The 70,633-nt window shown below is 46.5% G+C and overlaps 2 protein-coding genes across 14 annotated transcripts; one reads left to right on the top strand and one right to left on the bottom strand.

Annotated features, from left to right (window-relative positions):
• Positions 1–13,078: 13,078 nt before the first annotated feature.
• HCFC1 (host cell factor C1) lies at positions 13,079–44,719 on the bottom strand. 8 transcript variants are annotated; one of them, XM_069108425.1, is made up of 26 exons: positions 44,585–44,719; positions 32,723–32,871; positions 32,218–32,378; positions 31,285–31,493; positions 30,281–30,365; positions 29,063–29,169; positions 28,745–28,924; positions 28,297–28,662; positions 27,846–28,006; positions 27,127–27,324; positions 26,430–26,654; positions 26,092–26,196; positions 25,012–25,360; positions 24,584–24,726; positions 24,282–24,420; positions 23,545–23,765; positions 21,278–22,967; positions 20,733–20,896; positions 19,279–19,831; positions 18,525–18,851; positions 17,908–18,023; positions 17,687–17,821; positions 17,098–17,283; positions 16,233–16,530; positions 15,578–15,641; positions 13,079–15,339 (listed from the first exon to the last, which is right to left on the bottom strand). In XM_069108425.1, the coding sequence occupies exons 2-26, from the start codon at positions 32,765–32,767 to the stop codon at positions 15,300–15,302; spliced, it is 6,267 nt and encodes a 2,088-aa protein (XP_068964526.1). In that variant the 5' UTR covers positions 32,768–32,871; positions 44,585–44,719; the 3' UTR covers positions 13,079–15,299. The 8 variants fall into 8 exon arrangements, with proteins under 8 accessions (XP_068964526.1, XP_068964527.1, XP_068964528.1 ...); XM_069108426.1 differs by lacking the exon at positions 44,585–44,719 and adding an exon at positions 41,480–41,587; XM_069108427.1 differs by lacking the exon at positions 44,585–44,719 and adding an exon at positions 40,718–41,074.
• On the top strand, positions 41,682–52,138 carry TMEM187 (transmembrane protein 187). 6 transcript variants are annotated; one of them, XM_069108434.1, is made up of 4 exons: positions 41,682–41,859; positions 45,346–45,409; positions 47,361–47,447; positions 51,192–52,138. In XM_069108434.1, exon 4 carries the CDS (start codon positions 51,192–51,194, stop codon positions 51,990–51,992), a length of 801 nt encoding a protein of 266 aa, XP_068964535.1. In that variant the 5' UTR covers positions 41,682–41,859; positions 45,346–45,409; positions 47,361–47,447; the 3' UTR covers positions 51,993–52,138. The 6 variants fall into 6 exon arrangements, with proteins under 6 accessions (XP_068964535.1, XP_068964532.1, XP_068964536.1 ...); XM_069108435.1 differs by lacking the exon at positions 41,682–41,859 and adding an exon at positions 43,775–43,866; XM_069108432.1 differs by lacking the exon at positions 41,682–41,859 and adding an exon at positions 44,525–44,624.
• The last annotated feature ends 18,495 nt before the right edge of the window (positions 52,139–70,633 follow it).

The following is a 70,633-nucleotide window of genomic DNA, read 5'->3' as shown; positions in this document are numbered from 1 at the left end:
GCAAACAGGGTGAAGTGATTTGACCAGGGTCACACAGCTAATGTTTCAGGCCAGATTTGAACTCAGGAAGATGAGTCTTTCTGACTCCAGACCTGGCACTATAGCGCCACCTAGCTGCCCAAATGGATGCTTTGGTCTCTTTCTAGTTTGTTACAAGGTGTTCAAAGGATCACTGAGTCAGCACAATTTCCTTTTCTTTTTTTTTTTTTGAAACCTTTTCCCCTGCAAACGGCTGCTTGAATTTATTTGCTTGATGTTTATTGATCCTGGCACAAAAGAAAACTTAGCCAATATTAAGAGAATAGAAACACTGATTCAAAAATCATAACAGGGGTGGCTAAGTGGTGCAGTGAATAGAGCACCGGCCCTGGAGTCAGGAGGACCTGAGTTCAAATTCAGCCTCAGACACTTAACACAAAAAAATAGCCATGTGACCTTAGGCAAGTCACTTAACTCCAACTGCCCTACCTTCCCCCCTCCAAAACGAAAAAATAAAGATTTAAAAATTTAAAATTTTTTTAAAAATCAAAAATCATAACAGCTTGATAGAAATTAGTGTTTACACAAACAAAAAAGGAACCTGAAATCTTTTTACCAGCAAATAGAAAATGAATGTAACAAAGAGAACACTAAGAATGCTTTATACATATTTTAGTCACCATGATATCCTCTCTCCAGATTAAAAAAATTTGTATGTAGTTTTCTATAACATAGAATATAACATTTTGGGGGGTACAAAATCAAACAATGACCAACAATTCACAACAGTACAATAGGTATCAAATACAGCCACATCTGAGAGATGCTGAAAATAAACACTCGAAGTTCTAGGGAATAAAGATTACAGTCAGTGGGGGGGGGGGGGGAAAATTATGCTGACTGTAATCTTTTTTATTTTTTTTAAGCAATTGGGGTTAAGTAACTTGCTCAAGGTTACACGGCCAGTTATTTTTTGTGTGGGTGCCAAGTATCTGGGGTCAGAACCGATACTGGGTCTCCTGATGCCAGGGCCAGGTGCTCTTACTCACTGTGTCACCTGGCCCCCCCCCCCCTTCATTATTTATTTATTTGTTTATTTATTTTGAATTTTCAACATTCACTTTTATAAGATTTTGAGTTCTAAATTTTTCCTCCTTCCTCCCCCATCCCCCTCCCCAAGAGGGCATGCAATCTGATACAATTATACATGTACGATTATAGTAAACATATTTCCACATTACTCATGTTGTGAAAGAAGAATCAGAAAAAAAGGGGGAAACCACGAGAAAGAAAGAAAAAAAAGAGAAAAATCGTATGCTTCAATCTGCATTCAGACTCCATAGTTCTTTCTCTGGGTGTGGATAGACAGTATAATTTTTAATAAACAGATAGCACTCTGGGTAAGGGAGGCAGGTTCAAATTGCCAAATACTCAATTATATTAATGAAAATTATTTAAATGTAAAGGAATAAGGAAAAGTATGAGAAGGGGGAAAAAAAACCCAAAAACTTGTGTGTTACTTCTGGAGGCTGAAATCTGGATTGGATATGGGAAAGGCCTAAAAGATAGAGATGCCAGATGTGTCCCAAATGGAACCAGTCTCCCACCCTTCCAAAAAGCCTTCCATTTGCTTCTTTTTACCTTCGACCTCTTCTTCCTGGTTCTGCCCTCCCAGGCCAAGTAGAACAAAACTAATCCCTCTGTCACATCACAACCCTTTAGATCAGGGGTGGGGGACCTTCGGCCTCAAGGCCACAAGTGGTCCTCTAGGTCCTGAAGTTCAGGCTTGATTTGTTCTGTAAAACTTGGGCTTGAGGCCACATGTACATTCAGCAAATGTAAGGCTCTTTGGAAGGAAAAACTTTCTCATTGGAGTTGGAATTAATGAAGAAGTCAGTGGGCTCCCTTTGCCAGAGGGTTTAGATCAAAGGCCTGGTGTGGTATTGTGATAGTAATGGCAATTAAAGATTCCCCTGTATTGGCTTGGTTTTCAAATTGATTGTGTTAAAACCCAGAGTTTGTTAATCCCACCTGTGGGATGGGCTTGTTGGTGTGAAAAGAGAGTCCTGAACTGGGAGGAGCTGGTGAGGTAGATTTGGAGAGACACTAGAGAGAGGCGGAAGATCTTTTTGGGAGCAGCACCTCGTGGAGAGAGAGAGACTAAGAGAATTGCTGGTGGCCGCTTTGAATTGCCCTGGACTTTTGAGACCTGCCCCCTGAGCTGCCAAGGACTGAGGAGACATGGCTGTTTTGCTGGTACTTTGTCTGTCTGTTTTGATGTTATTTTGCCAGATTTGTCCACTGGTGAAAGACTGTCTTGTTGAAGAAGTCCTGGAACCTGGCTGTTCGCTAAGAAGCCCTAAGACTGTCCTGCAGACAGAGAGTGAATACTGTCCACTGGTGAGGGACAGTGCTGTTGTTGCAGGGGTCTGGAGACTATCCTGCAGACAGAATGAATACTGTCCACTAGTGAAGGACAGTGCTGTTGTTGCAGGGGTCTGGGAGCCTTTCTGTTGGTTCAGAAGCCCTGAAGAAGGATTTTCTTGTTGTATGTTTACAGAAATCCTGGGAGAGGGCTTTGCTAATGTGTTCAGGGGTTCTAGGACTGTTCTACAGACAGAGGATGAATTCATGAAGGGACTGGCAATGTATCTTATGGCCTTGCTAAGCCTTGTCTCCCCAGGAACTAAGATTGCTGAGAACTTGCCTTGTGTCAAGATGAAGAAAAGACCTCCATTTGGGTATTAAGTGCTGTGTTTAAACTTGATGTAACTCTGGGGTAGATTCAATTGTGATCCAGGGGTGGGGAATTTTTGACCTTATGTTTGGAAACTAATCTACATTTGAGAAGAGGGGCTTTGTGGTGGACTTAAGGTATAGCCTAGGGGTGGAGAAGTATTTAGAACTGAGACTTTGTAATTGATTGAATGATTGGAAGGTCCTGGGGTGGGGTTGTACTTGGAGATTATTTAATCACACTTAGTAAATGCTGTATTTTGAATGATGTCATGTTTTAATCTTCTCTGTTCTTGGTTTGTCACTGAATAAAATAGAGAGCACCTATGCTGGTATTTTGAACCTTGGGAAGTTGCCTTTCTTTTGGCATTATATTACAGGTATCTTGTCACCCTGTATGCTCCCCACAAGAGGTGGCATATCAGGGTTTTAGTCATAAGGGGCAAGAGGATAATTAATGAATAGAATATTAGGTCTTTGGTGACTGAATGCTGTGGTGCATTGCTTACTCAGGTGAGCATGAGATCGACCTTTCCTGAACCAACAATTGTCCATTACTGTTTTCTGCCTTTCTGTTTCCTGTTCTGAACACAGGTCAACAATCAGCGATCTTGAGAAATGAATGTTTCTAACCTTCTTGGCTACCTCATGGGTGGATAATTCCAGATTTGGGGATGTGGACACCAGCCTACCAAATGAAAATTTCCTTAACAGCGCATTTCTTGGAGGAGAAAAAGGATCGCGAACAGGAGAACCATTCTGTTTTCTAGCTGGCAAATGAAAGCAATGCCACTGCTAGGTAGCAGATATGGATCTTGCCAGCCCTCCCTGATAACTACTGTGAGTTGCTTGGACAGTATAGGTCTGAGGTGAGTGGAAAATAGGGTAATGAGTTATTGAATGTTTTCTGTTTCCTATATTTTTTCGTGACTACCTTTTGAGGTTTTTGGTGTCTTATGCAGTTTCTGCAACGAAGGAAACAAATAGCTATCCTCTATCTGATGGTCATATTGCATAATGAGGTGACCACCACCACTCACTTTGATGGACCTGTTACCTACATAGAGGGAAAATCTAAGCTTAGAGAGATTTTCCTGGAGCAGTCAAGGTGGAACATTCATGAGCCAAAGGTAACTTGATCTACGTTGTGGGGCTTCATGCTTCCCCCAGATCACACACAGTTGAATTCCTCAAGGACAAGGATGTATTTTATATTCAGCATTTGGATCTAGGCTAATTCTGTGAATGAAGAAAATGAGACTTTTTTTAGGCCCTCAAATCTAACTCCAACCTGACTTTTCAGGGCTAGGGCATATTTCTCTGTTTCATACATTCTGCAGTTCAACCTTTCCCATCACAACTTTCCCCATCTCAGTTTTGATATATCAAAGGTCGACATGAAAAATTAAAGGGGAACTTTTGCAGAAGCCACAGATGACACTGGAAGGCCAGCAGACAACACAGAGCCTGTGACAAAATACTTAACCCAAATTTTATAATAAGGTACTGTAAACACGCCATAAAAGAAAAAGAAAAAAATCAGACTTCTCTGGTACAAAGAGAGGGCCAAAATATTTACAGGGATTTTCCAGATCTTGGGGGTGCCATGCCCCTAACCTCTTCGATATGGAAGGGATAACTGTATCTTGCAGATAAATTGGCTTATTGTACTGTTCTCTGAACCCGCCCACCTGTGTACCTTTGCACAAGCTGTCCCCTCGTTCTAGGAATGCACTCCATCATCTCTGCCTCTCTGATTCCTTTCTTCCTTAAAGATTCCGATCAGGTGCTGCCAAAGTGCAACCTTTCCTATAGCTCTAATTATGTGAGCTCTCTTTCTTCAACTGATCTTATATTTACTTAAATGAGTCAAAGTCATTACAATTTAAGCTTCTTGAAGACCGAGAAGGTTTCCCTTTCAGGAAGCTTTTCAGTTTGACCTAGTACACTATCTGGCACCATGTAGACACTTGGAAAAGATGTCTTATTGTTGAATATGCAATGAGGAGATCTGTTGGGCCTGGGCCTACTGATTGTCAATATTAGCTAAGGCTTACACAATTTCAAGGTCCATTCCATGAACAGTTAAATCCATATATGTGGCATGTATTTGTAAGCCCCTTGTAAAGGGATAGAATATGAGAATGTAAGCCCCAGGGCAGCTGGGTAGTACACTAGATTCCACTGGTCCTGGAATCAGGAGGGCCTGAGTTCAAATCTAGTCTTAGATACTTACTAGCTATGTGACCCTGGGCAAGTCACTTAGACCCAATTGCCTCAAAAACAAAACGAAACAAAAATCCTCCAGTTTGGGGCAGCTAGGTGGCACAGTAAATAAAGCACTGACCCTGGAGTCAGGAGAATCTGACTTCAAATCTAGCCTCAGACACTTTACACTTACTAGCTGTGTGACACTGGGCAAATCACTTAACCCCAATTGCCCTGCCTTCCCCCCCTCCAAAAGTGGGGGAAAAAAAGAATGTAAGCTCCTTGATGGTAGGAATGATTTCGTTTTGGTTTTGTATCCTCAGTGGCTGGCCCAGATTAGACAGTAGCCAGGCTCCTTCAGCCCTAGAATTCCCACCGTGCCTGGGCTTACTGCTTGACCTAGCTGGAATTCCCAGTGCTGAGGGTGGGTCAGGGTAACCTTGACCTGTGGGATGGGGTCTAGGGTGTGTTCAGGGAAGACTTGTACTTCTGGTGTGAGGGAAGCCGAGCCCTTTCCAAGGCTGTTTTCTACCTTTGGTGTCCAACTGTTCCATCTAACTCTCCAAAAAGCTATAACCTGCTCAGTGGCCACATCCTGGTAAACCATTTCAGTAGATGAGCTGTTAAATTGTCTTATTGACTAAAACACCAGGCTGAGGGTAAGTGACAGGTCTCAGACCCATTGGTGAGTTAGGGGAGTGTCTACCCCAAGCATGTGATGACTTCCCTGGTGGAATGAGCAGATGAGAACAATTTGTTCCAACGGCCACAAAGGCGGCTGAAGCAGGCACCGTGAGCTTGGTTAGACATCGAAGACACCAAGATCATCACTGCATGTCCAGCCATCACCTGTCACCTTGACTCTGTCCTGCCATTGAACTGTGATGACTCTGGAGGAGAGAGTGAGGCCAACAACTTCGTGCAACCCTGCCTCACTTAAATCCAATTTACAGTCAAATCAAAAGACATCACCCATACCATTTTACTTATCTCAAAGTCCTTGGCGACAGGCAGGTGACGAAGCAGCAGGTGACGCTACACTGGGAGCTGTAGTCACAGGTGGCCCAGGCCATAGGATCATCTTCTTACTAGAAGCAGCAGTGGGATTCAGCAGCCCCCTGGGGTCTGAGCAGCCTTTTAAGGATTGCACTGCTCACTTCCTGGTGTGAGGAAGGGGCTAGAAAAGGTGCCCTAAAAATTGTCTGCTTACCCAACCGTAGCCTGATTACCTACAACGGCAGGAGGGGAATCCCACCCATGGTCAACACACATGTTGACATGTATGTTGGAATATGCGTACAAGAAAGACAAACAGCTCTCTTGTTTCAAGAGAACTCAGCAAGTTCCAAATAGCAGTCCTGAATGAAATGAGGCTGGCAAATGAAGGCCAGCTTACTGAAGTCAGAGCTGGATACACATTTTTCTGGAGTGGCCACTGTAGAGGGGAGTGCTGTAAAGCTGGTATAGGTTTTGCATTCAAAACTAATTTCATCAACAAGTTTGTGTGCCTCCCAAAAGGACTGAATGACAAACTCATGACAATGTGATTGCCATTTGCAGGAAAATGTCATGCCATCATCATCAGTGTCTATGCTCCCACCATGACAAACCCTGATGATGACAAAGAAAAAAATTTTTATGAATATCTGGAGACCTTTATCATCAATGTGCCAAAAGAGGACACCTTTATAATTCTGGGTGACTTCAATGCTACCAGACTTGGCAGGGGGTCCTAAGGAGGAATGGAGTTGGAAACAGCAACAGCAATGGACACTTACTACTGAAGCCTCGTGCATCTCATGACCTTCTCATCAGCAACACTATCTTCAATTTACCTAAATGCAACAAAACTTTGTAGATGCACCCTCAAAGCAAACATTGGCATCTAATAGACTATGTGATTGTAAAGAGAAGAGACAGACAGGATGTGAAAGTGATGAAGGAAATGTTTGGTGCAGAGTGCTGGACTGATCATAGACTTATCCTCAATAAAAGCGGTGGCCTCAAGGCAAAATGACTATCAGAAGAATTAATGTCAACAGATTAGATGTCTTTTCATGTTTGGGGGGGGGTTTGGATAGGGGAATGTAGGGCAATTGGGGTTAAGTGACTTGCCCAAGGTCGCATGGCTAGTTCTGTGTTAAGTGTCTGAGACTGGATTTGAACCTGGGTCCTCCTGACTCCAGGGCCGGTGCTCTACTCACTGCGCCACCTAGCTGCCCCTTATAGCTCTTTTCTCAGAGGGAACAGTTAGTTGCTAACTTGGAGGGAGTGGGCAGCTTTTAGAGATTTGGTGCATAGCACTGCATTTGCTCATCTGGGTCAGAATACTAGTAAACACCAAGACTGGTTTGATGAAAATGATGGGGAAATTTCAGAAGCTGCTAAATGAAAAACGAGAATTCCATAGGGTTTACCAGTTTGTCCATCTCTAAGAAGGTAGCATTCAATTCCATAGAAAGTAAAGTAGAAGCAAAGCTTAGAGAGATGCAAGATTTTTGGCTCAGCAAGAAGGCAGATGAAATTCGGTTTTACGCTGACAAACCAGTGCTTTTATGATGCCCTGAAGGCTACTTATAGGCCAAAGACCTATGGTGCACCTCAACTATTTAGTGCTGATGGAGCCACATTGATTAGTGATAAGGACATGATACTGGAGAGATGAGTTGAACACTTCCATAGTGCCCTCAACAGACTGTCATCAAGCAATGCTGAAGCCATTTACTGTTTACCTCAGGTTGAAGTCAATCCCTCGCTAGCTGAAGGTCCAACCAAAGAAGATGTTTTGAATTACATTAGGCTCCTTTCATTTGGCAAAGCACTTGGTGCTGATTCTGTTCCAGCTGAGATTTACAAGGTCCATTGCTCATACAAAAGCTGACTAAAATTTCCAGGTTATATGGCAAGAGGAGGTTCTATCCCAGGAGTTCAAGGATACCTCCATTGTACATCTCTGTAAAGGCAAAGGAAATAGATTGTCCTGTGACAATCACAGGGGGGTCTCTCTCTTAGTCATTTCTGGCAAGATTCTTGACAGAGTCCTCCTTAACAGGCTAATCCTTCATCTCGAAGATGGTCATCTACCTGAGAGTCAGTGTGGCTTCAGAAAGGGCCGAGGAACAGTCGGTATGGAGTTTGCTGCCTGAAATTTCCAGGAGCAGAACAGAGGTCTACACAACGTTTGTAGATCTGATCAAGGCTTTTGATACTGTCTGTCACAAGAGCTTATGGAAAATTATGTCAAAATTTGGTTGCCTGGAGAAGTGCATCAGCATTGTATGTCAATTTCACCAAGTCATGCTTGCCTGGGTTCTGGATAATGGATGATGCTCTCGTGCTTTCCCAGTCACCAACGGAGTGAAACAAGGCTGTGTGCTTGCTCCTATGCTTTTTAACATGTTTTCAACCATGTTGGCAAATGCTTTCAATGACGATGAACATGGCATCAGGTCAGCTAATGCATTGTTGGTAAATTCTTCAACCTGAAAAGGCTACAAGCCAAGACCAAAGTGAAGGGAGTGTTGGTGCAGGATTTTCTGTTTGTTGATGATCATGCACTCAGTGCAGCCTCTGAAGCTGATGAGACCAGTTCTCTGTTGCTTGTGCTAATTTGGGCCTGATCATTAACACCAACAAAACACAGGTGCCCCACCAGCCAGCACCACACCACCCATATGTGGGTGAGTTCGCTTACCTTGGCAGTGTACTTTCCAGGGATGTACACATTGATAATGAGGTTAACACACTCATTGCCAGAGCTAGTTCACTATTTGGGAGACTCCATAGGAAAGTGTGGGAGAGAAGAGGTATTAGACTGACTACCAAACTGAAGGTCTACAGAGCCATGGTGCTGACCTCATTGTTGTATGCCTGTGAAACCTGGACAGTCTGCCAGAGCCAGGCCAGGAACCTGAATGGCTTCCATTTGAATTGTCTTAGGGAGATTCTGAAGATCGCCTGGCAGAAGGTACAGATACTGAGGTCCTTACTCGAACTAAACTGCCAGGCATTCAGACTCTGTCTGCTTCAGAGAGTGCAGCTCCAATGGGCTGGCCATATGGTTCAAATGCAAAATGTATGCTTGCCAAAAAGACTGTTTTATGGAGAATCTACACAAGGCAAGTGTTGACATGGTGGTCAGAAGAAGCGATACAAGGACTCCTGGGCAAGGACAGCCTCAAGGTCTCTCTTGAGAACTTTGGAATTGATTGTGTGACATGGGAGATACTGGCACAGGACCGCCTGGCATGGCGTGCTCACATCGGAGAAGGTGCTGTGCTCTATGAGCAAAGCAGAATTGAAGTAGCTCAAAGGAAACATGAGATGCACAAGTTTAGAGAATCCAGCCCAAATGTTCACGTGGACTATTTGTGTCTGACCTGCGGTGGAGCATTCGAAGCTCATACTGATCTGATCAGCCACAGTTGAACACACTGTACCTCAACTCCAACACAGTGATGCCATTTTGGTCCTCTTCAAGGAGGAAGGACAACAACTGGCCTGTGGGATGAGGGATTGAGAACAGAAAGGATAGAGTTATAACTCTAGGGTCTCCTTCTCTGCCCTGCTTCAGTCTGGGATATAGCAGGACCAGAATGGTCTCTACGCTTGTAGAATTGTACCAGAGCTCCTATGGGTTCCCTGTGCTGGAAACCCGAAGAAAGGCCTTCTTGCTGTGGGCTATCACCCATTCTCTTCCCCCTCATCTCCCAAGAGCACTTTCCATTACTGCTGCTTGGGAACAAGACCAACTTGCTTGGCCGGCAGGTGGGGGTGCTGGTTCATGCTTCATGTCCATCCATAATAACTCAAACTCCAGTCTGCAGTTACCATTATCTTTGTGTCCAATCTCTCCAGAGACAAAATAAATCTCGTAGATTTAATGGAGATGAGCAAAGGCTTCTCGTTTTTGTTCAGTCATGTTCCGACTCTGTGACCCCACTTGGTTTTTCTTGGCAAAGATACTGGAGTGGTTTGCCATTTCCCTCTCCAGTTCATTTTATAGATTAGAAACTGGTCAAGTGAAGTGACTTGCCCAAGGTCATACAACTAGTATGTATGTGAGGCCAGATTTGAACTCACAAAACTGAGCCTTTCTGACTCCAGGCCTGGAAGTCTATCCACTTTATCACCTAGCTGACTGAGTAGAGGCATGTTGGACTCCATAGGGCAGGTAAGCCCCAAATCTCTGGGAACAGCAGCCTATGGACATCCCCACTCCCCTCCCTCCCCCACTGGCCCCCTTTCAGCCTGATCTAGTAGACATTAGGCCTTTCAGAGATGTAACCTGTTAACTGCTTCTGCTTTGGTCCCATGACTGTCTTAATTTTCTATTTGTATCCTTAATGTTTCACACATAGTGTTTAGTAAATACTTTCATTCATTCATTCATTCACTTTTGAAGCACTCCCATCTACCACCTCACACCTATCAGACTGGCTAAAATGACAAAAAAGGGAAATGATAAATGTTGGAGGTGTGGGAAAATTGGAGCACTAATGCATTGTTGGTGGAATTGTGAGCTGATCCAACCATTCCAGGGAGCAATTTGGAACTAAACCCAAGGGGCTATAAAATTGCGTATACCCTTTGATCCATCAATACCACTACTAGGTCTGTATCCCAAAGAGATCATAAAAAAAGGGGGAAAGACCCACATGTACAAAAATCTTTACAGCAGCTCTTATTGTGGTGACCAAGAATTGGAAATTGAGGGGATGCCCATCTATTAGGGAATAGCTGAAAAAGTTGTGGGATATGAATGTAATGGAACACTGTTGTTTCATAAGAAATGATGAGCAGGCAGACTTCAGAAAATCCTGGAAGTACATATGAGCTGATGCTAAGTGAACACAATCAGAACATAGCACACAACATATTGTGATGATCAACTATGAATGACTTCACTCTTCTCAGCAATCCAAGACAGTTCCAAAGGACTCATGATGGAAAATGCTGACCACATCCAGAGAAAGAAGTCTGGAGTCTGAATGCAGAGCAAAGCAGACTAATTTCTCTCCATTTAATATGATTGTACATCTATAGCCTATATCAGATGCATGCCATCTTGGAGAGGGGAGAGAAAAGGAAAAATCTGTAACTCAAAATCTTATAAAAGTGAATGTTGAAAACTAAAAATAAATTTTAAAATATTAAAAATGAAAAAAGAAGCACCCTACTCAGAATGCTCAGAACACTCCCTCAGGAGAGCAGCCCATATTACTCCCAATGGGGAAGTCTCCAGCCAGGAAGGGAACCCCTTATTCTCAATAGGTTGGGATGGAGATAATTACCTAGGCAACTGACATTCTTGGCCCGGGCTGAGGGAGAAGGGGTGCTTTCTCCAGTGCTTTTGTGTGAGGAGCCTTCTCTCTCTTTGGCCTACAGTAATGAGCTGTTTGACCTCTTCTTGGGGGGTTGAGGAATCAGGTTCACCACTGCCCATGCCCAGGGCACTATCTTGCTGGCTGTGGTGCCGATAGCCCCAAGGAAGGGGAGATGTGGGGAATAGGGCCCAGCTCGCACTATGCCCACAGAGGTGGGGGTGCAGAAAAGAATATGTGGCCCAGGGCCCAGAGACTGGGATAGGCTGTCCTTTCTCTTTTGTTCTTTCTGAAGCACTGATCTGACCATACCCTCTCTTGCTCAGGTTTCCATGACTCCTGCTGCTGCCTACAGGATAAAGTCCAAACCACTAGAGCATGGCACTAAAGGTTCTCCCCATGATGATCTGGTCCCAATCCACCTTTACATTTCCCTTGTTCCCTTTCGCATGCCTTCTCCTGAAGCCACTCATCTCTTTCTTATTTGGTTTTCAGTTGCTTTCCACCCCCAACTCTTTAGTCCCTCCCTGGTCCAATCTTCAAGATCCAGCTTCAAGTGCTTTTTGCTGTGAAGCCTTCCTAACAAACTCACTTGTTCTCTCTTTTGAGCCCCTATAGATGACAGGCTTGGCCCCAAACCCAAAAAACCGTCCTATTTTTAGAGTGAATCCCATTTTGCCAGGAAGACTGAGAGCCCTCTGGGGGAAGAGGGGGCAGGGCTTCCCCTTTCTATGTCCCGAATAGTGCTGGGCATAGGCTCCTGGGAGGAGAGCTGCTGGGTATCTCCGAAGCCGGCTATCTAGCCTAACCTTCTGAATTAGCCCAGAGAGAGGGACTTCCCGTGGGACATTATTGAGCGTGTCTGGGGTTATCTAGTCCAGGGCTTAGTGGTGGGATCAGCAAGACAGACGTAAGAGAAATCCTTGGGTCTGTCCACCAAGAGAAACAAGACAGTGCTGCAGTGTGTAGAGAGGGGTGCTGCCTGGAAGTGCATGTGATGGAGGAAGGATTTCCTCAGCTGGGTCTCAGAAAGAGGCAGCGGCTGTGGGGGAGAGCAAGGGAAGGTACTGGAGAAGCCACAGAGGGATCCCAGCTACGGAAGGGGCAGAGTGAAATCCTTCCTTGGGGGTTCAGACCTATTAAAAGGAAACAAGTCTCTCGAGCCCTCAGGATAGCTCAAAACCCAATTCAGGTCCCTCTGGATCCAGCTGGTCTTTAGCAACAAGGTACTTTATTTAATGTAGACCTAGCTCTGAAATCAACTTGGTATGAGACCATCACTTTTTAACTAACAAAATTTGCTTTCTCTAGCTGGGGAAAGATGAGATTGGACTCAATGACTCATTTCTTCTGCTCTAGCACTCTGATCAAGCTGGGAAACTGAGGAACAGCAGGTGACATAAATGAAGCCCAGTCTCATTTTTGTCCCCAAATGTGACATTGGTAGGTCTGTCCTGGCTCCCTCTGCCCCAGAACAAAGAATACAAAGAGGGAACTGAGCAGGGGAAGTCTAAGAAGCAAAGCAGCCAGTTACATCACCCCCAGACACCCTGGGACATTCCGCCCCACACCCAGGACCCTAGCCTCCACCCTTTTCCTCCTGGTCCATGTGCTCAGTTCCATGTTATACCAGGGGAACTTAGACCCAATGGATTATTTTAATGCATTACTTCGCTGGGCCCCATGACTCGGGTAACCCAAACAAAGCCCAGTACTTTCCATTTGGAGAGCAGAGGTAGAGCAAGGGAACATGTGTTTTCCACCTCTGGGCCTTTGGGGACGCTCTTTGGAGAGTTCCAGGATTGTGGGTGGGGAAGAAGACAACCACATGGTTATTTCAAAAAAACGTATTTTATTGTTCAAAATAGCACAAACAACATAGCACTAGGGTAATATTGAGTCACAGGGGGAGGGGGGCTCTACAATGGAAGATAGAACAGCTGCTCTTAAAAAAAAAAGCGAGAAATTAAAGGGGGTGGGTGGTAGAAGATGAAGAAAAACAGATGGCAGGGCCAGGCGAATGGAATCTAAGACTAAACAGGAAAGTTGTCCACAGTGAAATATACTATAATACAAAAGAACAGAGGTCCTGCAGTTTTGTAAGGTCTGACAGCAGAGGGGCAAAGGGGGTATCTTGGGGGAGTGGGGCAAAGGGTAGTGGTCACTACCTCTCCAGGCTGGCCCAAGAACTGAGGAGAGACCCTAGCCAGGTCCTCAAGGCTGGCAGCTTGTTTGGAAATTCTTTTTGTACAGCATTTTTCAAAGTGCTCATTTTGCCAACACAGATTTGGGGCATTGGGGAGCTTGGCTCCCCACAGCCATCCTGCTTTATTACACTGAGTTTAGCTCCCGACTCACTGGCTCTACTCTTCAGGAGAGCAGGTGGGTGAAGCTGGAGATTGAGGCCTACAAATTCATGGAATCTGTAGGCTGGAGCTGCTGGCTTTGAGAAAGAGCACCCCATCCCCCTCCAATCAGTAAACTCCAGCCTCTTCCAATCCAAGTTTCCACTCTTCCCTTCTGATGCCCTTCTCTCCCAAAATTCACAAGTCTAAGGGAGGTTGAAGGGGCAGATGTCTACTCTGACCCCACCTTTGCCAGAAACACTTCCTGCTTGGACTGGCCCTAGCTGGTCAGGGCAGGGTCTGGAGGGAGCTCCAACAGAAAGGGATTGGGGGCAATGGGGGAGGCAGCATGTTCCAACATTTACCTTTCCCGAAAACCAGCCTGATTTGGGGTTCATTCATTTCCCAACTTGCCTGGTGACTTAGAGGGTCTGGGTTTGCTGTGTGCCTTGTTGCCACTGCCCTCCTTCCTCCCAATTAACCTGATATACCCTCCTCCTTCAAGGGGAACTGGACCAGCAAAAAGTTAAGGGACCAGCAACATGCAATGTGTTTGCAGTCAAGAGAAACCAAAGGATTTAAAGTCTCTGTCTCTGCTGGCACTACACAGGGGTGCCATCCCTCTCCTCATCCTGGTCAGTTCAGCCTCCCCAGGACATCCCTGCCAAGACTGATGCTAAACCAGGAAAAAAAAAAAGTAATCCATTTTGTACATTGCTAAAACACCCCCCCCCCAAAAGGGAAAAAAGCCCCACGTACTATAAGATTGTAATAAAAACGAGTTTCATTTCTTCAATATTTTACTTAAAAAAAAAAAAAAAAGACAGCTCCTCCCTTCCCCTGACCCTAACTCATCTGGGGCTCCCTCACCCTTGTGTGGCATTACAAAGCAGCTTCTAGAGCAAGCCATGCCCCCCATGCTGCCCCTGCTCTGGGCAGGGGGCGGGGAGCAGGTTGTGATGCCAGGGTCCTGGGGAATCACAGGCCTGAAGGGAACAGGAGGGAGGCGGGTGCAAACTGAAAGGATAAAAAGACAAAAGATGCCCATGAGGTTGGCCTAGCCTGACTGGCCTCAGGGCAAACGTCTTTGGAGGGAGGAATGGGGAAGAGCAGCAGGAGGAGGAAGGCCAAGTGCCCTTTATTTGCAGCTCAAGCCCTCCTCCTCCTCCTCCATTCCCATACCTGTCTCCTCTGCAACCCCAGGGAAACCAAGAATGAAGAAATGTTTGTTTTAAGAAGGAATTTTAAGTTTCTCTTTCAAAGGTTATGAACATGGAACAAGCATAAAACCTACATGGGAGAGCATCCACAGGCAGAGGGAGACTGCCAACGGGCCCCCTTTCCTCTTTGACACCTCCTGGGGGAGGCCCAAGGGGCCACCTACTGTCTGTGAGGCTTGGGACTGCATGCAAAATTCAGCATGGGGGTCCAGGGTGTGAAGGCCTCTCCTCTGTCTCAAGCTAACTTTTCTCCCTTCCCAACCCAACATTAAAATGTGCTTTCTTCACAATAACTTGTCCTCCCCACCCCTTAAAAAAACAAAAACAAAACAAAAACTGGAGAGCAAGAAAACTGGGCAGAGGAAGGGTCCAAAGGTGCCGGGTAGAGGGGCTGGGGAGGGAGAAGTTGCACAAGGCGCAGCAGGCAGCATCTCTGAAGCAGAGCAGGGGGCTGGGGAGAGGGGCGGGCATCTGGAAGAAGGGGCCGTTCACTGGCCATCTGCCTTGGATTTCTTTGGAGCAGATTTCCTTGGGAGAGGAGAAAGAAGAGTCAGGACAGGCTCCCAGCATTTCTCTCAGATCTTTAAGACCTCAGTGGCAGGAAGTTTCCTAATCAACAGTGTCCAGCATCCTGCCCCCCGCTGCCCCCCCTCCCCCCCCCCCCCCCCCCCCCCCCCCCCCCCCCCCCCCCCCCCCCCCCCCCCCCCCCCCCCCCCCCCATCCCCCCCCGTGCGTTCATGAGCCACAGTCAGGAGGCCCCACTTACATTTCTGGCGAGGACAAGGGCCGCTTGCTGGCAGGCTTTGAGCTGGAGCTGTCTTTGCTAGATTCTACAACAGAAGATGGAAGTAAGGGAGTGAATGGAAGTGGTAAGGCCAAAGCGACATGGACACATGAGGATATTGGGCCTCAAGGCAGACACAAGTCTGACAGCAGTTTGGTGCTGTGCTGTTTGCAAACCTGTTCAATTCCACAATTTTCATTTGCACATAAAATGCCATGTGCTGGCATCCCAACTCCCTCATCAGAGCACATGGCCCCTTCTGCAGGCTCTCCACTCAGGACTCAAGTTGTGAATCACCTTGGATCAACACATGTTATATACACAGACACACATTATCTTAAAAAAAAGTTCAGTAACCTCCTCAGCCCCAGCCTTAATGGAGCCCTTATCGCTTCCCTCCCCCAGCCTCCTTAAGTGAAGGGATTACATCTTCTTGGTCTCTCCAAACCTTAGAAGGGGGTTCTGGGATGATGAGCCCTACCCCCCCCCCACCCAGAGGGGAGGCAAAGCATTATGATATAAGGATGACCTATAGAGCACAAAACTTTTTGCCAGACAGAGGCCTGACCTATTGCCAGAGATGTCCTTCAAACCCTACCCAGAAGCCCCCAATTCCCCTCCCATGGACAGTACCTACCTTGCAACCACCTGACTTGTGTAGCAGGGCCATAACCCTTCTCATTGCGGGCAGCAATGCGGAAGATGATGGCGGGCTTGGTGGTATAGTCAATGTGGGCATTGGAGAGGCTGGAGGACTGCACCAGGCAGGACGGGTTGGGCCCACAATAGACCCGCATGAAGGCCAGCTGAGCTGGGGCTGAGCTTTTCGGTTCACCTGCCTGGGAGCTCTGGATGGCTAGGTATACTGAGTACTCAATGATCTTGCCTGAGGTCACTGAAGGTGGCTCCCAGGTGAGGTGTGCACCATCTGGACTCTTGGGGGGAGGGAGAGAGGTGTAAAAAACCAAAGGCCCAAGGCTACCACTGTCAGCCTGAGATGCTACTATGCAAATGTTTTACTGCAGAAGAGGGAACAAGTGGTAGCCAAAGATCCAAAGTTTAAGACAGGTTGAGACCCTGAAATGCAGCTCCACGCCCCCCTAGCCCACCTCTTGCTAGATCATAGCAAGACACTCAAAGAAGGGATGTCAGTGATCTAGTTCAACCTTACTTTAGAAGTAGGGAAACTGAGGCTTAAAAAAGAGTTGGTGGCTTGCTTGAGGTCATGCAACCAATTATTAGCAGGCGCAGTAATGCCACCAAGACTATGTCTGAAGTCTAGGGCTCACACACCACACTGCTTCTCAGACTCCCTATGGCCATGGTCCAGGCAGACAAACGTTTCCTGCATCCACCCTACCCCTCTAACTCCCAGCTCAGAACCTTCCCACTTCTGTTCACCATAAGCCTTCCCAGCTGCCTCTCAGGGAGAGGCTGGGGACAAACTGGACAGGGAAAGAAGGGGCCCCACAGGGGATGTCCAGACTCGGGTTAATACTCACTTTGCTGATTTTAATGGCACAGGGAGCCCCAGGAAAGCCAGGCAGACAAGTCTTAAAGGCTGAGATCTCACTGAAAGGCCCCCGGCCACAGGCATTGATACCTGCGACACGGAACTTGTAGGCCGTGCCTGGCTGGAGTTCTTGCTTCTTGAGTTGGCTGTAGTCAGGTATAGTGCCTGAGTCATCCTGGGGAAGGGAAGGGAAAGTATAGCCAGCTGAAGCTACCTGCCCGGCTTCCCACCAAGGACCCTGCACTGGGCTTGGTGGTGGTGGGGGGCCAGGCAGGGCACAGGGGAGAGCAGAAAACCTGCTAATCTACATCAATACAAAAGGCCCTACAAGCTGAATGACTCTCTGCCAATTGTCTCAGCACCTAAAAGCCGATGCTTGAACCTTTTCTCTGGTCCTACCATTGTACCTAATGACCAGACTCACACATCTGAGTCCAGTGAGTTATTCATTAGCAGGAGGTGGCAGGGATTGGGACATGACAGTGGAACAGGAAAGAACTCGGTTACTGGTGAGCCTGGGGGGCTCCGTGCCACCCCCAGGCCTGGCTCTGAGGACAAACCTCCCTGGGGCCACTCACATCACTGGGGGCATCATCTGGAGGCAGGAAATAATGCATCACCATCATGTTGGTGCCCTTGATGACCCCGACATCGAACCACTGGTTCTCCTTCTTCGCTGTGGCTTTCATGGGTGGGGGCAGGGGATCTGGTTTCTAAGGAAGATAATCAAGGGGCCGTGTCAATGTCAGGGGCGTCCAGAGGAGTTGTGCTCCCTTAAGGACCATCGCACCCAACTCACCCCCATTGGCGACTCGATGCCATTAGCTACCTCAGCCAGGGCAGCAGCTGCCTGGAGTTTCGCTGGACTAGCCACCACTGGCTGAGGAGCCACAAATGTGTTGGATGGAGCCAAACCTGGGAAAACAAAGTGTCCGATGAAAGAGGTCCTAAGAGGACCTGGCTCTCACTTCCTGTGCCCTGCAGTGACCGCCAGAGGCAAAAGGCCACTGGGGCAGGGCCTTGGCCACTGACCAGAAGGGCACATGCTTTCAGGCTGCCGCCTTCTTCCTTAAAGAGTTTTCTTCTCCAGAGAACTGTGAAGTAGACTTCACTGCGGAGAGGAGAGGACTTCAGAGAAGCCTGGGCTGAGTCTTGAATTCAGGTCTCTTCCCTCTAAATCACTCCACCCCACACAGGCAAACATTTAAGGCCGGCCGCCTCCAGGGCCTTCTGATCTTTGTCTGCTCCCTGAGCAAAGGGCCGAAGGTGACGGCAGGGGGTGGGGGGGAGCTTGGCAGCAGGCAACAAGTATGTCCCCTAAGGATCGTTCAGGCCCCAAAACTGGAAGGATCCCAGAGTGATCCCCACATTACTCCTGGCCAACACTCCACTTGGGTGGCCAAGGCACCCACTTACTCTCTGTTGCTGTGGAAGGCAGAAGGGCCACAGTGCTGGTGCCAGCACTGGCTAGATCACTGAGGCCATTGCTTTCGGTGGCTGGGTCATTGAGGCTGTCAGCAGGGGCCAGAGCCTCAGTGGGCAGGTGGTGGTGGTGATGGTGCACCTGGGCCTGGGCCTCCTGTAACTGCTGTTGCTGCTGCACCAGGGCAGCTAGTTCCTGCTGGGTCAGCACAATGGGGATGGAAGTGGGCTGTCCCTCCTGGCCCTCGGCTGTCAAGTGGCCCAGCTCTGCCTGGGCCACTGCGGCTGCGTCAGATGTGTCCATGGGCTCGCCGGCACCTGCTCCAGGGCCAAAGGGAACACCGATCAGAGCTCTAGCCCATTCCGGGATGACATCAACCTGGGCCATCCCAGTACCACCCCCCACCTGAGAGGACAAGCCAAGGGTCCCTGCACCTCGGCACCATCACTTCTTGGTCTGCTCCTCTGCTTTGCTCAGATGCTACCTCCTCCTCCTCAAACCTCTACCCACACTTGGCCTCTATTGCCTACCACCCACACACTCATTCCCCTGAAACCTCAGAGCAACTCAGATCTCTGTGTGGTAGCTGGTGGGGCCTATCTGCAGCAGGCCTCAACAAAACCTGCCATGTTGCATCACCCCTTAAGAAATAGGTCACTGCCACCTCACTGACTCCAGAGTCAACAGAGATGGCAGCATCCTCAAACGGGTCCCTTTCTACCCAGATGCCCTCTGCCAGAAGCTTACCCATTACGGCCTGCTGGGCTGCCTGGAGCACAGCCTGGATTGCCAGAGCCTGGGCTTCCTCAGTAGCTGCTGCCTGGGCTGCAGCTTCAGCTGCTGCTGTCACTGCTAGTTCCTCTGGGGTAAGGCCTGTAACCATAAGGGTCGTGGTGCCAGCCTGAGCCTCAGCCATCAGCTCTTGGGGCAGAGACAGTTGGTCCACCTCGGGCTGTGGCTGTGGCTGTACCATTACAGCAGTCACGACTGCTGAACTGCCAGCTTCCTGGCTAGGGGAGGGTGCCCCAGCCCCACTCATGTCCACGGCTGCTTGTAGGTCAGGGCTGTGCGTAGCAGATGGGCCCTCAGCCTGATCCCCTCCAGGAGCAGAGGAGGGTTGTAAGAGGTGCTGTGAAGCTTCGGTGTCAGATGGGATCTCCTCTAAGGGCTGGAGAATGTCCGTGGCCGACAGGGCCACCTCCTGTGCGTCTGCGCTAGTGACGGCCACTGCTATTGTGGCTGAGACAGCCGCTTCCGTAGCCATGGCATCAGCAGGCATCTCCGTCATCGCTGAAATGTTCTACAAGGTTACAGGGAGGTAGTGGTTAGATGAGAAGCAACAATGGCAGAGTGTTTATTTCCTATGGTTTTCCTGGGAAATGTCAAAATGATGTGCTTTTGTTCAGGGGTGAGGTGGAGAAGTGTACCCATGAAAGCTGCATGGGCAACCTATTGGGAGAGCCTCGATGTGGAGAAAAGGGCTGGGGACCCAAGGCTCTAGTAACTCATTTTCTGTAGCCATAGTAACATCTGAATCCTGCCTCCTTGTAGCTAAGCTACTGCTGTGATGAGAGGGGGCTTAGGAAGCACAGCCAGCTCTGCAGCCTAGCAATGGCTGCTTCCTCAGGCCCTTGGGCCCCTGGACCTGGCGGGCATGGCAGGGTAGCCCTCCCCCCACCCAAGCTGCACCCATCTTCTCTGTTTCCTGCCAAAATGATGGCATAGGTGTGTGGTGCCCTGCCCTCTACACCTGGGGAAGAGAGAACATTGAGCATCCCACGTGGTACGTGGAGGATTAGAGATAAGAGATGTCACACTGGGAGAAGGGATGGGCTGGACAAGAAGAGTGGTGCAGGGGCCATAATGGTCTGGGGAAAAGGCAGGTTCAGAATTTGCTAAATGGCAATGCTGAAAACAGCTAAAAGTCCAGCTGGGAGCAAAGATGGGTACAGGACAAGTGGAGGACGAAGAGCACCAGTGGGGGTTTCTTGGGATAGGCCAGGAAAGGGCAGGGGGATGCTTCAGAGCCAGGCCGGGCTAAAGCCTGGCCTAGACTCAGGTCACCCCTCTCCTGTTTCCCAGCTGGGCTACTTGGTTCAAGGCCCATGGGAGCCCCAGAACCAGAAGTGCTGCTCTTTTGTGGATGTGAATAGGACATGGAGAGCCAGGAAAGAAAGGAAAGGCCAATCGTGGCTTCTCACCGGTACTGAGGGACCAGGAACTGGTGTGGACTGGGTCACAGTGGTCACAGCTCGCGTCTGGGTAGAAGAGACTGTTGTGGTGATGGTACCAGAGCTGGTGGTGGCCATGCTTTCTCCTTGGGTGTTCTCTGGCTCCCCTTGATTGCCTGCAGCTGGCGGTGGATCTGTGGGAAGGGAAATAGGTGGGTTGGGAATGAAAGCTGGGCTGGGCTACATTCTGTGAAGGAAGGGCCTAATGATACTTTCTATCTGTCCCTTGAGACTCTGGAGAAGTGGGAAAGGAGGTGCGGGGCCCAATGGAAGAAACCTGAGTTAGGAGTAAGGTTCTAGTTCCTACAGTACCACTCCACAGGTACATGAGCTTATGACTCTTGGCTGCTTTCTCCTACCCAACTTACTCTTAAGATGTGATTTGGAGGGGAGGGGGAGGGAGAGCATCTAGCAAATCTAAGCTTCCTTCCCCTGGGGAGCTCCCATGCCAAAGACTCCTGCTCTAAAATCAGGGTTGGGGGCCTGAACCAAAGGACCATTTGCCCCTAACTCACCTTGGTTTGAGCTCATGTTTGAGGTGACAGTGGTGGCTGTATGTGTGGTGCCTGTCTCGTGGGTTTCACAGGGGGGGTTGGTACACACCCTCTGCCCTGGGGAGGGGGCTGCTGCAGAATCTAAGGCTGCCTCCAGGGTCTTCTGGGAGGGTGGGCCACCAAAGTTGACTGTCATGGTGGTGCCAGTGGAGGTGGTCTGGTGAGTCTCACAATGAGGGCTAGCAGGTATCTGCTGCCCAGGCTGACTGGAGCCTACATTGGAAGTGGCAGTGGTGGCCGTATGTGTGGTGCCAGTCTCGTGGATCTCACAGGGTGGGTTGGAGCACACCTGCTGGAGAGTGCCTGCATTCGAGGTAGTGGCTGTGTTGGTGGTACCAGTCTCATGCGTTTCACAAGGTGGGTTGGAACAGGTGGAGGCGGCCAGGCAAAGCACCTCTGTGGCTTTCACAGTCATAGTGGTGCTGGTAGAACTGGTCTGATGTGTTTGGCATGGGGGCTTTGTGGGCCCCTGTACCCCATTGGCCTCCCCAGCGCCCATGGTGGACCGGGCTGTAGTCGGGGTGTTTGTTGTGTGGGTATGCTGTACCTCAGACTGCCGGCTGACAAAGGCTAATTGCCCTAAGCCTGTGCTGGTACCACCCCCACTAGCTGAGCTGCTCTGAGCTGATGGCCCCATCGAACCTGTGGTAGCGGCACCAGGCTCACAGGATGGACTGGGGCAAACCTGGGGAGCAGCTGGGCAAGGTGTCTCTGTAGCTTTCACAGTCATGGTGGTGCTGGTTGCGCTGGTCTGATGGGTTTGGCATGGGGCCTTGGCGGGAGCCTGTGCTCCCTCAGGTTCCCCAGTAGCCATATTAGATCGGGCTGTGGTAGGGGTGTTGGTTGTGTGGGTGTGATGTGTCTCACGCTGCTGGCTGGCAGTTGCTGGCTGCCCTGAGCCCATGTTGGACATGGTAGTAGTGGCAGTGCTGGTGGTTCCTGTCTCATGGGTCTCACACGGGGGGTTTGCACACACACGCTGCCCGGTCATGTTGGATGTGGCGGTGGTGGCTGTGTTGGTGGTACCCGTCTCGTGGGTCTCACAAGGGGGGTTGGAGCATACTTGCTGCCCAGCCATGTTCGAGGTACCTGTTTCCAGGGGCTGCCCAGGGAGGTTGGAGTACATGTGCTGCCCAGCCATACTAGAAGTGGCCGTGTTGGTGGTCCCTGTCTCGTGGGTCTCACAGGGGGGATTGCAGCACACAATCTGCCCTGCCCCTAGCAGTGTGGGGACTGTGAGGTTGGCACTGACCACAGTGGGAGTGTTAGTGGTGCCTGTCTCATGAATCTCGCAGGGGGGGTTTGAGCAGACCCGCACCACACTGCTGTTCTGCTGGCCCATTGCCTCCTGCCTGTCACAAACAAACTGGACCTGGGTTGGCTGCTGGAGGCCCCCCAGGTTTGCTACTACGGTTGTAGTGGCCGTATTAGTAGTGCCCGTCTCATGGGTCTCGCAGGGGGGGTTGGAGCACACTAGTGTAACAGTGCCGGGCTGCACATCGCCCTGGCCTGATTCAGCAATTGTAACTGTGGCTGTGGGCTGCTCTGTCGTAGGCGAGGCCAAGATGGAGACAGGCAGGTCATGCACTGGCTGGGCCTCTACTCCACTGGGTGTGGTAATCAACGTCACTTGAGTGGGCTGAGAGACAGGCTAAGAAAAAAAACAGAAGCAGAAACCCCCCCCCCCCCCCCCCCCCCCCCCCCCCCAGGTCCATCAAGTTTCTTCCCCCATGCCATCCCCTTCTCTTCCCATCCTCCCCAATCCTCTCCACCTTGGCTCAGTTCTGAGGCCAAGCAGTCTCCTAAGTTGGGTATGCAGTGAGAGAGCCAACCCCAGCCCTTCAGGCTAATTTGGGAAACCTATTTCTGAAGTCTGGGAAGGTATTGGGGGGTGCCCAGGGATGGAGAGGAGAGTGGAGAAATGAAGGAAGTCATTTACACCAACCCATTAGTCAGGCGTTCCTCCTGCCCTCAATCCAGGAGACCATATCCCATTTGCTAGTGAAAAGTTCAAAGTCTTATCCACATGGCACTGGGGTTTTCTCCCCTCACCTTACTTAATGGTGCCACGTGAGGTTAGATGGGAAGCTAAGGCCCAAGGATTTGCCCAGGGTTGTACAGTGAGAATTCAGCTCTCCTGCCATCCAGCCTAGCCTGCTCATCATGCTACCACACTGAACAGTTCTGTGGTGAGCTGTTTGGCTGATGCCAGTGGAGGAAGGGCCTACCTGCATGGTAATGGTGGGGGTGGTGAGCCCTCCTGCCGCCGTCAGAGTGGTCTGGGCAGCTGACACAGTAATGGCTGTAGGATTGATCACCTGGCTCGAAAGGGTGGCAATGGTGCCCAGGGTAGTGATAGGAGTAGCTAAGGAGGCATTAGTGTTATGCCCGCCTGCTCCAGCGAGGCTGGTGGACACTGTACCAGTCACAGTGCCAAGGGTTGTCACTCCTAGATGGAAAGGGAAACCAGCTTACCAACCTGGCTCCCCTCCCCACCCCCCATGGGTGCTGAAGAACTCCCTGTTCTCTTAGGTAAGACTAGTTTGGTAAGTCCTGAGATGGCAGGTACCAGGGGGAAAACATCTGATACCTAGACTTGAGACTGGCAGGTATATAAGTTTAAAGGGGAAAACAGTCCCCTGGGAGATTCTGTAATGGTAAATACACTGAGTGTGGGACATGAAACAGCAAGAGAAAAATGAAAGAGCCAAGCTCTTGAAAGTGAGTTGAATGTGAAGGCACCATATGGGAACTGGGCCTGGGAGTATCCAGGTGCTTGATAGTGCCCTCCAGGGAGGATACCTAGCTCCCATACCCCATTCTGTGGCCAGACAATCAGAGGGCACATGCCCTCCGTGCCATTCTCCCTTTCCCCTCCTGTGAAGCGGCAGGAAGATTAAATGAGGAAGATGCAGAGGCCAGCCAAGCACTGGACCCGACTCCCTCCTGTCTTCCAGACACATACCTGTGGTGCCCTTCACCACCAGGGTGGTGACAGTTGGCTTGACAGCTGACACTGTGACTGGGGTGACGAGTCGCACCCCACCCATGGGAACTGTTCGGAGGATGGTGCCTGGCTGTCCAGGGGCTCCCTTCAGCACCACCTGTAATGCCAAAGGTTAGAGGGCTGAGCAATCCTTGGCAAATACTCCAGGATACCCCAAGAAAGGTAGAAGCAGCTCTGAGATACTCTCAAGGGGTGGGGAAGAAGGCCATAGCCTAGCTGAATTGGGATGATGACAGTGGGGGTGGTTAGGCATGCTTTACCTGGGTTACACCCTGCTGCCCGTGTCCAGTAGCAATTTTGGGGACAGCAGTGATGATTTTGGCAGGTGTGCCTGTGCCCGATGTCATGACCTTTGTGGTGATGATGGTGATAGGGGATTTGATGCCAGGGCTGCTGGTTACACCTGGAAGGACGGGAGAGAAAAAGAAAGTCCAATGCCTGGTCAGGCTCTGGTAGAAGACAACAGCTGCAGACTGTGCCCTCAAAACCCGCCTCCAGCCAACTGTGGCTCAGCTGGTGCTTTATTCCCATCTATAACCTTCCACCCCTCCAAGTGTCCTAAAAGGAAGAGTCACAGCTACCCTGCCACCTCCCCCCTAAAGCTTGAAAAAAAAAAAGAAAAAGGGAAAATAAGAGAACTCCAAAGTGCCCCATTTGCTCTCTCCAGCCTCGTAATCCAGTTACTCACCAGCCTGGACCTTATACCCCGACTCAGAATTCAGCCCATTGGGGGACACCCAGGATGTTGTGTCGGGTGACTTTTGGAGAGTAATTGTATTCGGGTACATATCGCGCGGCCCCTGCCCGACGCCCCTACCCGTCGCTCCGGACTGGGTGATGATAGCCGACATGGGGATGGTTTTGATGATGGTGGTGGTGCCCGGTTTGGTGGTATTGGGGGAGACACTGCTGATGCCCAAGATGGTGGGTTTGGTTCCAGTCCCGCTGGCCTGAGTGGTAGTGATGATGGTGGTGGGTTTGCCATCTGCTGATGTTACCAGCTTCAGAATGGTACCAGCTGGCAGGGGTCCTTTGGTCTGAGAAGGGCAAAGCAGGATGAGGGAGAGAAGTGGGAAGGAGGAAATAATGTTCTAGCCAGTATCCTTTAGCCTAGGTTTGGGGGTGGGGAATGGGACGGTTCTAGCACCTCAAAGAACTGAGCATCGGAATCTTTCTTGCTGATTGGTTTTTGTTTAAAACCTCTATAACATACATGCACGCACGTGCACCTGCCCTAGCTCCAAACCTCTTTTGGTTGAAAAAAATGTAACGAGTGACATTTGTAGTAGGTGCAGGAAAACAGCAGCAGCCCAGGCCACTCACTCCTCTCCTTTTTCCTTCCTTCAAATGAGATCACATTTGTAAAGGGCTCGGCAAACCTTCAGGCAGTCTAAAACGCTAGCTGTTCCTGCTACTGCCCCGTGCTGATGGCCTGGCCTGGGGCATTGGGGAAGAAACAAGTTTCACTGCTCTGAGTTCACACAGCAACCATCCCCACCAGCCTCATGTCTCCCCTGAGCTGCTCTATGGCAGACATGACTCCTCATACTCCCTGCCTCCTGCCCCCCCCATTTCCACAGCAAACAGTCAAATCATGATAATCAGTCCTAGTAAAAGAAATCACCTATAATTCTCTTTTAGTCACTTACTAAGGGAAGCGCCAGAAACCTGGAAAGGCACCTGTTATGATCCTTTTGCAAAATTACTTTTACAAGGATGAATGCATCTCCCCATCTCCCCCATTGCTACCCTAGGTTGGGTTGTTTACCTGAATGATCTGAGTCACAGGGCCAGTAGAAGCCTGGCCTGTGACTGCTGAGGTCTGAACCGGTTTGGTCTGAACAACTGACATCACTTTGCCCAGATTAGAAATCTGTAAAGTAAAGGGGAGATGTTTGGCTTATATGCACATATTTTTGTTAACTAAAAAAATCTAATTTTTAAAAAGATTTTTTAAAATCCAAGTCAACACAGATAGGGCAGAGGCTTCACTAGAAGCCGAGTGGTAGTTGCAATGAGGACTTTCCCAGAATGCACCTCGAAGGTTCCTGAGGCCCTGACTGGGAAGTCCATCTGTACCCTGCCCCACCGAAGCATGTTACTTACTAGTGCACTGCCCCCTGGGACAGAGATGGGGCTCTTCACCAGAGTGATGGTCTTGGTGACCCCACCGACCACGGTGGTCACCACCTGGGCTTGCTGGGCCACAGTCACAGTGCCTGACTTGTGGACAGTAATGATAGGGCGGGTGGGAGTGTTGGCAGCTGATGACACTGATGTGCCCACTTGAGCTGCCGCTGTCTTTAGCATACGGGTGGCTGGGTTGCTCACCTGAGGTAGAGGGAAGAGAGACAGTGTAAAGCACCAATTTTAGGAGTCCCCAGAGATAATACCTGAGTGGGCTCAAAATAAAAGAAAATTAAAAATAAGAGCTCCAGAAGTTATAAGAGCCCTAAAAGTTCTTGCCTTTGGGGCTAATTCACAACAAGCAACTTTGGGTAGAAGGAAGGCAGACATATCAGTCAAGTGGTCATAACTACCAGTTTTCCCCAGAATCCTTGGGGAAGACTAGACCTAAGCTAGTCCATGTGGTGGAAACTCCTATATCCCCAATTCGGAAGCTCTCCCAGGTCTCAGAACACAAAATTTCTTCTGCTCACTAAAGCCTTCTGTTCTCCTTAGTCACTCCGAGAACAACACTGGGGGCTCTGGCTTCCTTGGTGGTGCCTGGAATATCTTGCTTCTACCCAGAAGAGGGAGCAGACACAAGGCTTCTTGCTTTCAGAGGCAAAAGGGGGCTTACCATGACTGGTGAGGAGGCCACTTTCACTGTGGCTGGAAGCGTGGTGGTGCCAGGAGACACTGCTACTGTTTTAACAATGGTGGTCCCTGCGGGGACACTCAATACTGTGGGAGCTGAGGAAGGAGGGATCTTCTGGGTGGCTGCGGCCGCTGCGGCCAGGGCTGCCATTCCACTCATCTGAGGGTTGCTACCAATCACCTAACAAAAGAAAGGAGAGAAGCAAAAAGGAAGATCTAGCTTGGGCTGGAGTGCTGACTTCTAGTTGTCCCAACTTGCCTTGCTGCTGGGCCCACAGGACATTCTCCTCTATTTCAGCAGGCCCTCACCTAAAAGAGCTACCTCCCAGAATTCCCTTCTTTTTTCTGCCCTCAGCACAACTGAGAGCAAGGGAAGGGACACAATGATCTGCAGCATGGCTGTTATCTCCTCCTCTTGACCCCAAAGTAACATTCCAAAGGCTAGGATGAACTCCCAAGTTTCTGATCACAGGCTTTTTTAATCATCAAACTCCCTATTTGTATTCTCAAGGACTGTGCAATCAGATACAAGCCATTCCTCCCAAGGCCTGCAAAGGCTTTTAGTGTTCTCCTCCAAGGGCACAAGCCATTCCTCCCAAGTCCCAGAAAGACTCTTAGTTTCCATCTGTGTTCTCCTCCAAGGGCAACAGAGGATCTCTCTCCAATATCCTTCGTGGCAAAACCAACTAGGCATCAACTCACTGTCCCCTGGGCACTCTGTGTCGGCACAACCATTCGGACACCAGCAGGCAGCGAAGTCACAGTAACGGGAGCTTTCCCAGGTTGGCTGGCTGGTCGAACAGTGACCAGGGGAGTTCCTGCTGTAGCTTGGGGGCCAGTCACTTTGAGAACAGCAGGGACACCTACCAAGAGAGGGGAGAACATGCCCACTGCATGACGGCAGAGCAGAGGCTAAGCCCACCAAGCCAGCTGTGGCCCTGTGGCACTGCCCCCTGGATAGCTCCTAATCAGGTGCCATTCTCAGACTTGAATCACCCTGGGGGTAGAGCCTGTACCACTCCCTCCTTTCACACAATGCTCACTCAGTTTAAGATCTGACTAAATGATCCACAGAGTCAGGTCTCCCTTAGACCATACCCTTGCTGTCCCCAACCAGGCAGAGGCCAGCTCAATGTGTGGCCATATGGCTCACCTTGAGTCCGACCTGTGGTGGGCACAGGGATGGGGCTGCCAGGCACTGTCGGCAAGACCTGGATGGTGGCGGTGGTGGTTGGGGGGGTTGCAGCTGCCTGTGGGAGCAGTGTAATGCCAACCTGGGCCAGTGGCTGCACGGCAGGGGCTGCTGCAGCTGGGGCAGGGCTCTTAGGGGGATTGATAGGCACAGATGGAACTGGGTTGGCTGCAGGTGAGGTGGCAGCAGCAGCAGCAGCAGCAGGAATGTCATACTTCTGGAGCTGCAGGAGATAGCTGTCAGCTGTTGGCACCGCTCCCCAGCTCACCTCCAGGGAGTTGGTGTTGGCTCGGACCAGCTGCACCCGGGATGGGGCAGGAGGCTTTTCTGTAAATGCAAAGAGATCAGAAGAGAGTGAAGCAGGAGTTGCCATCTGGCCCCTCGGGCTTGCCTCAGGAAGTCACCTTACCTGTCTCTAGATACCAGAGGTCTTTACAGCAAACTTGGTTATTCCATGCCTTTCGGTAACCATCTCGCCCACTCCAGATATAGAGCCGGGTATTAATGGCCACAGCACAGTGGCCAGCTCGAGCCCGGGGGATGTTGTCCTCCAGTGTGTCCATCAGAATAGCTTCCCATGCCATGGTGTCTGGGGAAGGGGAGAGAAGGAGGGGGAAAACATCAATGTGCATTGGACTGTGAGCCTCATGAATTTCTATAGCAGAATTCAGGACTGGTCCTGGGGGAAATGGTCTGAGGCCTTGCACCCCTCCTGCCCAATGCATACCCAAGTTGAGGCAGGCCAATGTGTTTGTGCACTTCCACTCCTTCTCATGTGTGGCCACTTTGACATCATCCATGACGAGAGGAACCCAGCCACCAAACACATACATTCTGGAGGAAGGAGGACAGGACATGTAGGCGACAGGCTGGCAGCTTCTCACAGGGCAAAGCCTTCAGCCTGCCTCCTAGGCTCGAGTCTTTTACTGGAATTCCTATGAACACTCTCATTCACTTAGCTTCCTGACAATAGTGCCAAGCCCCTCCATTCCTGAATTCCTCCCGAGTCCATTTGGCCCAAGGGCCCAGGGCTGGGGTAAAGGTCTCCAGGGAGCATCCAGCTGTAGCGCTTCAGACTGAGCCCAAGGCCTCTGAGCTAGGCAGGGCATCCTGACAGCTCCCCCAACTGCCCCCCTCTCCAGGGAGGAATCAAGCGTCTGTCCTTTTGTCTGGGGTGTTTGGGGTAGGGAACTCTTTTGGAAAAATTCTTACGAACACAGAGCAGCAGCTAGTTTACAACTTAGGGTCTTAATGAATTGCATGAAGCACACAGAGATGAGGTGACTTGCCCAAGGTCACAAAGTCAGAATGTGTCAGAGGTGGGATCTGAACTCAGGTCTACCTGACACCAAGGCCAGCCAGCTACGCCCAACACTGAATGGCTTTTCTTGCCCTCTCCCTTGTCTTTCTATAGGAACACTGAAGATTAAAGCCAGAAGTGACCTGAGAAATAGTTGGTCCAACTTCTTTATTTTATGGGCAACAGAACTAGGGTCCAGAGACACTGGTGCTTGTCCATGGTCTCACTGCAACTGAATGAAAGAGCCTGGCTAGAAGTTGGGGCTCCTGACTCCTAGGCCATTACCTTAAGCTATTTACTTCTCTTAGGCTCTGGCCTCACTACTGCCTTGATGACCCAGTAATGGGCCTATTGGTTTTCATTCCCTGGTGCATGTGATGACTCTTTGAGTTCATTTTTAAGTATTCCAGTAAGTGGGACATTTACTATCTTTTGAAAGCCCAGGCCCAACCATGCTCCCCTTCTGGAAAGAAGTGGGATCCCATGGGGATACAATCCTACAACTCCCCAAACACAGAACCACCAGCCTTGGGAAGCTGACGATGAATGAAGACGCTCATCCTTGGCTGGCAGGGGCTGCTGGGACGGTGGGCTGACAAAGCATGAAAGGGGAGGGGTTGGTAGTGGGGAAGATGATCAACTCACTTGTTTCCTATGGTGGTGGCAGAATGAAGACTTCGAGGGAGAGGAGCCACTCCACTCAGAGTAGGTTTATTCCAGGTCAGGGTCTCTGTACACACAAGAGAGAGTTCAATTTTCTACCAACTTCTAATAATATGTACCTAATCTCTAGGGAGCCTTGCTGGCCCATAGAGACACTCTCTGAGGGGAGGAAAGCCCTGAATGCAGAAACCCTAGATAGTACCTGGTCCAGTCTCCCATCCACAGAACTCCTTCTAAAGCACCCCTAAATGGTTGTCTCATGTGTACTTGAACATTTCAAATGATGGGGCACTTACTACTCACCCAAGTTCTGCTACTGGCCAGGTCTAGTTTTGAGAATACTCTCAAGTTAAGTTGAAATCTGCTTTAAAAATTTTTTTGGCAACCCAAAGCTACTTTACTCCTTTCTTTTATATGCCAGCCTTTGAGAAGGACTGGAATCCCCTTGCCCCACCAAGTATTTTCTTCTTGAGGATACTGCCCCTCCACCCCAATCCCCCTAGGCCAGTTTCTGAGCCCCTTCCTGGCTCAGCTGGCCTTCCTGTGTATAAAGTGACCACAGTCCTGATGGTGGGGGGTGGACAGCAGTGGGAGGCCCCGATCTATGTATGCTTTCTCTTCACCTCAGGCTGATCCCACATAAGCCAACAGGCCGGCCTGAAGCCAGCCTTCTTCCTTCAGACATTGCTCTCTCCCAAAAGTGAGAAAGTTATTCATAGGCATCAGAGAAGCCTTTTTAGGCACACGTGCAATGGGCAGGTAAAAAAGGTTGCTCTTTGATCTCAGAAAGTGCCAGAAATCTTTGTTCTAAGGATAGCTGATTGGATGAGGGCCATCGCACAAAACACAATAACCATTCAGGGGAGTTCTGCCCAAGACAACAAAAGAGAACGAAGACATACCTTTGTTTCCCCCCAAGTTTTGCCTCTGACATTGCAGAGATGCTAGACCCTAGCTAGAAGCCAACTCTTCCCTTAGAGCCTTACCAATATCCAAGGTCCAGAGGTCCCCAAGCCTGCAGCCACTCATTCCCCCATAGATAACCAGCTTGGATTTCTTGTTGTCCCTTTCTGTATAGACTACAGCTGTGTGGGACTCCCTGGGGGGTGGCAGGACCCCATAAGTGATGGGGATGTCCCAGGCAACCACACCAGAGCCTGGCCGTAACTCCAGGATATATAAGTCATTCAGGTACCTAAAAAAGAGAGTAGTGCTATCAAGTTGCAACATTCCCTGATATTTATGCCCAGGCAGTAGGTTTTGTAGGCCAGATATTTCTACACCACATCTGGCTGCATGGAGAATTCTCAAAAGCCACAAGGCCAAGTTTGTTCCTATTTCTCCTTCCCCTTCTACCTGGGAAGGGTCCCACATCAATTTCCCAAAGTGAGCTGAAGCCCCAGGTAGCCTTCTGCCCCTCCGACACACAGAGCTAGGCATTGTACAGAGTGAGACAAGAACATCTCCAGACAGGAAGGCCCCTTGGCCTAAAGCCCTGGAAAATACCACACTTGCAGGCAGCCAAGGCTAAGCATAAAGGCAAACTAGTGCTCTATGGGGGTGTGGGGAGGAAGCATATCCTTGAAATTCTGTTCCCCCAGGCTAGATTGTCCATTCATACAGGTCAGAGCTGGAAGGGATGTTCAGAGATCTGGCCCACCTCCTCACTTCATAGCTGTGAATCATGATTCAGCTGTTCCATGATTCCCAAGCTCTGAAAGGCCAGAGTGTCTAGGTGTTAGAATAAAGACACTATGCCAAGGGAGCTGCAGGAGAGATCCTTAAGAAATCCTAGCCTAGTCACTACATCTCAGCTGAGCTCCTTACTAACCAACTGAGGCTCCTGGCCTGATGTCTGGGACCATGGGACCTTGGAGCCTTGACTCATGGGATTCTGTGGCCAAAGGGAAAAGCCTCACCTTGGAATGTTGTTCTTGGGATCCTCGCTGTCGTTAGCCAAACCCCCAAAAAGGTAGCATTTGTTGCCCACGAGAGAAAAGCTGTGCCCAAGTCGAGGGCATGGAGGAGGACCATTTTTTGGGGCTTTTGCTTTAAGCCTTTTCCACTCCCACCTGCTTGCCTGTAACCAGAGGACAAAGGGTATCAAGCCCTGCTGACAAAATGGTCAGAACCTGGAGGAGAAGCTCAGTGGTGCAGATGTGGCCCTGGGGAAACCCAAGGGTCAAGTGCTTGTCGGAGCAGGGAGATCTTGGGGCCCTGCACCCCCTCAAGGAGGCCCCTGTTCAGTTCTGGGGAAGCAGTGGTGAGCCCCAAGCTAGCCGAGGAACAGTGGTTCATCACGTTTGGAGCCTCTTGACCTCTGCCACCTACTTGCTATGCTGGAGAAAGTTAGCTCCTATACCCATCCTCCCAATCTTGGAGGCAAAGGGATTGGTCCCAGAGATCCCAAGGCCAGACTGTTACCTGCAACTCGTAGAGGTCGTTGCTGTACTTCCCATATTCCACCATCCCACCAAACACCAGCAGGCGAGTCCCATCACACACAAAGCCATAGGCTGCACAGCCAGGAGGGATGTCCCCTCGAACCGCGGGGATGAACCATTGGTTGGTTGCTAGAAAGAAGCAGCAACAGTCAGAAAACTGCTCAGCAAAGATTTTGGGCCAGGGACAGAGGCTGAAGATCCTATCATTTCTTCTCTGTCCCTTATTTACCTAGTAAAACCATTCCACCACTAACCCCTTGTCTGACCTCACAAACCACACAGGAAGATGTTGCTTCACTACAGATTGGGGGGGGGGGGGCAGGAGTGTGGGTGGGTGGTCAGCATGGATCCCCCCCACAACACCCACACAGTTCATCCCCTAGTGCCCAGTTAGTTCTGCCTTGATAAGGACTTTGTGTCATGCCAATTTCCTTATAATAGGAAGAAATACAACCTGACTGGGGGAATCTTCTTCCCTGAATCTCTCCTGTTCTCCACTGGATTACCACCAGCTACTTATCTTGCTATAATGCTCAATAGTTTGCCTAACAGAACACACCCTCTATCCACACAGCCTCACCATCTATCCAGTCTGGAAATTTCAGCGTCAACCTCAATGCTGCTCTCCCATTCACTCCATACATTCAATCTGTTGCCAAATCTTGTCCTTTCTATCTAAAGCCCTCTACTGAACGCACCTCTTTCCCACTTATATATAACCAGAAGCCTACCCCGACCCTCCTCTCCTCTTACCTAGACTGCTGTTAACTGTCCTGCCTCAAACTTTCCCACATGCCAATCCAGTTTCCACTTGGCTAGCAATGAATTTTCTCAAGTTAGCTTGGCCTCTGCCAGCCCTGGTCAATGAGATCCAGTGCTATCCCCTATTGCTACTATCAAGGGAATAGAGTGGAGTGAGGAATTACAATTTCCATAATAATTGATATCATGTGTAATGAATATATGAATATTAGATTTTTATGTCAGAATCATAATTTTCTTCACACCACCAATAGAAACTCTACTGTTGAACAGTGAAACACCCTCTCTATTTAGCTAGACTGGCCTCCTTGTAGTTCCTTGAACATGGCATGCCATCTCCTGTGCCTTTCCTCTGGCAGCCCTCACCCCCCCCCCCATTCCTGCAATGTTCTCCTTCCTTTCCCCACTCACTACAATAAGCCTTTCCAAGGCTCAGGGAAGCGATCACAGATCACCTTGCACCTACTTTCTATCTTCAATATTTCTATGTTGGCTCCCCCCCCATGCGAAAGCAGGGGCTATTTTGGCCTTTCTTTGTATTCTCTGTGCTTAGCACAGTGCCTGGCATGTAGCAGGCACTTAAAAATACTCAAGGCCTAAGTCCCCTGTACTTGGAAGCTACAGTCTTCTTCCCTGTCATGAGGCAGAGACGCTCAGAGCTTGTCAATGGGATCCCTTTAAATCGGCCAGCACATCTGCTCAGCACGAGGGGAGGCAGACGGCTTCTTTTCCAGGGGTTCAGTCAGGAGACTAAGCAAATGGAAGAAAAGGGGGAAATTAAGCAGAGAGTTTTTTTTTTTGTGGCTGAGTAAAGGGCTAATCAACCCCTCCTCACAAGAGCAGAATGACTGTTCAGTGGTGACAAAACACCACAAACCACTTCCCATCCGCACGCGTGTTCACAAGTGCTTATTAGTCTGTGCGCGTGCGCACGCACACACTTTCTCATACACACATATCCTGAGGAGCCAGCCCCATCACATCCACTTATGAGGGATGATGAATAGGATCTCCCCAGACCTTGCCACCAGAAGAGCCTCCCTTACACTAAATCATGGCACCCTACTACCCAGAGTACTAATAACTCAGCAAAGTGATTGAGAACCATGGTGAAGGCCTGGAGGAGCCTTGTCAGACTCCATCACCGGTACAGGTCAGCCAAATGGCTCTGCAAGCTTACATAGCCTCCAGTTGGGGGTGGGAGGGGAAGGTTCAAAGAGCCAGGGCGAACCACAAGCCAGCTGCTCTACAAAAGGAATAACGTGCTCCATCTTTAGCCCCCAAGTCAGTGTTCAAAGGCAGAGTAAACAGACAGTGAGATTGAAGTCACTCCTCTGAGCTACATATAAACTGCTGTTTTCGGAGCATGACTGTCAGAGCTGGGGTTGGAGGGATCAAGAAGCCCATGGCCATGACCTGATTCTAGCAGCCTCACCAGGAGCTACCAAACTTGTCTCGAGGTCTCTGCTTTACCACCTGCAGTGGAGCCAAACAACTCCTTTTCTTAGGTAGGGCTACTCCCAGGTCCCCACTGGAATCCCTCTGATAGAAATGCAAATTACAACAACTCAGAGGGACCACCTCACACTTATCAGGCTAATAAAACAAAAAGTGAAAATGATAAATGCTGGGGATGTAGGAAAACTGGGACACTAATTAATGCACTGTTGGTGAAGTTGTGAACTGATCCAGTCATTCTGGAGAGCAATTTGGAAGTAGGCCCAAAGGGCTATAAAACTGTGCATACTCTGACCCAACAATATCACTGCTAGGGCTGTATCCCAAAAAGATCATAAAAGAAGAAAGGATCCATTTCTACAAAAATATTTATAGCACCTCTTTTTGTGGTGGCAAAGAATTAGAAATTGAAGGGATGCTTCAATTGGGGGATGGCTGACAAACCATGGTATGTATGACTGTATCACAATATTACTGCACTATAAGAAATGATGAGCAGGAAGATTTCAGAAAAACCTGGAAAGACTTAGATGAAATGATGCAAAATAAGCATATTTTGAGCATATTTAAGCATAATATGAGCAGGACCACAATGTACACAGTAACAGCAATACTGAAAGAAGAATTGTGAATGACATAGCTATTCTCAGCAATACAACGATCCAAGAAAATTCCAAAGGATAATGAAGCATGATATCTGCCTCCAGAGATACTGTTTGAATACAGACTGAAGTAGGCTATTTTTCACTTTCACTCTGTCTTTTGAGTATTCGTGTACAAAATTACTAATATGGAAACATTTTACACAATTGCACATGTATAACCTATAACTGATATAGGTTATATATCTCAGGAAGTGGTGAAGGAATGATTTTGGAATTCAAAACTTAAAAAAAAAATTGTTTTAACACGTAACGGGGGAAAATAAAAAAATATATTAAAAAAAATCCATCTAATAAGATTTGGAGAGGTATTCTTCCTCCCTCCCTCCTTTTCCCTAAAGAAGTTTCTGACAAGATTCAAGAAATAGAAGCATAAGAAAGAATATCTGACTGAAGTAAGAAAGGCCCCAGTTTCAAGTCTCTGTGGAAGGGCTGTCTCAGGAAGCATGCACAAACACCTCAACTTTATTTTAAAAACAGGCAGCCCCCAGGACATCACTTGAACTACTGCAAATTCATAGGGGGAGGAAACAGCTGGGTGAACATAACTCCTCCAAACCAAATAGCTTCAGTTAGACTTGTTTACACATCCCTTATTGCATGCTGGGTAACAGGTGCCCCCCCATTACATTAATTAAATAGCCTTTCTACGGCTTACATCTACATTAACATTTTCCTCATCTTCTTGGCCCTCTAGGTCCTCACGTGCGGCCCTTTGAATCCAAACTTCACAGAACAAATCTCTGTGGATTCAAAAGGCTGCACTTGAGGACCTAGAGGGTCACATGTGGCCTCAAGGTGACAGTGTCCCCTCCCCTGTCCCAGGGGATGGGCCAAGAGAGCCACAATGCTAAAGCTACCAGGCAAATTCCCACTATCTTCTGGGTAGGTGAGCCAAATAATAAATGCAGCTATAAAACAATCTACAATTAACTTGAGTCAAAGCAATTTCCCCCACCGTTGGGAGATAGAAAGAAGGTCCACTCTGTGAGGACCAAAACACCGACTTTTTGGAGCTGATCAGAATGAAGGCAGGAAGCTATAAATCATCTAGGTCTCAGAGCTACAAGGAACCTCAGGACATTTAGTTATTTAGTTCAACCCAATTCATTTGATAGATAGGGAAATGAAAGGAGGGGAGGGGGGGAAATCCGGGTGTGTACACTGCCTTCTCCCTATCACAAGGTGGATACAGTGTTTCAGGTCCTTTTTTCTAATAGCGTCCAAGCTTTCAAGGGATTCTACACAACTTTTGGGATGTTCAGCTAGGGATGGAATTTGCAACTAGGAAATAACAAAGATAAGTGGGCCAGACTGATACCAAATCCTGCGCGGTACCATGCTGCTTTCTGAAGTGTCACCCAATGCACTGAGCTAGCCAGTCCTGAACTGTACCTATTAAGTTGAAAATAGTGGTACCCCCTAAGTACCATGTGTTGAAGCACTGAACTGAAAGATTTAAGCTTGGCAGGGATCTTGAAAAATCCTACAGTTTAACCTCCCAGGTCATTTGTCAATTTTCTAATTTATACCCCAGCAAAAGTATCATCCAGCTTCTGCTCAGATACCTGCAGAGCCAAAGAATTCACTCCTTCTCACTGCTGCCTACTGATCCCTATTGGAGAAGCAGCCAAAGTAGCCAGCTCTGTCGTCTGCAGGAAACCTCTTCAAATATGTAAAATCAATGCCCATCCCAAGCAGCGGCAGTGGTGGCAGTGGCTGCAGCAGCAGCGGCGGAAATATATGCAGCTGAAAGACTACGAGCCCTAGGTTCAAATGCCACTTTGACTCTAGGACCACCGTCTGCTCCTCTGGCCTCCTAATATCTGGTTTGCACACATCAAATGGGGATCTCTATTGTACCTCTTACGCTGTGTGAAACTGCAATAAGAAGCATGAAGTACTATTATCATCTTAATCCTCCTCAAATTCTTTAGATCTGCCTTTGTGTGAAAAACATGTTGCAATTGTGTTCATTCAGTACCTCCGTTTGTCTCAGCAGGGAGACTCCCAACTATTTTGTTTCGTCTGGCTATTTTAAATAGAATTTCACTTTCTATCTCTTGCTGCTGGGCTTTGTTAGTAATCTATAGAAATGATGATGATTTATGTGGATTTATTTTATTTAATTCTTCAATTTCCTTAGGACTGGTCCTGCATGAAGTTAGTCCTTACATGAATGGGTAAATCCCTTCTCTTCTCTGGCAGTTTCCTCCTTTTTTCCAGAGAGGGTTGGATCAGATGGCCCAACATTCTATCGGGAAAGGACAATCAAACGCAAAAGCCAAAATACATTCAATACTACCGAGGGTACTCAACGATTGTGTGTGTCACTAACACACACACCTATAGGCCTTATATGCCTAGCAATAGCCTTTTTTTGTCTCCCTTTGGAACTTCCAGAGGGGCAAGGCCTGGATCTAACGTAAAACGCCCTCAAGACTCTAGACAAGTTCCCCATTTTTAGATGTTGATGAAAATGCATGACTAGCAGGAAGCCCAGAAAGGGGTGAGCCATTTGAATTTAGGTTCCCATCTGACTTTCTAGAACAGAGCATGGATGTTAGGGAGATAGCTCCAGACTTCATCTGCATAGGATTTCCAGAACTATTCATTGTTTAGAAGTCATATCTGAAGCAGGCCCGGTACTTGAAAAGTTGATTTTCTTCCTATCTCATTTTGCTCCACTATTTCCTCTAACTGCAGCTGGGTTTGTCCCCTGAAACAAAGGTCCCTTTCTCTAGGGAGTATGCAGAGATGCTGCAGATGAGGAACCAAAAACTTAAGCAATCCCCACTTGAAAGCTGAGGTTCGCAGGGGTGAATGCCTAAGTACTAACCAAAGAACTGCCCTGTAATACGGGGCAAGAAGAATGTGAACAGCAGGGGTGTACACGTATGTGAACTTTAAAATGTTATCTTATTTGACTCTACAGCTGCTCAGGAAGGTCAGCGTCACAACTGCTACTCATTTCACAGATGAAGAAAGGCTCAGAGGTTGGAGTGCTTGCCCAGGGTCATAGATCAGAAGCTAGCTATGAAACCAGGTCTTCCTAAGCCTAGAACTCTAATTACACTGCCTCTTTTGCAGTCTTGCTAGCCTAGCTCAAAACCTCTTCCTCTTAGCTACCCCTCCAACCAATGCCAGCATTTGTGGCAACGATGCCAGGCACACAGAGTAACAGAGCATTTGAGTATCTGCCAGTCAACTGTACAATGGCAGCCAAGGCAGCTGGGCATCAGAGCATCATCAGGTAGTTCAAGGAAGGAGAGGATGTCCTCAGAGCACCCCTAAAACCCAGACACAAAGATATGCCCAAACCTATCTCTTGCCAGGCCTAACCACCCATTTGTACCCTGGCACATTACAGGCTTTGTTGTTAACAAAATGAGCTTAAGGAACATAAAAGAACAGTTATTTCTAAGTTGGTTATAAAAAAAAAAAGGGGCTCAACTCATAAAGTACTCTTCCCAACAAGGGACAGCTTTCTTTGCTCTCCTTAGTTCAGCACATACCCCAACAAAACTCCACCAACTGTATTCTGCAGAGCTTAACCCTTCTCTTAATAGAGGGTTCCCACAACCTGACCCCCAACTTTGGGCTGCAGTTATCCCACATGCTAAGCAGTCCTTTCACGTAGGTGAATTCCAATTAAATCAGTCCAAGTGGCTAGAAGGACATACAAAGCTTTGAGTAAAAAGTCTAATCTAAAGATGTCAATCTCTCCTTGTTTAGGAATAAACTAGGGGCTGGAAGGATACGCTCCAGCTCTAATCTGGACACAGCAGCACTAGGAAAAAAAAAATAGATAACCACGAATTGCTCCCCCACCCCCAATGCAGAGGTACAAGGGGTCTCATGGCAGAAGTAAGTTTTCCCACAATCTGGAAAGCTATTATTTAAACCTCAAAGGGGTTCCAAAGATAGCTCTTCGGGAGTTGACTTACTGACAAGTAAATGGAGGTTCCCCGTTACAGACTTTTGCTGGTACAGTGATGGGACTCATTTTCAGGACAGATACTGAATTTTGTGGCTTTTTTTTACCATTTACCCATCAACCTGAGCTCAGCCTTTTAGAGCAACAGATCTGTTAGGAAGTGGCTATGCCCGCCAATCCTAGCAGCTGCAGCAAAGGGGTGCTCCTGCCTTTGCCTTTCCAGGTCCCTCCAGGGCTGACACCCCCAGAGCTGCACCTGCCCAATGTCACTGCACACTGCTCTCCACTCCCAGGGTCCAGTGCATGGACTGAATGGGGGGGGGGGGGTCTGTCACTACTCCATGAACAGAGAAAAAAGGGGGCGGCGACGGGAATAGCGGTAGCGCCAGCAGCAGCAGTAGCGGCAGCAGCAGCAGCGCAAGAGTTCAGAGGCGGGAAAAGCAAAGCCGCGGCTTTCCCGCCCGCGCTCACCCATGGTCCCGAGACACAGCGGTCCCGAGCCCCTTCCCGCCTCCTCCCCGCAGCCCAGGCACACTCTCACCTACAGGGGAAGGACAGGGTTAAGGCAGAGGGAGGGAGGGGGCGGGAGCGGGAGCGGGAAGGAAGCCGGGAGCTCGTCGGCAGCGGCAGAAGCCGGGCAGTCGGGCACCCCGGCCGCCCGGCCCGCCCCCGCCGCGCTGCCCCGCGTCTCCCTCGGCCCCAGGGCTCACTCACCCGTGTTATACACGTGCAACTCGTCCACGATACCCTCATTGCCGCCACCAAACACCACGATGAGCTCCTTGATGGCCACGGCGCGGTGGCCGTGGCGGGGTCGCGGCACGGGCCCCGACCAGCCCACCACGCGCTTCCAGCGCGGCTGCAGGAGCTGAGCCACGGAGCTACCGGAGGCAGCCGTAGCGGCGGCGGCTGCGGAGGAGGAGGCAGAGGCAGAGGCGGCGGAGGCGGAGGCCACCGCGGGCTGCAGACCCGAAGCCATGGCCCGGGGCAGGGGAAGGGGAGGGGAGCTCGAGTGGGACCGAGGCGGTGGAAAAGGCAGCGGTCTCTGTCCGGCAGGCGCCGCGGAGCTCGGGGCTCCGAACAGGAACGCTGGCTGCCCAGCGAAAATCGCTCACACGGCAACGGCCGCCTCTATGGAGGCCGCCATCTTACTCACCCCCCGTACTCAAGCCCGACTCCCCGTGCTCCCAACAGTCGCGACGCCCACAGCGATTGTGACGACAGCAATAGCAACAGCGACGGCGGTAGCAACAGCCTCGGCCCCCGGAGAACGCGACCGCGTCGGCTCCGAGGCCCCAGTGGCCCGGCCGGCGACTCCGCCTCACAGGCCAGTCCTGGGAGCCGCCATCTTGTGCAGCCGCGCTCTCGCCTCCCTTCCTCGGGCTGAGCCCTCCTTCGCCGGAAATGGCCGAGCCCCGGCAGCCCGCCCGCTTCCCGCCTGAGCTGCACTGGCCGCTCCGCTCCCGGGGCGGGCGCTGCAGCCGACGGGACGCGCCGAGCCCTGCTCGCGCGGGCACCTCTGACGCTCAGAGCGCGCTGCTGGGAGCCGCCATCTTGGGACGGTTCCCTTGGCCGCCGGCCCCGCGCCCGCTTCGGGCTCCCTGACGCAACCGCCTACGCTGCAGCTCTGACCTAAGCCTGAGGGCGGCCGCTGGGGCGGCCGCGAGTTCTCTATCCCCCTCTAGACCGTGTGCGCGCGGAACCTGAAGCCGCCACTCAGCACCCCCAGCCTAGCCCAGCCCAGCCCTGCAGCTCAGGCCGCCGCCACTGCCCTGGGAGCCGCCATCTTGGGACCGGCTCCTCCTTTCCCCCTGCTCTCCTCCCGGCTCAGTTTCCCCAGCAGCAAAGCAAAAGAAAGGCAACGGCAATGCCGCGTCCTCCTTCGCGAAGATCCCCTGCTCCCCTCTCTGCGCCCTACAGAGCGCTGAAGTTAAGCCCGAAGGTAGCAGCTGTACGGCACAGAAAGCGGTAGACTCGGGGCGCTCATGCCTCCTCCCTGGGAGCCGCCATCTTGAGTGGAGAAGCAACAACTAAACATGGCGACGGCGGCTGGTCGGGAGGGCGGGGCTTGGGGGACGTCACTCCCCCCGCCCTCGTTCCTCCCTCCCTGCTAGGGCCCTTAAAGAGCCCGCCAACCCTAAATCTTTAGGCGGTTCCGCTGCTGCCTTTCCGTAGCTAGCCACTCTTTAACCGGTCCTTCCCTTCAGGGCCCCTTTGGACGCGTGTCATCCTGCGGGGTTTCATGCCTCCTCCCTGGGAGCCGCCATCTTGGCCCCGCCCCTCTCCCTCATAGCGACAGTAAGTAGTCTCCTCCATCAATACTAAAAAGATGGCGATGGGAGGAGGGGGATGCTCCGTAGAGTACCCGGATGAAGACTGGGGGGGGGGGGAGTTCAACAAAAAACCTCGCCCCGAGCAGTCAGCTTACGAAATGTGCTAAAAAAAACAAAAAACAAAACAAAACACTGGGCGTTGAGGAAGCGACTTGGAAACAGGAGGGGTCAGGGTTAGTTCGGTGCCAAACGCAATGCGAATTTGGAGTCATGCCTTGGAGCTGGAAGCTGCCATACTTTTTTTTTTTCCGCCCCTCAAAACAAACATGGCGGCGATGGAAATACCCGGATGAGGGTGGTCAAGTTTGTGGGAAGGAAAGCGGGCGTGATGTGGGTTGATTTGAAAACAAACATGGCTGCGCTGGTGTAAGTGCCAGGATGTGGCATCCCTAGCTGCCGTTGCCAAGGCTGCTCAAGATGGAGCCGGGTGTGCGACTGAGAAATACGTGTTACCACCCTCCGCTTGGGGGGCCTTCGTTACTCCATGCCCGAATTCAGAGGCGGGGGCGGGCGGGGCCGAAGAAATGTGCTGCCATTTGACATGAATGCAACCCCGATTGCCTGGGAGCCGCCATTTTAGCTTTTCAAAACAAAGATGGCGGCTAGCTGCCCATGTGGAGCGCCTGAGCTCCACTGCGGCTGAAGATGGCCGAGGCGGACGCCACGCCGCCCGTCCTTGCGCCTGATTTCGGCGACAGAGCTCGTCCCCCCAAGCGGAGGACCTGGCGGAGGCCGGAAGGGCGGCCGGCTTATTGGCTACTTCTCATGCCTCTTACCAGGGAGCCGCCATTTTGGCCACTCCCTAGGTCCAGCCTCCCCCCCTCCCCGTTTCCGCCTTCCTTAGTTGCCAACAAAGATTGGGGCTGCCGAAGGGTGCGCAACCGTTACTCCTCCCTTCCCGCCACGCCTTGGGAACCCTGGATTTCCCCTTTTAGGGAAGAAAATGGTGCTCCCGGAGCCCCGTCCATTCTCTGCTTCCCCCCCCCCCCCCGAGCCCACCGGCCATTTTACTGCGAGTCCCAGTGAACGTCAGGGCCACTTTATTTCTATACAAAGTCATTAGAAAGACGGAGGACAGTGTTGTGGAGAAGGCAGCAACCTGCACTAGCTGGATTCCTTCACACTAGCACATGGGGGAGGGGGGGAGGGGCGGGGGCAGTAAGTGGCTAGCCGCCATCTTCTCTTAACTCGTTTCCCTTCCCCGGAACAAAAATGGCGGCGCGGGCCCCGGATGTTGGCGAATGGGGAGGGGCACAGAGGGAATAGGCTGCACCCCGGATCCCGGGCTACTGCAGGTCCGTTGGGCTGCTCCCTCTCCTTCATGAGCTGGGGAGTGGGGGTGTGGATGCATTCCCAGGAATTTCTCCTCATAAGTCCTCAGCAAATCCCCGTTCTCCTTCAGCCACAGCCGCCATTTTCTCTTCTCCTAGCAACAACCCTTCCTCCCCGCCAACTTTGCCTAGCAACCATGTTTCTCCCCCAACTTGGGTTCTGCGCGTGCGCGTATGGTGCCCTCGAAACGTAACAATTTTCGAATTCCAGCGCCAGATAATTGCTCCGCTGCCCTCCCCGAGACCTGTCCTCCCCTTTGATGGGTGTGTAAAAGTTAAAGGAAAGGGAAGGAGGACCAGAGGGGCTACGTTGGTCGCCCCCCTCTTCCTCCTCCTCCCCCCACTCCCTGGGACTGAGGTGAACTGCCCTCCTCCCGGCCTAACCCTTGTCCCTTCGCTAAGCCAAGTCCTCGGGAGTAAAGGCTTGAAAAACCACGGCCCTATCCTCTTTAGCAGCAGCCTGCTAAGCGACTGACGTAATCCCCCCCTACCCCCAGAACTGAAGCCCGTCCAGGGATCTAGGAAAGCCCCACCCCTGACCTAAGCCCCGCCACTTTGCCTGGTGCCCGCCAACTGACTGAGGTAGTGGCCTCGTCCTTCGCTAAACTGTGGGGTTTGAAGTAGCTCTCCCGCCCACTGACGTAAGCCCCCTTATGGAGCCGCCCCCTCCTCGTCCTGCTAACAAGCTCCGGTGCCCTGATCCCGCCTGGGGCACACCCCACCCCCACCCCGGCGTGCGGTCCCCTGGGCCTGGGACAAAAGTGGTTGTGAACCGGCCTGTGGGGACCACCGGAGGCTCCGCAGACGCCGGGGGAGGGGCGGGGTAGTTCCCTGACTGGGCAAAGGTTTGGGAAAAGCCTTGACTGCCAGCCAGTAGGGAGGCGAGGTCTTTTGAGCCCTGAAGTAAATGGTCAGTAAATCTTGCCTTAGAAAAGACCATTTTGACTGCTGGGCGAAGAATGGATCAAAGATTAAAAAGGCTGAGAAAGTCGTTCGGAGACCCCAGGGGTCCGTGAGAGAAGCGGACGAGTCTGGGCTAGGGCTGTGGGAGTGAGGCCGGTTAGAATAAATTTGAATAAGGTTTTGGAGACAGGATGCACCGGTGGAGAGCACCTAGGAGGCGGGAGGCTACTTCCACAGAAGCCACATGGCTCGCAAATAGGCACTTATTTGATTTCTGGTTGGTGCTGGATCTGAATCCACCATCCAGTAATGCAGGCTCTATGGCCTATGCCCCCTAAACCTGCCATAACCAACAGTTGTCAAGTCAGAACTTTTCTCTTTTCTCTTTGCATCTAGGGTCCTAGGGTACCCCATTTGATTACTTCAGCATCAAAGGAAGCAAAAAAGACTACATACCTGGCCGAGTTCAGCTCTCAGCTGTTATCTTTACCAGCAGGCAAGCTTGGGTTTGGAGAGTTAACAGCTGGGGGTCTTCAGGGACTGCTTGGTGTTATCCTTACGGTTCCTCCCACCCCTTTCAATTCTAGGACTTCAGGTTTCATTTCATTTGTCCCAGGAGCCTGATTTGGTCCTCACCTCTAAGGCCATCCTCATGTTGTATGATGTTTATAGATAGTTCTAGGGACAGTACGTTTAGTTAGAACTAGTTCTTCAGGGTGAGGTCCCTTCATCCGCTTAAGTGCTTCTGGGAAGTTAGAAAACAGAGGAGCTGGTAATCCAGGAATAATGACATATATCTAGGCATAGAAAACTACAGGAAGGGGTGTGTGGAGATAGCATGAAATCCAAGAACCTGAAATAAAGGGACATTCCAGCAGGAGTGATAGGTCTTTACTGGGGACCCTGGGATAATTTCACTGAAGAAAATTGGAGGGAACTTCTTTCAGATAGTTTGATGCTCAACTGAACCAGATCACCAAAGGAAGGCTCATTCAAACCCTAGTGAAGAATTGAAAGTGTCCAGCGGGGAATAGGATGAAGAAAGGCAGTGCAGAAATGGAAAATAGGGCATTTGTACTGAATATGTTGAGGAAGAAAGTCTAATAAAAGATGGCTTCAACTGGTTCTCAGATTCCCCATGTTTAAAAAAAAATCAACTAATAACACAGTAGAAATTTGATTTACTGGAATCTTTAATGAAAATTTTTTTCTTTTAGGAAAAAAGAGGCAACAGACAAGAAAACCATCTTTCTTCAGGGATTTAAGAGACTAACTTATAGGGTCAGTACATGCCCAGCCCAATTTTCTTCATCCTCTATAGTTTCTGTGGCAATCATTGATGATGACAGTAATGATTAAAACCCTGCAAAATCTTTAATCTTAGAACAAAATGTTCAAGATATGTTATCACTAAAACATGACGGTAGATAGTAATTTGTAAAACGTTTCAACTTTAGTTGAAGCCAGAATGGTTTCTACACAGATTTTCTTGTGTATTCAACTCCATTCTCTTCTAGCTCTGGAAGACAGTAAAAGGTTAAGTGACTTGTCTAGGGTCCCAGAGGTGGAACTGGGATGCATTTCCCCACTCCCACCCCCACCCCCTCCAGGGCCAGCTTTCTATTCACTAATCTTTGGCTTCCTTTCATAATAATAAAATAGCTCAAAGGGAAAGCAGGATGCAAAAATTTAGAGATTCCACCCCAAATGTTCACACATTTGTGCCTGACCTGTGATAGAGCATTTCAAGCTCACACTGGTCTGATCAGCCACACTTGGACACGCTGAAACTCAACTCTAACATAGTGATTGCATTTCTGTCTTTGAAAACTAAAACAACAACCAACCAATACATAATAATGATAAAAACTAGCATATAGGGGGCAGCTAGGTGGTACAGTGAATAGAGCACTGGCCCTGGAGTCAGGAGGACCTAAGTTCAAATCCTGCCTCAGACATTTAACACAAAAACTACCAGTATGACCTTGGGCAAGTCACTTAACCCCAATTGCCCTACCTTCCCCTCTCCAAAAAAATTTTTTTTTAAATCAAAATGTATATAGTACTTGAACTTTTACAAAATATTTTCTATTCATTCATCTCATTTGATCTTTACAATCCCACAATGTGGGTACTATGAATACCTACATTTTTATTGATGAAGAAAGCATCCCAATTTGGTCTTTCCTGAATCCCAATCCAGCGCCTTCCATTCTACCATGCTACTGCTTATGAGTAATAACTCATTCATTCAGTTCACCATGACAGCTTTTTATTCAGTACCTACATAAAGAAAGCTCTTTCATGAAGTGTTTTAAAGTATATAAAAATGAGTAAGACAGGATCCTTGCCCTCAGGGAGTTTATGGGGGGAGGAGCAAATACACAAATAGTTATAGCTCAAAGTAGAATACACAAGTACCTAAGAAACATAAGCAACAGGATTCAGAAGGAAAAGCCCTGGTAGAACTCTTTCATGCCTGGCAATCCTAGGTAGTCCCCTGAATGATAAATCACTTTCCTGGATAACTAAAGCCAATTCCTTTTTTTGTTGCTGTTCTTTGTTTAACTTTTTATTAATATCTTTTTCTTTTACATCGCCAATATTTCCCACTGTATCCTTCCCATACGGCCGTTCCTTGTAAGAAAGAATAAAAAGGAGGGGAAAGATGTTTAACAAAACTAACCACCAAAAAACCCCCCAAAAAACTAACCAACACATTGAACAACTCATGCCCAATTCTGTACCCTTAGCCTTCCATCTTTGCAAAGAAGGGGATGAGTGGCCTCTTCATTTCTCTTTTGAGGAGAATATAAATTTACTCCTTTGAAGCTTTAATAAGCTTCAAATTTTTTAATTTTTATTTTGAAATTTTTTAAATTTTTTTATTGAAGCCATTTGGAACAGAAATATTTTTGAAATATGACATACTTAAAATACGGTCAGTCCCTGGCTTATAAAAAGTTGTGTTTGGAAAGTTTGTAAGTAAGTTATTTAGAACTTGAAAGACATTTCAACAAAAGAATATAAGGTTCCCATAACAGTCTCTGTAATAATATACTTGAAAAATAGTATTGTACTACTACTAATAATTAGACCCTAACTACAACGAGTAAGAATGTTTCTGTGGCAAAATATCTTCAGAATCCCAGCCTTGGGGGGGGGGGGGAGGAGGTTCCAGTTGCATATTTCAGAGGCCTCCTCTCCCCAGCTCATGGAGCTCTGACTGCAGGTCCACAGCTATCCTGGGTAGGGTGAACTCCTCCAACTCGAACAGCCCTTGGGTGATGCACAGGAGCTCCAGGGGACCAAGAGGAAGGTAAATAGCTCTGGGGGCAGTGGGAACTCTAGAGGGCCACTTGACCTTTCATTTCTTTCTCTCCCTCCCCCTTCCCACCAGTTTCTCTCAGGCTCCACCCTAGCACTTGAGCTTTCCAATCAGGTTTCTCTCCTGTGGTGGCTCGGTCCTTACAGGACAGAGTGTATCTTCACAAATGGCCCTTTTAAGATTTTGTAAAGTATTTTACAGCTGTTGTTCAGTGGTTTAAGTCGTATCTGACTCTTCATGACCCCATTTGAGGTTTTCTTGGTAAAAATATGGGAGTGGTTTGCCGTTTCCTTCTCCAACTCATTTTACAGATGGGGAAACTGTGGCAAACGGGGTGAAGTGACTTGCCCAGGGTTGCTCAGCTAGTAAATGCCTGAGGACAGATTTGAACTCCCATCTTCCTGACTCCAGGTCAGACATTCTATCCACTGAGGCACCTAGCTGCCAATTTTACTGCTAGCCAAAATAAGAACCATAATTCTGAACCATCATGTCACAGGCTGTTAGAGCTGAGAGGGACCCTAGAGGGGATATACCCCAACATCTGATTTTAAAGATGAGGAAACTATACCCAAAAAAGTATTTTACCGGACTAGAAAAAAAATAACAAAATTCATTTGGAAGAACAAAAAGTCAAGAATATCAAAAGAGCTAATGGGAAAAAAATGTAAAAGAAGGAGGTACCAGATCTTAAACTATACTATAAGGTAGTCATTATCAAAACTATCTGGTGCCAGCTTACAAAGATAGATCAGTGGAACAGAGTAGATATACAATCCACAGCAGCAGATAAATATAGTAACCTGTGTTTGACCAGTGTAAAGACTTAAGTTTGGGGGATAAGAATTCATTACTTGGTAAAAATTGTTGGGAAAGCTGGAAAGCAGTCTGGCAGAACTTGGGCATAGACTAATATCTTCAATTTGCCAAGATAAGGTCAATATGAATACATGACCTAGATATTACGAGAGATATTACAAGAAAATTTGAAGAACATGGAACATATTACCTATCAGACTTATGGATAGGTGAACAATTAATGAACAAACAAGAGATAATGTTGTGAGATGTAAAATGTAAAAAGATTTTGTGCAAATAAATTTCCCCAAGATCAGAAGGAAAGCAGAAAACTGGGGAAAACATTTGTTTACAGTTTCTCAGATAAAGGTCTTATATATCAAATATGTAAAGAACTTTTATCAGATCTAAAAAATATGAGTCATAGCAAATTGTATATAATGGATCTGCAATTTCAGGTGCAATCCTGTTTTTCTATCCCACTTTGATATGAAAAGGCTTGTTTTATTTCTTAAGTTCAGAATAAAATAAATAAATTTTTAAAAATCTATTATAAAAAAATGATGAGGAAAGTGAGACCCAGAAAGGCCAAGTGACTTGCTCCAAATGCCACAGCTAGTTGGTGGCAGAACTATGATGAGAAGCCAAGTCTCCTGACTTCTAAGGTTGGGCCCTTTTCTGCTGCTATTGTTAGATATCAGTGTATAACAGCAGTAGCTACAGGGCTTGCAGGAGGTTAGGGTTTTGGACTTATTTTGGGAAATGTTCAGTTTCTTCCCTCCTTGTCAGCTGCAAGTCTACCCAGTTTTCACTCCGTCCATTAGACAGTTTATTAACCCTAATTCCAAGGGACTTTCCTTTGAGTATAGTGCATTAGATTTCTTGTTTGGATTTTGTGACATTGTTTTGGCTGAGCAGAGGCCATTTGTACAATATTCTGTATGCTCATAGTTGCTGGATAATTGGTCTCTGAATAAGCAAAGTAATTCGTTTGTAAGAAATGCCATCTTTACCCATGATGCTTCAGCAGAGCCCTGGGATCAGAACTTGAACCTTTTTGTATTGCAGTCCTGGCAATCTTCCAGAGATGATTCCAACAAATATTTTCATTTCCAACAACAAATTACCTGTCCTTTTCCTGGCCCAAGTCACTTCCATATTAAGGAATTTCTGATGTTACCTTTTAGGATTTTTGTCCAGAAAAGATAGGCTTATGTTTCCTGTTCTGTTCTCCAGTGACAATACCGAAACTATTTATAGCCTGGAAAGGGGGGGGGGAACCCAGCCAGTTGGCATAAAGCAAACTTGAGCATTTCTTGCTTTGCTTTTGTGCCTAATATACTTGAGAAGCCAGGATAAAGGCTTCCTAGGCTCCTAGCTGTCAGATATGTCGATATTTGCTTTGTAGAACGTTAGGAGACGGAGGCACACACAGACCTTTTCGTTCATTAGGCAGCCTAACTTGATATTTATTTTGTTCTGTTTTATATACTTTGGCTGCATGTACATTGAAGTCTAAGCTCCTCTCACATGGTCTGGTGGCTGCTTTTACGTACAGGAAACTGCTTAAGCAACCAGCTCTCCTGAGAGACGTCATGCCTTTGCCTCAGCCTCCGAAGGAGTAATCTAAATTTCAGAAATACATCAGAGGATTTGACTTTGGGGAGCAATTCCTAGGTGGGATTCACTTGCTTAGGGAGATTGCCACCTCCCCCCCCCAAGAATCTCTTTCCATCATGCCCTCAGTGCCTGAATTTTTTTTCTCTTGTTTTTTTTTTTTTGCCTGAAATTCTACTGACCAGATATTCAGTTGGGTTAAAAAAAAATCCTTCAAAAAAACCCCTGATCACTCTAGTAAGATAAATGAGGTGATATATTCACATTGAGGAAATGGAAATGTCGATGGGGGATGGGGAAGGAAGATCAGTGATCTTGAAGTTTAGAGTCATTTGTGAAGGGAAGTTGGTCTGAATGGGATGCTGTAACATTGGACTTAGGATGTTAGGATAGCATTGGATAGCCATTTGAGGAGAGAGGGTACCAGGGGTACAAATATTTCAAAATTTTCACTATGGTTAGTCCTGATCAGAAAAGGAGGAGAAAAACACCTTCCTCCAAGGACCCAGAATTTAGGCTACTACTGTCATTCAACTGCATTATGGGTTAATAAGCTGTTGTGGGCTGCCCTGGGAGCTTTACCACTATTGGTAATGTTTCTATGAGAAAAGGAATTCCAAGTTTATACAACATAAAAAATATAACTGGCTTGTAAATGAGGCATGTTTGAAGGAAGAGACTTGAAGAGACCACAAGTCTGGACTTTCCTGGTTTTTTTCTTGCCTCAAACATCAGTGATACATACTTATATGTATATATCTGTCCACATATCGATCTGTCTAAGTTTCGCAATAGAACAAATAACTAGAAAAGTTTAAAGTCTTCCATAGACAGGAAAATAAGAGCATGAGCTTGATGGAGGCAAAAAAGAAAGGGCGACATTTTAGCTGTCATAGGAAAGCACCTGGTAAAGCTTCTAAGATCGTAACTACGAGGTATCCTGAGAGGAAAAAAGAAAACAAATGAAACCTAAATGTTTTGTGGAGGTTTAGTTTCACTTTTGATTTTTTTCTTTTGGTTATGAACAAGTGAGGGCTTACTGAGGCCCCGTGTGCACCCACACTGGCTCCTGTTTTGATAATCTAAACTTTAAGTAGTAGCCTGAAAAAGAGGAGGAAGTTTTCTCTCTTGGTACCAACCAGCTCCACAGCTTCTGTCCATGAGAAAACTCAGAAGGCTCAGTTTATTAAAGCCTTTTTTCCTGCAGATTTAATTGCAGGGGTAACATTTTATAACAGACCTTTGACCTTAATTCAGAAAGAATCACGAAAGGTTTCGATTTGACTCTGTAATCAGTATTTGCACTTATTGTTGTTACAGATGAAGCCAGACAGTCACCGAGCCTCGATCCACGTGCTTCTTACAGCGTGCTTCTGCATTGCCACTGTTTACACCGGGCTGTTTGATAATGTCTTCACTGAAGTTGGCTATGAATATTATGCAGAGGTTCCCATACAATCTTTTCCTACCTTTCTAGCTATGCCTTTCAATTCTGTCGTTAATCTGGGTTACCTACTGTTGGGATGCTATTGGCTGCTGAAAAATAAGAAAGTCACGGGAAATGATGAAGATGTGAGACAGGCCAGTTACCTGAAAGATGTCTTTGCGAGCATGGCCCTGCTATATGGTCTTGTTCAATGGGTACGTATCTGGACCCAGACTCACTACTCTGCTGTTTTGGACCAGTGGTTTACCTTGCCCATTTTTGCTTGGTCAGTGGTCTGGGGCTGCTACGTAGAGGATGGTTGGCAGCCCTGGTTGTTCCTTTGTATTGAGTGTATATCCCTAGCCAGTTATGGCCTTACCCTGTTCTTCCATTCTGGGTATGACATAACCCTAGCATTCCACATTCTTGCTTCTTTGTGGAGTGCCATCCATATACACGGGGAATATGGGGATTTTGTCTCTGCCACATATATCATCTTTGCTTTGATTTTTTGCATGGGCTTTATTATCCTCAAGTTGGCTGACCACTGGCTTGCTCAATGGTGTTTCTTTAAGGAGCTCACTGGGCACTTTTGGTCTAAAATTTGCGACATCATGCAGTTCCACTGTGCATTCTTGTTCTTGACCCACTTCGATAGTCGCCAAACATGCATTGCTGAGGAAAAGAATTTCTGAGTGAACTGAAAAAGCTTCGAAACTGTTCCAGCCAGGTATATACACCCACTCCGTGTTTACGCTCAGTTCACTCTCTGTTTTTCTTGTTTCTCTTGTCCATGTTTTTCATGGCCATTAAAAGAAAATTTGTTTATTAAAAAAAAAAATGAAGACTCTCCCTTAACACAGACAACACCAAGATGACACTTGGACCTTCTTGACCTACACTATTATCTCATTTCCTAAGTGAATAACAAAACAGCATCACTAGATTTTCACATTTATTGGAAATATACAAATATCTACCTCTATGAGAAATTTATAGACGCATGTATAGTTCATGCAAATCTGTTCAACTCAACAAACATTTCTTAAGGGCCAATTATGTGCAGGACACTACTTTTAGATATTAAAGCTCAGGAAGCTTTGTGAGTATTAAGATGTAGGTGGGTTCTTAGTCCATCTTGTTACATACCTTCCTTGAAAACTATCCATGAATTAGGAAGGGCAAGAATTATGCATTCTTTAATCTACCTCTCACAGGAGGTACTGGACACACTGTAGGGACCCAGTAACTGCTACAGAGACGAATGAGTAAACAAAAGTTCAATCAACAGCATAGGGCAGCAAAATTGGAGGCAGAGGTGAGAGTAGAAACGTGTGGGAGGAGAGACAGAGCAGGTAGTTGTGGTTTGAGATTTTTTGGATGGGATGTTTAACAATTTCCAGTTGCCCAGAACTAGAAATTCTGTCCACTTGAGTGCAGAAGTACGTGGCAGATGCTAAATACATTTCTGAAATTGTTCAGCTGATTCAGTCATGTCTGGCTCTCTGTGACCCTGTGGACCGTATTGTCCATGGGCTTTTCCTGGCAAAGATACTGGAGTGGTTTGCCATTTCCTTCTCCAGTGGATTAGGGCAAACAGGATTAAATGGTTTTCCCAGAGTCATCTAGCTAGTAAGTGTCTGAGGCTGGATTTGAACTAGCATCTTCCTGACTCCAGGGCTGGCCCTCTATCTGCTGAATCCACCTGGCTGCCTCCTATATTTCTGAAGTAGGCTTTAGATGAGGGAGACATTTTAGTATCACCCTTCCACTGCATAGATGAATGGTCTCCAAGCTTTTTTGAGCAGGCACCCCCAAGGATGTCTCTTCTTATAAACCATATTCCTGTACTACTGTACAAATAATTATGTATATTATGAAACAGAGGCTTTAAAGGGATGAGATGAATAATAGTTAATCCTCAAGTCAGTACAGAGCCACTGGAGTTCAAATAAGTAGGTTGACACATTCAGAACCTTACTTTAGGAAAAATCACTTTGGTGGAGGTTGGATTGTAGTGGGGAGAGATTTGAGGCAAGGAGACCAATCAGAAGGCTGCTGTAATGGACCAGGTGAGAGGTGATGAGTGTGACTGAGAAGAGGTCATGGATGCAAGAGATGTGGAAGCAGAAAGGACAAGATTTGGAAACTGGATGAGTGGGGTGGGACAGAGGGAGCGAGGACAAGACTGAGCTTGTGATTCTGGGTGACCGAAGGATCGTGGCGCCCTGGGCAATACTAGGGTAATTTGGGAGAGGGCTGTGTTTGAGGGGAAAGATAGTGTAATAAGATAGAGGATCTGTGGCACCCCTTCCATGCCTGCTAACCCCAAATGAAAAGGGGTGGGGAGGTGTTGAGAGGGCGGGCCTCTTACCTGTCACTGACTTAGCCAAAAGGTAACCAGGAGGTCCGAGTGGGTCTTGGAGGAAGAGGATGGCATTTTCCCAATGACTCCTATGAAGTGGCTGTGAGTGGTCAGGGGGAGAGCTATGAGCTTGTACAGCAGAGGGAATTGGGGAATGTTGGAAGAGAAGGGTTGGTCCCTCCCCCACTAATGCAGACCTGCACCCCCTCTGAAACTTCTCTTCTTGGAGAGTTACTTTAGGGACTGAGAAGTTAAAGGGATTTGCCCACAGTGACAAAGAGCTGGGATTTGAATTCAGTTCTTCCTTGTTCTGAGTATCTACTATGCCAAAACGTTTTTCCCTGTTTTATTGTTTAATTAAATTGTTGAGTACCATATTATGAATTCTAGCAGCTGGGAACACAAAGATAGTCCCTTTGAGTTGAAAAAGCAGATATATACATAGAGTTGGGGCAGTGAGGATGCTCAGTGGATAGAGCAACTGATCTGGAGTCAGAGAGATTTGAGTTCAAATCCAGCCTCAGACACTTACTAGCTGTGTGACCCTGGGCAAGTCAGTTCACCCTGTCTGCCTCAGTTAGGAAACTGTAAAATGAATTGGAGAAAGAATTGGCAAAGTATCTTTGTATCTTTTCCAAGAAAACCCCAAATGGGCCCACGAAGAGTCAGACATGACTGAAAACAACTGAACAACATCATTAATGAATAAATTAAAAAATATTTTAGGAAAATCACTCATTTCATCCTTTAAAAATTTGTGTATTTTATAAATTATTATGTATGTTTAAGTTATAAATGTACTAAAAAAAAATTTTTTTTACCAAGAAAGATATATGATACCCAACGTTTAGAGACTATTGATATAGACAAAAAGTGTTGTAAGGTTTTTTAAAAATTTTATTCATGTTAAACTTAAATACAAAACAAGAAGAGAAAAAAAAACCATTTCCATGTGCCCAGCAGAACATAAGAGAGGATTTAATATAAAACCATAAATTTCCATTTCTTGAAAACCTATGTAATAAATCTTACACATTGTTTTCAAAGCTATCCAGGTTTTCTGTGCTTCCTTCTAGGTTTTCTTCTGTTCTCTGCTGTGAATTTTTAATTTAATTTTTTCCCTCCCTCCCCCCTCCTCCCTGCCCTAGCAAAGGCAACAATTAAATGTCTCTCTCTGTCTCTGTCTGTCTGTCTCTGTTTGTCAATCTCTATTTCCCACTTTCTCTTTCTCTCTCTCTCTCTCACTGTGGTCTCTCTCTCTGCCCGTCTGTATTTCCTTTTCTCTCTCCCTCCGCTTCTCCCTTAGTTGGTCTTATTCCCTCACTGTCTCATTCTCTTTCTCTCCATATATGTACATATATGTGTGTGTATATATATACACACATATCTATAAACATGCACATATACATATACACATATATTAAGACATGCAGAGGTGGCTAGGTGGCACAGTGAATAGAGTACTGGCCCTGGAGTCAGGAGGACCTGAGCTCAAATCTGACCTCAGACACTTAAAACTAGCCATGTGACCTTGGGCAAGTCACTTAACCCCAATTGCCCCCTACCTTCCCCTCTCCAAAAAAAAGCAAAAAAAAACCAGACATGCATATTCCTACTTGATGTCTCTTTCTCTGGAGGTGGACATCTTCTTTCATAGGTCCAAGTCTTTCTTTGTTTTTCTTAATCAACCAGCTTATCGTTTCTTGTATCATAGCAGTATTCCATCACAATCATATCCTATCTGAGAGATTGTTTATGAAAATCCTTCCCCAATTTTCTGCTTCTCTTCTAATCTCGGCTATGTTGGATTTATTTATACAAGAAAATGCTATTTTAAAATAATTGAAATGATCTATTTTACATTTCAACAATGCTTTTGCCTTATTATATAGTTTAAGTTCTGCTACTACTGAATCTTCTTCCTTTACTTTTTTTCCCTTAGTTTCTTTGAAATTCTTGACCTTTTGTTCTTCCAAAAGAATTTTGTTATTATTTTTTTTCTAACTCAGTAAAATAACTTTTTATTAATTTAATTGGGATGGCATTAAGTAAATAGATTAGTTAGGTAAAATTGTCATTTTATATTGGCTTTACTTAGCCATAAACAATGAATATTTCTCCCATTATTTAAATCCGACTTTATTTGTATAAAGAGTGTTTTATGTTTGTGTTCATGTAGTTCCTGTGTCTGTTTTGGCCAGTATATTCTCAAGTATTTTATACTGGTTAGTTATTTCAAATAGCCTAAAACAATATTAAGTAATATTGGTGACACATAATGTAGTTTCCCTATTTTCTTTTTTAATTAAATCCAATAACTTTGTCTGAGATCATGATTACTACCCCTGCTTTTTTTGTATAACAAATCCTCCTCCAACCCTTTATTTTATCTTTGTTTGTATCTCTGATCTTTATTGTGTTTCCTAAAAGCAATATGTTGTTGAATTCAGATTTTTAATCCATTCTGCTATCCATTTCTGTTTTATGAGTAAATTCATCCCATTTACATTCTGTTAAAATTACTTATTGTATATTTCCCTCCATCCTATTTTTCCTCACTATGCTTCTTCTTCTTTTTACCCTATCCCTCCTCACTTCTACCAGCTACCATGACCTCTGATTCTTTAATTTGCCCACCCCTCTAAGAGTCCTTCCCTTATCCTCTTCCCTTACCTTATCTCCTTGCCCTCAAATTTCTTTTTTAATTTAGAAGACTTTTATACCCTTCTAGATATATATGTTGTTTCCTCTTTAACCCATTCCTGATGAGAGTCAGGTTCTAGCACTACCCGCCCCCCACTTGCTTTTTCTTTATCAATTCTTTCTTATATTCCTCATTTGTTTGAGATAAATACTCCTTTTTATTTCTCCCTACACTGTTACATTTTTTTTACAATAACCCCATCATACAAATTCAGTTAAGTCTCTCTTTCAAACTACTCAAATAATGATGACAATTAATAAGAGTACGGATAACATTTTCACATATAAGAAGTAAACAGTTTGACCTTATGGAATTCCTTATAATTGGTCTTTAAAGTTTACCTTATATTTCTCCTGGATCTTATATGTCAATGTTATAGTGTTTTAGAGAAATATGTGCTCCCCAACAGTTGGGGCAATAAGGGAAGACTTCACAAAAGCATTGGGACTGGGGTCATAGGTTCTCCAACCCTGAGCTAGAGCCTTAATGGGACTTAGGTGTAGACAAAAGCGGGGATGTTTTTGGAAATGCACATTATTATTAGTAGTAGTAATAATAATGGTTCATATTTATATGTGATACCTATGTTGTTCCTTATATGACACTTGGGGCACTACAGTAGTAGCAGTCCAAATCAGCTTATGTGCTACCTTCCTCAAGCCTACAGGATGACAGTATGTCACCATACTAATTATCCAGCGTGAGAGAGAATAATATCTGAGTTCCCCACTAGGGGGCATTCTTTAGATCAATTGCTGCCTCAATTCCCCTCTGGCACATGCATGGGATAGGCTTCCAAAAGATCACAGGATCAGAGGATCCTGACTGCCAGAGGGAGTTTAGCCCACAAATGCCTAAGTACTCTTACTTCAAGGAGTATCACTGAGTGGTCAAAATTCATGCCGGCTGGGTTTGGAATTTAGTAGAAGCAAAGCCTGATAAAGTAGAATATTGTTTTAAAAAAATAAGAGTCCCACACTCTAGATCAAGACTGAGATTCTCAACATACTGTGGCTATAGTTTGGTGACCATAGTGAATAGGAAGAAAGGAAAAAGATTAAGCGCTCTTATATGAAGCCATCTGCCTCTAGCTATCTCCCCAAACCTCACCCCCAGTGCTCCCCTAGTTCTTTGGCCAGAAAATTCCCAAACCTCCTGTATAGAATGAGAAAGAGGTGAGGTAGATGTCTGGGACCTCAACTCCAAGTCAGAGACTATATCAGGAGAAATCTGGAAGAGGGGCGAGAGAAAATAGTCCTTCCTCCTTGCTAAGCCACCCATGGTGTTCTCAATAACTGCCAGTGCTGAGACTTGAGGTCCTCTAGGTGGTATAGTGGGCACAGCATTGTACTTGGTGTCAGGAAGACGTGGGTTTGAATGCTGTCTCAGACACTTACTTGCTGTGTGACCCTGGGCAAGTCACTTAACCTCTCTCAGTCTTACTTTCCTCATCTTTAAATGGGATCCAAACATTTGGAGTTTTAAGAACCTGGGTTCAAATCCAGGCTGTATTACTTACTAGCTGTGTTACTTCAGGTAAGTAATTTTCTCCCTTTGGGCTATTTTTGTTGTTAAATCGTTCAGTCATGTCTGATTCTTCATGACCCTGTGGACTGTATCACATCAATACTATCCATGGGGTTTTCTTGGCAAAGACACAGAAATTGTTTGCCATTTCCTTCTTCATTGGTTAAGGTAAACAGAGGTTAAGTGACTTGTCTCCGGTCACACAGATAGCGAGTGTCTGAGGTCACATTTGAACTCAAGTCTTCCTGACTCCAGGCATAGCACCCTATCCACTGCAGGACCATCTAACTACCCCTTTGGGCTATATTCCTAATGATTGGCTTGGAGTTGGTGACTGGTAAAGTTCCTACTAGCTCCAAGAGCCTGTCCATCCTAACAGCTACACCTGCATTTATACTCCAGGATTCCAGTGGAATGAACACAATTACTTCGGAGTCAGAGGAATGGGATTTAAATCCTATTTCTGCTATATTTGCCGATGAGGAAACCAGGACCCAAAGTGGTCATGGGATTTGTCGAAGACCACTCAGGTATTGAGTGACAGAGATGGCATTCAAAGCCAGGTCACCTGACTCCAAATCCAACATGTTTTCCATTGTACCACACTGTGGCCTCCTCCTCTGCACACTGAGGGTTGGATTAGGTGATTTCTAAGCGCCTGTCTACTCCAAAACCCTCGGACCCTTATGTTTCCTACACCGAACCTGGATTAACAAACCTCCATGACTCTGTGCTTTTCAAGCCCAATGAAGAAATAGATGCCAGCCTCCAAACAGTGCAGAGTTGGGGTTATTTTGAAAGTAGGAGAAAGTACACAAAACCAGACCACAAAGGCCCGACATTTTGCTTTTCTTATTTGTTAAAGATGGCCTCTGTTAATGACTCAGTCTCTCATAGGCCGAATCTTTAGCTTTACAGCTATTAGATAGCTCTGCTGATGCGGGAACGTCCCAAAACAAAAGTTTAAAGAATTATAGACACTCCCCAGTGGCAGAGACAGAAGGATTCACATTAAAACAGCCGACCATAGAAATAAAGGATGGGAAAGAGATGCTCTATTGTCTAGTCCATAAGGAAGTGCTCTGACAGCTTTTCCCTAGCAAGTGCAAGGGGCTCAGAGACCATTCTCCAGTTGAGAGGCCCTTCCATTACAATTTCTCCCAAATGGTCTTGAAAGCAGCCCCTTTTTTTACGCAGCAAGCACAGGAGCGACAGGTGTGCTTTTAATCCCCCTAAGTGATTTCTGAAGCACCCTTTTTTAGCCCAAAACAGCTGCCACCCGTTAGGACCTTAAGACTTTTTCAAAAACCTGCCTGATGAAGAACTATTGTTGACCTTAGAGGAGAAAGCTGTTCTTATCTGGTGAGGGGCAAGGTCAGTAGCCAAGGCAGAGATGTTCTGGAGCTTTCTGTCAATACAGTATAAAATACATCCATTATAGGCTGTCTGGGGGAATTTAAGAAGCCTTTGCAAGTACTCCCAGCCCACAATGATCACCAGGGTTCTGTTTTGGAGAACTGTAACAAGTTGAACTGTCATGAATGATAATTGCTTGGAATTCTGGGAAAGTGCGGTTGTTGAATGATGCACAATATTGGATGGTTGGATTTGGAGCTGGAAGGAACCTGAGAGGCCATGAAGAAGTCATTCTGTGTCTTTGTCCCCAGTTCCTGACACAAAGTAGGTTTTAAAAAATGTTTGTATTTTGAATGATTCCAGCTCTAAACCTCCCTGTGGGGCTTTATGCTGTAGGTGGCAGCTGAGAAGTGGGTGACTTGGTCTTTTCCCTTGCTTCCCTTGGAATTCACAATTTTTATTTTTGGTCTAATTCTCAGAGAGGGCTCGAAAACACAGAAATTATCAGGAGCAAAGAGAAGTGCTGCTGTGAGCAACGTTATAGCAAACAAGCAGCCCAGAAAAAAAGGTCAGCTTCAAGGGACAGACTCAGTGATGGCAGTGTCATCTGCTGTGTGGCCAGACCTGGGCAAAGAGAAAGAGGAAAGTTTGCACAACTTTATCTTGTGGGCAAACCCCTACGGAAGACAAGTGGGGATGAGGACCAGCAGATTGGAAGTCCTTTGGTGTTGGTAGGAGAGCAAATGATGCTCAATGGCTGGACCTTGAAATCTGAAGGCAGGGTCTCCAGGGATGCCTTCTGGCCTCTGAGCATGGGCTTCCTCTGTCTGATGATGCACAAGCTGGAGACAAATGCCTCTTTCTTTCGCTGCGTGGCACAGTCAGGCAGCATGGCTTGTACAAGTGCAGATGGGAGTGTACCTGGCAAACTCAGCCTTTGCCCCATCCCAAAGTGTGTAAACTAATAGGGGTGTTGACAGCTGTTCCATGTTTGGGAAGTATTTTGAAGCATAGATACTGACCTTAAAATAGAGAAGCCGACCTAGCCTTCAGCCCTACGCAATAGCAGAGCCATGCCCGTCCCAGTTATTAATAGACTTTAGGCATGCACAGTTCTCACTCATCCTTAAAAACACTTCTCTCTTGACCCTATCATTATCCCCTCAAGCTATCATCTTATAAAATAAGGCCACTCATTGCAGCAATTTGAATAATGACCCTCTATGTGATTTTGAAGAATTTTTCAATGAGAAGGAGAATTAATCAGTTTCTTCCACCCATTTTGCTTCCTATATATAGCTGCAAAGGCCTCTCCAAAGGACTGATTAAGTAGTAGTTCAGCTCATCATCTGAACTAGGGAAAGGAAAAGGAGAAAGTCCATGTACAATACTTCTGTGCCCAAAGGAGATTTATTAAAAGACATTCTGGGTATCTGATCGAGGCCCCAGGGGGACTGAAAGATAGCAGGGGTGCTCCGGGCCTCCAAATTGTATCCAGGTGGTGGGGGGGAGGTGGCACCTCTCCAGTATGGCTTCCCAGCTTTCCCTTTTTGTACAGGAAAGGTCCCCTCTCTGCTGTGTGTCAGCAATGCTTTTTCCTACAATCCAGGATGGTAACTGGTAGGGAGGAAGGTGTTCTCTGTTGCCTTGGCATCCAGATTTACAGTCTGGGATCTTTGAGCTCAGTAATCAGTTGAGGGGGATGAGGCACTTAGGATTAGGTTCAAGGTCAGTTTATAAGGGGATATGGAGGATCTCATCGATGCTCCCAGATGCAGTGGAACCATTTGGACCCAGATGAACCCTTACTTACCTAAGAAGTTAGAATTGGGAAGATGGGAAAAACTTTCTCAGTTGGTTTAAGGGGTTAAGAAAAAAGCAATCCAAAAGCAAATAAAACCTCCTATTAACTAAGATATTAGTATCACCTTTTATGTCTAAATCATGTACTCATTTGTCTAAATCATGTACCCATTTTATCGAGGCTATGGCAATGATATGGGTGTAGGTCTTCCCAGGGAGTTCTGCCTCCAAGTCACTGGTCATTGCTAAGAGGACGATGTTGGGTTCCTCCCTGGAGTGAGATCAGAGGAGGAGGTGATTGGAATCTTTTCCCCTTGGATTCTTCTACATAGGAATGCTCACTCAGATTCTATAGAGAAGGGGGAATAAACATCCGGTACACAAAGATAGTGATGTGGGGGCTATGGCCTCGGTTATGACTATGGCTGTGTATGAATGGGCGTCTGCAGGTGTACGTTCTCTGGGAAGTGAGAAGGATTCATTTGCTGCATCCTTCACAGGGAGGAGGGCACTTGCAGTTACAAAATTCTAAGCAGTGAGCTAAAAAGTCATGGCAGTCATGGACACTATGAAATGAATCACAGTAGTCATAGTTTAAATCCTATTACATTTAAGTCCTAGTAAGTCCTAAGTCCTTCAAAATCCCCATTCTTCTCTATTTCTCAGCCAAAAGCCTAGGGAAAGCTGCTTCTAGCCTTGCCTTCACTTCCTCTCCTCTCACTCCTCCATCCTTTGTAGCCTGGCTTCTGGTCTCCTCCCTCCACTGAGGGAGCTCTCCAGGGTGACCAGTGAGCTCTTGATTGATTGCCACATCTCATGACCTTTCCCTTCAGTCCTCATCTTTTTTGACTTCACCGCAGCCTTTGACACTTGTCTCACACTGTCTCCTCCTGGACATTCTCTCCTCCCTGAGTTTCCATGACTATAGCTCTCTTCTAGTTCTCCTGTTTTTCCAATCACTTCTTAGTATATTTTGCTGGATCATTATCTATATTCTATACCTTACCCATGAAGGTTTTGGTCCCTATCTTTTCTCTAGGGGTTCTCATCAGCTCCCATGGGTTCAAATGCTGTCCCAATGCAGATAACTGCTAGATAGTACTGGACTTGGAGTCAGGAAGACCGAGTTCAAATCTTGTTGCAGACACTTCCTAGCTGAGTGAACCCAAGTCAGTCATTTGATCTTTTTCAACCTCAGTTTCCTCATCTGCAAAATGGGGATAAAAATCTTAACTACCTCACAGGGTTGTTGGGAGGATCAAATGAGATGACAATGTGTAAAGCATTTTGTAAACTCTGAAGCTAGTTGTAATAGTTATTACACTCGGGGTCAGCCAGGGGTGCAGTGAGTAGATCACCGGCCCTGAAGTCAGGAAGACCTGAGTTCAAATCCTGCCTCAGACATTTAACACAAAAACTAGCCATGTGACCTTGGCCAAGTCATTTAACCCTAATTGCCCTGCCTTTCCCCCTCCAAAAAGCAAAAAAAAAAATAGTTATTATACTCTAGTCCAGGGGCCTATTACTGCATGTGAAGTTTGGATTTTGTGAAAGGACCTACAGGGCCACATGTAGCCTTGAGGCCATAGGTTCCCCACTCCTGCTCTACTCTATCTCTGCTTCAGTCTGGTCTCCCACAGCCACAGTCTGAGGCTCCTGCTTTACCTCATGGAACATTCCAATAGCAGCCACTATTTACTCATGACTTCCCCTAACTTACTGTTCAGCAACCTGCTTATAGTGAAAACTCACCTCTTTGATACCAAGTGAGGGGCTATGTCTGAATCTACCAGTCTTTTTCACCCCAGATGTCAAGATAAGAGGATATGGCACAGGCCCTATAGGTGTGATTGTGGCAGGTGGAGGTGGGGCAGAGCTGGGGGGAGGGGCAGCAAACTGGGAGCGGGTCTCTGGGCTTATTAGCTAGGTCCTTCTATGCAGTGATTTTCGCAACAAATCTGGGAAATATTTATTCCAATTTCCATTTCACAAATGAGATGCATGAGACTTGAGTTAAATAACCTTCCCCTGGTCACATGATTAGTACTCATAGGGCCAGAATTCAAACAGAAGATTTCCAGTTGCAAATTCAGCTTTCTTCAACTCTGCTGCCCCTCCAATCTCACTGTTACCACCCTAGTCTAGTCAGGCTTTTATCACTTGATGTCTAGACTTTTTTGCATTTTCTAACATCCTGCTTCCAAGTCATCTCATATGATATTGTCAAAATAATCTTCCTAAAACAGTCTTTCCTATTTGATTTTTAAATGTTATCTTATTTTCGTTGATTCATTTTACTTTCATATCACTTTCTTTTCCAGAATATATCTCTCCCCAGTCTTACCCTTGTATTATTGTATTATGCTATTCCTTGTAATAAAGACAAACCGTCCCCCCAAGAAAAAAATACATTGAGCAAAATTAGCCAGGACATTGATTATACATGCAATATTCCTAAATATAATTCTCCATCTCTGCAATGAAGGAAGGGAGGTATTTCTTACTTCTTTTCTAGAGCCATGCCTAGTTATTATAAGATAGCATTATTTTTAAAAACACTGTTGTATTGTTTCCCTGGTTCTGCTTACTTCACATATGTATCACTCATGTGTTCATTTATCTTTGTGGTCTTCTCTGAATTCTTCACATATGTCATTTTATATGGCACAATAACATTCTATCACATTCCTGTATCAGAATTTGTTCAGCAATTCCCCAAAAGAATGACTTCACAAATAAAGTACTTACTAAATGATTACTATTGCCAAGTGGACACCTAGGTGGTGCAGTGGATAGAGTACCAACCCTGAAGTTGTGAGTTCAAATCTGACTCCAGACACTAACTAGCAGTGTGACCCTGGACAAGTCACTTCACCCTGTTTGCCTCAGTTTCTTCCTCTGTAAAATGAGCTGGAGAAGGAAATGGCTAAACCACTCCAGTATCTCTGCCAAGAAAACCCCAAACAGAGTCACAAAGAATGTGTGCCAAGCACTGTGCTAAACTTCAGAGATACAAACAGAAAAGTAAGATAGTCCCTGCTCTCACAGAGTTTACATTCTGATCAGGGAGACAATACGGTTGGTGGGCATATACTTTGTCTCAAATTCTTTGCTACTACAAAAAGTGCTGCTATGGATATTCTAGTGTATATGGGACTACTGTTTCTGCCTTTGACGTCCTTTGGGTATATGCCTAGAAAATTGGATCTCTGAGTCAAAGAATGCAGATACTTTAGTTACTTTTTTCCCCTAATTCCTAATTTCCTGATCCAAAGTTGCTTTCCAGAAAGGTTGTGCCAATTTACAGCTCCACCAACAATGTATTAATATGTCTACAGCCACTCCAACATTGACTATTTCCATCTTTTGTTATAGGTTTTCCTAGTCCAACCCCTTCATCTTACAAATGAGAAAACTGAAGCCCAGAGAGGCTAAGAGACTAGCCCAGACTGTAACATAGTTTCAAGCCTGGAACATTTGTGCTTAAATTTATTAATTGTTTATCTATCTTGAATACCAAACCTTTTCAGAAAGATTTTTTTGTCCCCATTTGACCATTTCCTTCTCATCCTCTATATATTACTGCTGTCTGTGCACCAGGCCTGTCCATTTTATTTTTTGTAATTGCTTCTCTCCCTTGTTTGGCTAAGGACACATTTCCTACTCATAGTTATGACAGGCATATGATCTGTTTCTCTTCTATTTTCTTTAAAGTATGATCTTGAATATGAATGTTATGTATCCATTTAGAATGTACTGTGGAATATGGTATAAGACAGAGGTATCAAACTTGCAGCCCATAGGTCCCAACAGGCTTGGCAAAACTTCTGAGCGCCTTTAAGTCAATCTGTGCTCTGCAGGGATATGGTTCTATTTCATATTGGCACCACTAGTGCAAGATGCTGGTCAGAATGCTTTCCAGTTTTCCCAACAGTTTTTAATCAAATAAGGAGGTTTTTCTTAGGTTATTTACGTTTTCCACTTTATCAAACACTCAGTGATTGAATTCCGTTGTTCCTAATTCTCCCTTTGCTAGTCTGTTCCAACGATCTAATTTCTTTATTTTTAAAATCCAAACCAGATGATTTTGATGACTGCTATTTTATAATGTAGTTTGAAGTCTGGAAGTGCTGTTCCCTCTTTGTCCTTATCTTTTGTCATCATTTCTCTTGGTAGTCTAGATCGTTTGTTTTTTCCAAATAAATTTTGTTTTTTATTTTATCAAGTTCTATAAAGTATTCCCTGGTAATTTGATTGGTATAGCGTTAAAAATGTAGAATAACTTTGATAGCATTGACATTTTTGTTATATAGGCATGGTTTTCTCATGAACCCTGAATATTCTTACAGCTATTTCAATTATTCTTTACTTCTTTAAAGAGAACTTTGTAATTGGCCCTATGATGTACTAATCATTTGAACTGGGGTTACAATGTGACCGTGGGAAGGTTATTTAACTCATGCCTCATGTTCTTCACTTGTGAAATGGAAATCGGAATAAATACTTCCCAGATTTGTTGTGAAAATCGCTGCATAGAAGGACCCAGTTAACAAGCCCTGTTAACTGTTAACAAGCAAGTTAACTTGCTCCCAGTTCACTGCCCCTGCCCCCAGCTCTGCCTTTAATTTCTCTCTTGTCTTATTGCTATTGCCAGCATTTCCAGAGCTATATCAGATAACAACAGGAAAAAGGGGTACCCTTGTTTTACTACTATATTTATTGGAAAAAGTTTTGGGTGTTTTCCCTTTACATCTGATGTTTTCTATTAGCTTTAGATATATTTTTTATGACATTAAAAAGGTCCCTCTATGCCTATACTTTGCAGAGTTTGCAGCATAAAAGTGTTGTGCTTTGTTAAAGACTTTCTACCTTTATCAATTGAGATAATCATGTGGTTTTAGATGTTTGGTTTTTAATATGTTTAGGTTGGTTGTTTTCCTAATTAGAAACATCATTGCATCCTTGGTATAAATCCAACTTGGTCACAATAAATGATTTCTTAGACAAATCACCATAGTCTGTTTGACAGGATTAAAAAAAAAAATTCCTGGTTCAATATTCATGAACAATATTGGCCTGTGGTTTTCCTTCTGTGTTTTATCCTTCTCTGGTTTAGGTATTAGGACTATGTCTCAGAAAAGAATTATGGTATGGTGCTTTCTTTCTCAGCTTTGGAGAATAACTGGTCAAGTATGGGTACCAATTGCTCTTTAAAAGTTTGATAGACTTTTCTTTTGAATTCATGAGGACCAGAGTTTGTTCCTTTATTTTTAGGTCAATTTCCTTTTCTGAGATTGGCTTATTTAAGATCTCTAGTCAGACCTCTGATAGTTTGGGTATTTTATATTTTTGAAGGTATTTCTCTATTTCTTTTGTGTTCGGAGTTAGCATATAACTGTATAGATTATGTTGTGATTATTCTTTTTATTCTGGGTTTGTTGTGACTCCACTTTGCTCATTGGCTATCTAATTGATTTGATTACACACTTACTAGCCATGTGACTTTGGGCAAGTCACTTAACCCCAGTTGCCCTCCAAAAAGCAATAAATAAATAATTGATTTTATTTTCTGCCCTTTTATTTTTATTCAGATTAGCTAAACGTTTATCAAATTCATTAGTATTTTCAAAGAATCAGGTTTTAGTTTTATTTATCATTTCTATGTTTTTTTTGGTTCCCATTTTATCTACTTCTCTCATTTTTAATATCTCCTCTTTTGTGCTTATTTTATTTGTTGGCTTTCTAATTTAAAAACGTATATTCAGTTTACTAATTTTCTCTTTTTACAGAGAACTCACACAGGGCAAGGGCTCACACAAAGGTCAGAAGAAGTGAAACAAGCATATTCTCAAGGTCTCTCTGAAGAACTTTGTAACACATTGTGAGACATGGGAGACCCTGGCACAGGACTGCCCAGAGAAGATGCTATGTTTTATGAGCAAAGCAGAACTGAAGTAGCTCAAAAGAAATGCAAGATGTGCAAATTTAGCAGTTAATAGAGCAGCTGCCCTGGAGTCAGGAGGACTTGAGTTCAAATTTGGCCTCAGATACTTGATATACTTACTAGCTGTGTGACCTTGGACAATTTACATAACCCCAATTGCATTGCCTTCCCCCCTCCAAAAAAAAAAGAAAAAAAGAACAGAAAATATTTTGGGGAGTTTTCATTTTGGGATCTCTTTCAGGAGGTGATTGGTGAATTTTTTCAATTTTTATATTACCCTGTGATTCAAGGATATCAGGGAAGTTTTTCTTGATTATTTCTTGAAAGATGATGTCTAGGCTCTTTTTTTGATCATGGCTTTCAGGAGTTATCCAGGTTCCCCCTTGAAGGAAGAAATTTTATTTTTCTTTCAAATTCCAGCACATATTTATTGAATTGAATTGAAACAGTAAAGGATCAGGTGTGGGAATGTGGAATAGAGTACTGGGCTTAGACTTAGAAGATTTGAATTAAAATTTGGCCTCAGACATTTAGCAGCAAGGTGACCTTGTACGAGTCACCTAACCTCTGCCTACCTTAGTTTCCTCATCTATAAAATACAGATAGTAATCTAGAGGTTCCCAAAGTGGGTGATACCACCCCCTGGGCGATGCTGGAATGATCCAGGGGGCCATAGTAACCTTGGGTGCAATTGGGGGGCATTGAATAAAAATAAGGGGGCTGTGGAAACAAAGAAGAAAATTTTGAAAAATCATTCATACATATTTCCTCTGTTGTATAACATACAACATAATGTTATCATAGTGATTACATTATTTTCCAAATAAACACACAAAATGCAAGTTACAACCAATCAGTGGTCAAGGCCGCCAACAGGTCTTAACAAGCAAATGTTGGCAGGTAAGCATGTTGCGCATTGTTGGTAAATTCATTTTGTATTGGCAGGGATATGTGTGTGTAATGACTTGTTTACAATATGATACTATATAGTTCCATGATGCAATATTGCATCACCAAAATTTCAATGCAGGAAAAAACCACAAATTTACAATAAATTATTAAATTTAAGATGTGTCATTTCAAAAAAAATTATATTTTAAATGATGCAAATTTGAAAAAAAAAAAACCACCTTAAAGAGTTAAAGAAACTGGATTTCCGGGGTGGGATGGGATTCTGAGTAGTTTGTTTTTTGAGGGGGGAAGGTAGGGCAATTGGGGTTAAGTGACTTGCCTAAGGTCACAGCTAGTTTTTGTGTTAAGTGTCTGAGGTCATATTTGAACTCAGGTTCTCCTGACTCGAGGGGCCGGCGCTCTATTCACTGCACCACCTAGCTGCCCCATGAGTATTTTTTTTAAAGGTGGTGGTAGGCCAAATAAATTTGGGAACCTCTGGCACTCTTACATTCCAGAGCTGTGGTGAAAATCAAAACTCACTCTCTCTCAATATTGAACCTAAACTGCTAAGGGATTGGCCTGGGTCAGTCCCAGCCCAGAGCATGTTTAACAGTAGTTTAAAATTTGGGGGGGTTAGGAAGTGCTTATTCCTAGCCATTGACTACTTAGCCATTGAGGAATGGTCTAAAACATTTCTTTATACTGACAAACCCTGATCAAGAATGTTAAATGGCACAATAAAATCTCGACTTGTTAACCTGGTATTCAAGGTCCTCTCCAATCTGGTACCCACTATCCATTCTTGTCTTCCGTTACTTTCCTTCTCAAACTCTGCTTCAAACCAATCAACAGATATGCTTCAGTACCTGACACATAGGTGCTAGATCAATGTTTATTGACTATGGTTTATTTACTATTCATTGCTCCTCTAGAAGGAAGCCTATTAATGTGAACAGTGACTCCCCTCAAGTGGGAGTATATATTGAGATTCAATCTATATGAAGTTATAATGATGTAAAACATGGCCACTGCTTCTAGCCCATTTGAATAATACAAACATTTCACGGGACTCCCTTGTCCCATTAACCAGGACGTAGATAGACATGCGTTCCTGCCTTTTTTTCTTCTTCTTTACTCTGCACATTTTCTCTTGTTCCTTCAAGGACTTTGTTCAAGTTTCAGTTCCTTCTTGTGGCAATAGAGTTTTCCTATCCTGGTTCACATAGTTTACTACCTGTCTATGTGACTTTGGGGCAAGTCATTTTCATTCTGTCTCAGTTTCTCCATCTTTAAAATGAGGGGTGTTGGCTAGATGGCATCTCAGAACTCTTCTGGCTTTGATTTTTTCCAGTGGACAATGCCTGCCCCTGAGTCATCTCTCCCTCCTATGAATTCTATTTATTGTCTATACTGACCATTTGGTACTCAGTGTATACTTTGCTACTTTGGTTGGCCATCTGTTTACTTTGACTCAGACCCTGGCTCTTTGAAGGATAGGATAAAGAAGTTACCTGTAGCCCAATCCCCTCATTTTATAGATCAGGGTTAAGTGACTTGCCCAAGGTGACACGGCTAGTTTTTTTGTGTTAAATGTCTGAGGCCGAATTTGAACTCAGGTCCTCCTGACTCCAGGGCCGGTGCTCTATTCACTGTGCCACCTAGCTGCCCCCAGTCCCTGGATTTTCCCACACAACCCAGCCCCTGGTGTTTCTTCTGAGCCATCTGGCCCATCCCAGCCCACCTGGATACTCAATAGTCCTTTTAATAGACCTTTCACTGCAGCTCTCCAACCCACCCCAGACCCCTTAATTCCTTTCACTGTTGCACCTGAGCCACCCCAGGCTATTTACTACTTCTTAATCCACAATTAGATTATCTCAGCTTCTTTTCTTGTACATAAGTATACATTTTACTGTCATTAAGGCACAGATTCACTCCAAAACTAGCCTACTCTATAGGCCTTACAATAAACTTCACTACTTTGACTGGAAGGCTTGAGTGCTTCAATTCTTTCTAGACAGACTCACCCTGTACCCTTAAAATTTGGGGTTCCCAGAACCCCAAACTGCATCAGTTCAATCCCCTTATTACAGAAGAGGAAACTGAGGCCCAGGGAGGGGAAGGGATTTGTTCAAAGTCACACACAGGTCCCTAAATCTAGAGTTGGAAGGGACTTGAGAGGCCATCTGGCTCAACTCCCTCATTTTACAGAGGGGGAGACTGAAGCTCAGAGAGGGGAAAGGACTTGCTCAGGGTCCCACAGTTACTGTCGTGGGCTAGATTTGAACCTAGGTCTTTCTGACTCCAGGTCTACAACATTCCCCACTATACTGCTGGGGGGGAAATTCCTAGGTGAGTTGTCTTTTCCTTTACTCAGGCTAGTTATGCTTTGGAATGGTATAATAAAAGGGTCTTAGAAATGTAGCTGGGAGGGAGAAGAAGCAACATCCTTTTCTCAGCCACATTTCTTGAGAAAGTGTCTATAGTCAGTGTCTACTTCTCTTTTCACTTCCTAGCTTAGCACCTCATCAGTCAACTGAAAGTGAATGTCCAAAGTCACTAGTGAACTCGGAATTTTGAAATCCAATGGCCTGGTCTTAATCCTTGGGTTCTTTACAATCTGAGAAGCTGTATCCTTCCTAAGGGGAGTTTAGACTTTTTGACCCAGCCAGAGGGCTAGAAAACATTCGCTTCTTTTCTAAGGTCACCTACAACTGGATTTGCATATGTGCACATTTCCTCC

The sequence above is a fragment of the Petaurus breviceps genome, unplaced genomic scaffold, assembly GCF_028583685.1.
Source record: "Petaurus breviceps papuanus isolate PSGF00001 unplaced genomic scaffold, PetGlider_PUasm1.0 90386, whole genome shotgun sequence".
NCBI classification, from domain to species: domain Eukaryota; kingdom Metazoa; phylum Chordata; class Mammalia; order Diprotodontia; family Petauridae; genus Petaurus; species Petaurus breviceps.
This window is presented reverse-complemented; position numbering and strand designations above follow the sequence as displayed.

Coding starts and splice junctions, on each gene's coding strand:
- HCFC1 (XM_069108421.1), bottom strand. CDS start 40,540: ATGGCTTCGGGTCTGCAGCCCGCGGTGGCCTCCGCCTCCGCCGCCTCT. Junction 30,366..31,284: donor CCTCTGGACCTTGGATATTG/GTAAGGCTCTAA, acceptor TTGTGTGTACAG/AGACCCTGACCTGGAATAAA. Junction 28,007..28,296: donor CACCACAGGTCGGACTCAAG/GTGAGCCATATG, acceptor CTCTCTTGGTAG/GTGTCCCTGCTGTTCTCAAA.
- TMEM187 (XM_069108434.1), top strand. CDS start 51,192: ATGAAGCCAGACAGTCACCGAGCCTCGATCCACGTGCTTCTTACAGCG.